Source organism: Haliotis rufescens, unplaced genomic scaffold (genome assembly GCF_023055435.1).
Source record: "Haliotis rufescens isolate VD_foot unplaced genomic scaffold, xgHalRufe1.0.p SCAF_26, whole genome shotgun sequence".
NCBI lineage: Eukaryota > Metazoa > Mollusca > Gastropoda > Lepetellida > Haliotidae > Haliotis > Haliotis rufescens.
The window spans coordinates 1400630-1472718 of record NW_025963957.1 but is presented as its reverse complement, the minus strand read 5'-3'; the positions used below and the strand labels follow the sequence as shown (position 1 = coordinate 1472718).

The window sequence follows — 72089 nt, the reverse complement described above, 5'->3', positions numbered from 1 at the left end:
CACCTGAACCCATGCTTCTATCAACACTGATGTCGTGACAGTGTCGTGTGGGCTGCATTTCATGATGTAGTCCTCTCCGCGTGGAACTGCTGTCAAATTGGCAGGTTACCCGATTATTGTGTCCATATGACATCGATGTTGTGTCTTTCTTCCATCTCCGATTTGGGATTTCCTCACACATCACGTTGGTGGTTATGACATGGGGGATAACACTTCATAACAGTTGGTTATATTTATGATCTCTCATTTACCAACGCATTGTTCATTTCAACCTCAATTTTAGACTTTTGAAGTAGTGCTAAGACATGTACATACCATATCTTGACTCGGCCAACGCGGTGCCGCACTCATCAATATTCCATGACTCCAAATCTGGACCAGATAATCCTGTGATCCTGTTCTTTCACACCCAATGAACCTTGTTTAATGTGCTCAGTACATTGTACGACTGTTATGATTTGTTTGTTGCTTAACGCCGCACTCAGCAATATTCCAGCTATTTGACGGCGGTCTGTAAATAATCGAGTATGTACCAGACAATCCAGTTATTGGCATTCGGGATACGATGACATGCATCAACCAAGTCAGTTAGCCCCGTTAGTCGCCTCTTACGACAAGCATAGTCGCCTTTTACAACAAGCATGGTTCGCTGAAGACCTATTCTACCCCAGGTCTTCACGGGTCACGATTGTTATGAGTGTAAGAATAATCTGCCGTAACACATTCCATTGGGTGTGAATGTCAAAATAGTGGTAAACATTGGGCGTGAATGTCAAAATAGTGGTAAAGATTGGTGGGCGTGAATGTCATAATAGTGGTAAACATTGGGCGTGAATGGCAATATAGTGGTAAACACTGGGCGTGAATGTCAAAATAGTGGTAAACATTGGGCGTGAATGTCAAAATAATGGTAAACATTGTGCGTGAATGTCAAAATAGTGGTAAACATTGGGCGTGAATGGCAAAATAATGGTAAACATTGGGCGTGAATGGCAAAATAGTGGTAAACATTGGGCGTGAATGGCAAAATAATGGTTAACATCGGGCGTGAATGTCAAAATAGTGGTAAACATTGGACGTGAATGTCAAAATAGTGGTAAACATTGGGTGTGAGTGTCAAAATATTAGTAAACAATGGGCGTGAATGGCAATATAGTGTTAAATAATCTGCGTAGCACCCGCCCCTCACACAATTTGCCAAATAAAGTAAGTGTTTGTTTGTTGTCTTGAGCTGCACAACAGTAATCCTGCCATATGACGACAGCCTGTAAACAAACGATTCTTGACCAGACAATGCAGTGACACGATAGCGCGTTTCTGATGTTGTTAAAACTTTAAACGGTATTCCTTTGGCTGCCTACAAGTGCAGATATTAAGAACTCTATATTTTCTCTCTCCATTTTCAGATGCGTTTTCTGCTATTGACTGTTATTGTGGCCCTGACTGTAACTGACGTGTCGGGCGGCGGATGGTGGCGCAGAGTCAAGTCAGGAGCGCGCAACCTATGGCAACAACACAAGGGAACAATAATAAGACACGGTACATTCCCTGTTTATGCTGAAGAATAGAGGGGTGTCTGTAAGGTTCTGAGCCTCACTACGAAAATGTATAGTACACACTTAATAGAATGCAAGTACAGTATTAAGTACAATACTTCCCATGCTTACAACCTGCATTATGTAACAGCATACCTTGCAACAAACTCCACCAACGCAGTTCATCCTAGTTAGATTCAGAACTTTTCAGCAACCACTCGTGGCATTTCATTGTTCCTACGCAATCGTTCTAGAACACATACTTGGTCTCATCAATAGTGGCATCTCTGCATGACCGCAAAACAATGCACAATTATTTTGACGGAAATTCTCGAATTGCAGGTCAAATGATTACTTAATATATCCATATCTGTTAGGCGTAAGGCTACTCTTGAATGGACGAAGTGTTGAGGATGTCGATCTGAACGGCGATGGTATCTTGACTGAGGCTGAACTAAAGCAGCACATGGAGCAACGTGATGCTGATGACTTGCTGCACTTTGCAGATGAACAGGGTAGGTATACCATTATTATGCCTCAAAGTGAGATTGACCAATCATGACTACTGACCCCACATGAGCCCGTATACCGTCAGTAAGAATCCAAGATGGTTGTTACTGACCTAATATAAGACCGTCTGAACAGCAATTTTGGATTTTTCAACACCCACCTCACATATTCCACATGATATTTCTGGTACACAAAGTCGTTATTCGACACTGTTTTGTGTTTATATAATAATATAATTCATTTTGATGTGCAAGGACGTTAATGTTTTTTGGGATCACGTTCGTGACTTTAACAAAGATTATATAAAGTTAAAATTATCAACAAGGTTCGGCCTAGTCTCCCTTTGACCCTTAACGTCTCAGGTTGTAAGCGTTAAGTTTTGAGTTTTAAGTTTTGACATGATATTTGCGACAAAGATACCAAATAGTGTAAACTTTTCGGCATAATAAATTCGTTATGGTGTTAAGTTGCCGTATACGGTGTCATTTTAGGTTAGCAGAAAAATATGACACCTCGCCCAATATTTTTCTTCTAGCCTAATATGACACCGTATATGGCAACTAAAGACATAACTAATAATATGGAAAAGTAAAAGTATATCAGACTTTGGTATCGTATAGGAGTAGAATACTGACCAGAACCGAAGCAATGTCGATCTTGTCTCCGTGAAATTTAAAAGTTTAGCCTCGGCGGTAACTGTGTGTTTTACGATATGGTGAAATGTCTGGTTATTTTCATTCCCCATCAGCAGGAGTTGAAAAATGTAACAAACGTCTTGAGAAGTGTTATACTGTATACACAGTTAGGAGTCTCAGTATATCTTTGTATTTGAATTACAATGACACATGTCACATTTTCTGTTCATATACATGACTATGTGTCACAATTGTGCAGGTGATCGTCGAGTCACACGTGACGTTATGGAAAGATACGTACAGGAAGCACTCCTCGACACAAGCCAGTGAGACGGTTGAAGGTATGTGCAATGTGTATTGTATTTATACCCGTTCACCTCACCGCATTTTTACTTTAATTCTATTGATGAGTAAAAGACGCCTTCCAGCGATGAAGAGATTGACTAACATTAGCTTCTGTTTTTAACAAAAACACTATTCCTTATTTTGTAAGTTCAAATTAAAATACATATAATATGTCTTCTATGTTGACATGCAGTTAAAAGTGACCCTATAACAGTTTTGCTGCTCTTCAAATACACATTATCACAACTTGAGTTTTCTGTTTTAGGTACCGAAGGAACTCGACATGAATCAAATGTAATCAGAATTTGAATAAAGTGACGTCACTTGCAATTATACCGCTTTAGCCTGTTAAGTGGTTTGAAGACCCGTGAAGATCCGGGGTAGAATGCTTGCCGTAAAAGGCGACTATGTTTGTCGTAAGAGGCGACTAACGGCATCGGGTGGTCAGGCTCGCTGCCTTGGTTGATGCATGTCATTGTATCCCAATTGCGTGGAGACCCGTGAAGATCCGGGGTAGAATAGGTCTTCAGCACCCAATGCTTGCCATAAAAGGTGACTATGCTTGTCGTAAAAGGCGACTAACGGGATCGGGTGGTCAGGCTCGCTGATTTGGTTGATGCACGGTCATCGATCCCAATTGCGTGGATTGATGCTTATGATATCAATCACTGGATTGTCTGGTCCAGACTCGGATTATTTACAGACCGCCGTCATATAGCTGGAATATTGCTGAGTGCGACGATAAACCAACCAACCAACCAACCAACCCAATTGCGTGGATCGATGCTCATGATGTCAGTCACTAGATCGTCTGGTCCTAATTCGATTATTTACAGACCGCCGTCAAATAGGTGGAATAAACAACACACGCAACAAACAAACACTGGTTTGAATAATATAAATGGCATGTAAAAACACTTGTATATATTAGACGAGTTTGAGTCTGTATGGAAACAAACACTCTGTGAAAGACGGGTGTTTACCCTTCTCGCGACAGCCTGGTGTCAATTTTCAGTGATCTGTCTACATGCTTTAAACAATTATTACCCACCTGAAGATACAGGTGGTAAGATACTAAATCCGTACGTCACGAGTGTGTCGTACAAGGATGACCTTGTTTTATTCGTTTTGATTGGATAACCGTGACGTCTGTCACACCGGGACTACTTTTTTCATTCATAAAAATTGCGAGACGTCATTCATTTTTGCAACTACAAGGCAGAACTGAAGCTATCTCATGTGAGCGAGAGATATTAACAAACACTTTATTAAATCAAACAAGATAGTCACACGCATCAAATTCGGTTTGCATCCTATATAAGTTATGCATTGAGCTTCCACAGACATTATATAATTGAGCTATATCAATTTACAATGTACGACTACCGTTCAATAGATCGTGGATCCCAATGAGCGTGACGCACCCGACTACTTTCGCAACTTCCAATTTGATTTAACGTAAAAGGATAAGCGTGGTGAAATGAAGTCAATTTAAACTATCTGGACAGATATCTAGACTTACTTGGGATGAACCGGTTGTGCCATCAATGTCCTCTTCGAAGCCTATTTTGTGGCACTGTTTCGGGAGTCGTTTGTTCACGACTGCACGACCAGATCACTCAAAGTGAACATTTCCGATACAAATCATTCGAAAACTCCGTAGAAGTGTGCCTGATTTCTGATTATGTGGCCCCAAATATCTCAAAGGGGAACAATAACATTCCCTATCTCTAGCGGTTTTCACGCTTAGTAGATCACGGTTGTCTTTTTATCCCCCCGGCATATAATGGGGGGGATATAGCGATCAGCAAGTCTGTCTGTCCGTCCGTCAGTCCGTCCGTCTGTCCGTCCGTAATCATTTCCTTTTCCGGGGCAGAATTCGAAAACCATTCAGTGTATTTGATCGAAACTTGGCAAAGCTATCAGGCACATACTGAAGTGGTGCCTTTTGATATTTTGGGATTTTTCTAATTTTTATTTTTTTAAATTTTTATGGAATGAAGTTGGACATAGACTCAATTGGGGATGGGGTTCGTTTCCGGGGCAGAATTCGAAAACCATTCAGTGTATTTGATCGAAACTTGGCAAGGCTATCAGGCACATACTGAAGTGGTGCCTTTTGATATTTTGGGATTTTTCTAATTTTTATTTTTTTAAATTTTTATGGACTGAAGTTGGACATAGACTCAATTGGGGATGGGGTTCGTTTCCGGGGCAGAATTCGAAATCCATTCAGTGTATTTGATTGAAACTTGGCAAAGCTATCAGGCACATACTGAAGTGGTGCCTTTTGATATTTTGGGATTTTTCTAATTTTTATTTTTTTATAAATTTTTATCGAATGAAGTTGGACAAAGACTCATTTGGGGATGGGGTTCGTTTCCGGGGCAGAATTCGAAAATCATTCAGTGGGTAAACAATGTATGCTTCTTAAAGAACATTCAACTGTTGACCCATTACATACAGAATTGCATATTTACTAGTGGTTACTTTACAGACAGCTGCCGGGGGGATATGTCATCTTTCTGATGACTCCTGTCTTATTCCGGTGGTGACCTTGCCCTTCGTTCGAAGCTGTCACTGACATGCTAGGAGACTTGAGCGTGTTGATTTTCACGTCTTCAGTAAAGGGTGGTAAAGTATACATGAATGTCTTTGGCGAACACTCTGATTTCCCTCTTCCAAAATGGTACGGACATGATATAAATTCAGCTGATAGATCAAGGAAATCGAACCATCTTGAATGCACAGACGGGACCCCGGTAGTGCGAGTGACCAACAGTTGGTCCGATATTCAAAGCGCGGCGCTTATGTGACTTTTCAAATGTTCTTATAGGTGTCCTGCGTACTAACAACAAGGCGCTTGAATTCTCATAAGTTGAAGAAATTCTTCCAAAAGGATCTTGAACGTCGGTGTTGTTATGTTTGAAAACACAACTGCAGGTGCATGTTGTTAATACGTATGCATAGGCATGTAAAGGAATGCCCATATTTGGGCATATATCAATATTCATGCGCAACCAGATTTTGCAACCGGTTTCAGTTTGGTCTGTCAACGAACAAAAGTTGTTATGTATTTACACTTACATACATATTTAACGTGGGTAATAAATAAAATACCACACTCATTCTCGTTAGATACCATTTGTACGAAACTCGTGAACTTTCTATGTTATTTGACCTCGCTTTCGCTCGGCCAGATACCATAGAACTTTCTATGTTATTTGACCTCGCTTTCAGTCGGCCAGATACCATAGAACACAGTCACAAAAGTATTTGCTTAAGAGATAATCCTAAGAGATTATGCTGTGAATGGTGCATGGCCACACAAGCGTTTTAAAACAAATGCGTAAATTTAGAAAGCGTTCAATTCAAAGCAGAATTAAGAGTTTTCAAATAAGACATACACTCGAAAAAAGTCTGTTTCTGAATTGAAAACACAAGAAGTATATCATCAACTATGACTCACAGTCGTCACGGTCTCATAAACTGAAACCATCAATAGGATAATGCTAACATTCTAAAAATAAGCATGATATCGACCATAAACGTCGCCCTTCGTCGTCTCCGCATCTGTCAAACATACTACAACATGTTGCATGTGTGAGCTACATTTACGAAACCCCTTTGTTTTCTTGGTCAAAATTACCGCCTCCGTGGTATAGTGGGAGAGTGTCCACCCGGAGAGCGGAATGTTCGGGGTTCGTTCACCAGTCGCGTCACACGAAAAGACGTTGATTTTTCGTTGAGTTTATTTTCGTTGTTGCGATTATTTTTTAGTTATTTCAATTGTATTTAAAAAACTTGACATTTTTTTTTTTCTCTCGTTACATCAATTATTTTCTTGAAATATCGAGTTTTTTCTGGTTACTTCCAGTATTTTCGCGTTATTTCAAGGTAATTTTGAAAAAATAATCGAAATAACGAGAAAATAATTGAAGTGAGTAGAAAAAAACTCGAAGTTTCGAGTTTTGAAATAACGAGAAAAAAATTGAAGAAACGAGAAAATAATCAATGTTACGAGAAATAAAATCGAAATTTTGAGTAAATAATTGAAATGACGAGACAATAATTGAAGTCAGGAGAAAAAACTCGGAATTTCGAGAAAATAGTTTCGAATTTTCCAGGTTTTGAAATAAACGAGAAGTAATGAGAAAATAATTGCTGTTACGAGAAATAAAATCGGAATTTCGAGAAAATAGTTTCGAATTTTCAAGTTTTTAAAATAAACTCGAAGTAACGAGAAAATAATTGAAATAATGAGAAATTTCGATTTGAAAAAAATACAATTATGGTACCGAAGTGGCATCATTAGGATTTAGTAGTACACTGTGTCTGAATGGGTTTTCATGTTAAACTGCGGCGTGGTATCTCAGTGGGCTAGCACCATAAAATCGGCATTTGACCGGACTAGTACAAGCAGCCATACACACGCATACACACACGCATACACACACGCATACACAAACGCATACACTGGGAATAGGAAGGTCAGGCTCTGTGTCTTGTCTGATTGCGTCAATGGTGTGGCTGAGCCAAAGTCCGTTATTTACAGGCCACCGTGTGTAAACTGATAGTATGCTTTATGCTGCAGCATAAAACAACATACACTCAATCACACGTTCTTTAAACCGTCGGCAGTCTTTGGAGGCCAGTAAACGTGGGGAAACTGACTTATCATATTTCTTTAGGTACTGTGATCCTTTTTAGAGTGAGTGAGTGAGTTTGGTTTTACGCCGCTATTAGCAATATTCCAGCAATATCACAGCGGGGGACACCAGAAATGGGCTTCACACATTGTACCCATGTCGGGAATCGAACCCGTGTCTTCGGCGTGACGAGCGAACGCTTTAACCACTAGGCTACCCGATCGCCCCTCCTTTTTAGAAAGGATAAAACATAATGTGAGAAATTTTAACTTTTGACAATGGGGAGTCGGTTGTTCTTAGTAGAGCATAATATGTGAAGAGCCTGCTACCATTTTGATTACAGCTATTTTAAACAATTATGGGTGCTGTAAGAAATGGGTCAACATAAAGGATGAATTTGTTGAATATTCCGAGGTTAAGTCAGTGCATGATATTGCCACTGGCAGAATGCACAAACTGAAAAAGAACCATAATCCTAATTACAATCAAAGGAATACTTTGTTTATATTCACAGAAAGTATTTGAGACATTGAAATTAATAACAGAAAAGGGCCAAGTTCAATTCTGTTAAAACATTTGCTTTGCCATTTTGCCTTTTTGGAGGTACAATCATCTTTGTACCAAGATTTTAAAGAGCGCCTAATTCGACTCTTGCTTAAAAATGATTTGATCAAAGTTACAGTATTCAAGGCCTCAGTAAAGTTTTTAAAATGTTTTATGGTACTTTTTTAGCTACCTCAATAATTGTATAAAGCTTGTTGTGCATCTTTAGATACCGTTGGATAACTTATGTTCAGCGCTTTGTTGTGATCGCTTCCGTATGAATCTAGTAGTTAGTTTGCTAATCGTATATTCCCATGTTAAGAAACACACTTTGTCAAAGCGCCCCAGACTATCGTCTTTTCTGGCTGACCAGAAGAGATTGTCCCCTCCGAGGTCCGGGCACTAGTATATAAACCTGTGTCAGGGTCATGTGTCTTTTACCCCAGGATTCGTGAGGCCATTTACGGGTCGGTTCACACGAGACTCAGGTTTCGTTAGTAATTGATTACGGGACACTTCTGATCTGGTACTAACTTATTCTGGTTTTATTGAGCTAAACTTATTAGCTATGGTTTTTCATACTCCATTTTTCCTTGTAACCCGGGGATAACCAACCTTCCCGTGATTGTCAAGTTTAGATAAAGTTTCTTGTATGTTTTTGGAATTGTAGAATTTCCTTGCTCAGTCAAAGTGGCTGAGTCTTTAATTAATTGGAGTAGTTTGATATTCAGACGTTCTCGTCTATTTTATTGTCCAAGTGACTTATGTTAGGGATATGCCCTTATTTCCCCCGCTGTTTAACCCTCCCGACGTTAGTCGCTCATTAGAGCGTTGAGTTAATTAACTCAGGTGGTAATTGGTCCCAGTCGACTTAATTTGCTGTCTTCGCGTCTTGTCGGTATCTTGTCAAAATGTTTTTTTAGCTACTCTCTATTTATTACTTACAAATACAGTTGCTTAGCTAAACCGCTTGTGTATTTGCTCTGATTATTTAAACAACGATCATTGTCAGTATAGATTTGGTTTTGGATCGTATATATTGTCGACCATTGACACAATTAGCTGTTAGTAATAAACCTGTGAACCTATTACCACATTTACACATTATTACTTTATTCCTTTTAATGACACCCCTGATCATTGGAGCACAGCTCCGTGACAATAGAAATACATAGAAAACGTTTTGGATGCCTAAAAAAATGCTGAATGCTGTAACCCTGATCAAATCATGACATCTTCGAATTAAGAGCATGCTCGATTGTACCCTAAACGTTGTGAAATATTCTCTCAAAAACAGAAATAGAAATAGGTATGGATTGATGAATGGGTTAACTCGAAAAAGGAAGGACTAGGTGTAACAGCACATTTTGGCTGTGTATTGTAAGGGGCAAACGACCCCGAAAGATGTGTGTAGTTAAATATGGACGTTTGAGATGACTTCAACATGTCATTCCCCCATGATTGGTCAAACATTCGCTTGTACGAAATGGCATGGTCCGAATCAATCTCCCATTGGCAATTTGAGGGAGTCCCCGCCTTGCCCAGTTCGAGTAATGTGGCATATGAAGCCTGCGCACCTGTCTCTCGATCATGTCCCATACGTGCGGTATGGGGCAAAGGCCGGGACCCACGCTCGGCCATTGAGTTTTGATGATGTTTACCTGCTAGGAGATAGTCAGTTGCGATACATGCATGGCGGGGAAGCGTAAACCAGAATAGCGCGCAAACGGCACACCTGTTGGTACCAGTATGTTGTCTCGGTAGATCTATATGTATCTAGTGACCCTTCAAATTAACTCTTAGGCGTTCATCACGTTGTAGACGACGCATTCCCAATGTGATCACAAATGTTGCATTAAAGCAAGCATAGAGAGCTCAGGTGATAATGAAATATAATATCACTAACTCAGGCAATTTGACGAATACTTGAAAACAGTTGTGCATACTCTAAAATAACTTAAAATTTCAAAAATTGAATCATAATAATGAACAAATTGGGAACACATTACAACCGGTAGTGAAATAAGACAGTTGATCAGTTGACAGCCAACGACCTTGAAGGACGATATGGGTAAGGTGGGAAATTTCAAATTTGACGTTTTTGGATCATAGATGCGTAACACTGACATGATTTTTCAAACATTCATTCACTCAACGAGGCATTCTTGTATGAGTTTCCAAATGGTGATATAAGGGCGTATGTCCCACTCATCTTGCAGCGCCTGGCTAAGTTCCACCGACCTATTGCGTTGACGCATCCGTTTCGCTATCCTGTCCCAGACGACATGTTCAACAGGGGAAAGGTCTGGGGTCAAAAGGTAAAAGAATCGACCCACACGCCTTGCAAACGGCGCACATGAGGTGTCAGTATGTTATTCTTATAGTACTGTCCAATGACCCGTCCTTGCACGGGTGCCCCAGTCTTCTAAGGCGCCGCAATTCGATGTGCAGAGTTGCGTCCCTTTGACACGCCAGAAAACTATGATTGTGGGTTCGAATCCCGGTTCGCCCCGGTTATGCTTCTAGGTTTGTCAGCACCACACCCGTGCTCGTGGGTTTCACCGAATTGGTAAACGTCTAGGACCTGCATCACTTCAGGGTTTCCTCCCACATTAAGCTGACACGCCGTGATATAACTTGAATACTGTTAAACGCGGCGTTAAACTCAACTCACTCACTCACTTCCTTTCCCAATATGGATCAAATTTGGGTCACTCATAACGATGCAAATCCACACCATAACCGATCCCCCTCCAAATCTGTCATGAAGTCTCAGGTTGGCATTGGCTTGACGTCCGTTTCGACGTCGCCAAACGACCGCGCCTATCAAGAACCTGGAACGTGAATCGGGACTGAAACACGACACATGACCAGCGACGATTACCCCAGTTTGACACCGTGTACACCATTGATAGCTGTAATAAATGAAACGCTATGCCTCATATCTTCGCAGTATTAACTGAAGCGCTACTAAAATATACGCTATTTTGCTGTTGGTGCCACGGTTACTTTACAAGTTCATCGAACTAAAAGCAATGTGTGTAGCGTAGAATTTTAATGGAATTATGTAGGTGTTAAAGTCAACGACGGGCATACAGAAACACAAATTCTTTCTCATCTTTGTTGTATTCGACACGCGGTTTGCCATTTGATTGTATGTACCACTGTTTTCAAACTTCCAGGGCGGTGGGGTAGTCTGGTGGTTCAAGCGTTCGCAAGTCATGCCGAAGACCCAGATTCGAATACCCACATGGGTACGGTGTGTGAAGCCCAATTCTGGTGTTCCCCGCCGTGATATAGCTGGAATATTCTAAAAGCGGCGTAATACCATACTTGCTCTCTCAAACTGCCAGATATCCTGGCGAAGAGTAAATAATCCGGTCAGGTGAAACCAGTGACGATGAACATGAGCAGCGCACCACGTCATTGAAGCATGAAGACACACAGTCAACATGATCACCGACTCTGGCCACCCGTTTTACTTTAGTCGGCACTTACGACGTACATTGGATAATGGAGATCTCTTCGTACACTGAATCCCAACAACTAAGATTACTTTGAAATAGTTTTTATGCTCCCGCAAAGACTTCCCAAACCCCAGAAATATTGAATGGTTGCACCATGTCAGCCACATGACACAAAAAGGATAAAATTACAGTGATGGTACCAGGTGTCCTGCCCAGTAGCAACCATAGTCTATGGAGGTGCAGGTAGTAATGCTTGATGACATACGACCCTCTTGCGCGTTGGGTGATGGAATTGCACAGTACATGTTACGAACACCCTTTTCCGCCTGTTTAACAGTGTATTGTTTTTAGGAAATCATTATCTAGTTAGATAACGGAAACATTCAGTGTCCAACAACAGTTACACATGTATTTGTACCTTGATTTGTAAAAGGTTTTATAAAGCATTCACAAGCCACGTTCACGTGCAGCAATGTTAATGCATGGGATACGAGCAATTGGCTTCACACACTTTACCCATGTGGGTATTAAACCCTGGGCACCCCACAGTCCTCAAGTGATACAGGACATAGGAAGAAAACACACATACCGTAGGCGTAAGGAGCTTCTATGAGTCAAATCAGTACGCCGGGCGATATTATGTACATGTTGGAATCGACTCGGTTGCTGTGTGACAAGCAAACGCCGTTACCACTATGCCACCACACTGCCCATACTTTCGTGACTTATGCTTACCCTGTTCGCGAACACCTGGTCCATTCATATAATTTCCATAGCTATTTTACATTACATTAATCGCTACGGTGAACGTGTTATTTCAGGTGAACAATTGACTTGCTTTTGCATGTGCCACCGGTGGGATAGGATAGTATGGTGTTTCATGGATGCATGCTAATGACATGGTCGGAATTGTGCAATCGACTGTGCGTTTGGCAGATATTGCTTGTTAATATGAAAAGGTTTTTGTCGCATTTATTTATTAGATAGTCCATGTTTAGAACACTGGTACTTATATTAGTTTATAACGGACCCATGACGATCCGGGGTAGAATAGGTCTACATAACTGGAATACTAGTTCTAAGAGGCGTTAATTTAAACTCACTCACTCGTTTTGGGGTATCCGTCACAGGTCAAATTGAAACTAGGTAAAAACTACACTCTCGAATCACAGTGAAATTACTTTGTTGACACCAGTGTCTGCAAAACTGGCCTTGAAACGCCTAATCCCATCTAATATATTATCCCGGGTTATTAGAGATCGTCGAGAAAGTCATTAGGCAGGTGTATCTTACACCATTAAGTCTCCCTGCAATAATATGACCAATTTATATTCCGCCATGTGCAGTGAAACAGTTGCTTTTTACGGACATTGGCAGATGGCCGTTCTAGCTTTGACAATGGGCATACCAATGTATCTATAATGGGAAGATCCTGTTAAAGGACAACCTTGTTATTTGTCTTGAAAATTTCACATATGTCGAAAAATTCAAAGTCAAATTAGATGTTAATATTTCATCTAATAATGTTAAGTTTATTGACTGACTCCAATATTATCTTCACCATTTAAAGCTATTCGGCCACGCCTGGAAAGCTTAGAACAATTGCAATTACGCTAAAACCTAGAACTCCATTAACTGGATTTATCGTCTAAGCTACATACATGCACCTTTATAATTCTAGCCGAACCCGTATCGGTATTATCGCCCACATTGAGGTAGTTTTATCGCCACTTTTAACAGTAATCCATTTAGATCACGGCGTGTCAGCTTAATGTGAGAGGAAAGCCCGAAGTAATGGAGGTTTTAGACGTTTACCTTTTTGGTAAGACTTCCAATCATGGGTATAGTTTTGACAAACCTAGAAACATAATTTAGGACGAACTTTGAACCAACGATCATAGGTTTCTGGCGCGCCCAAGGGACGCCTTAGACGAATGACCCACCCATGGGCCTCAAATGTGCGAAGCAAGTCCGATATTTGCCACTTCGGAGTTCGGTTGACACACCACAGATAGTTATCAGATAGTTATCAGGCCAAATCTGAGATTCGAACCCACGACCAACTGATAATGATACCTGACACAATTCTCCACAGCACATTTTCGAAATGCGCCCTACACTGGGGGGCATTTTAGAAATATTTTTGTAATAATGGTTCGTTTTGGGACTGTTTATCAATGTCAGTTTACACTATGACATCCCTTTATTCTTATAAAACCTGTGAAAGAGAGAACCTGAGGGATCCATTACCGATCCATTTGCTACTCTGCATGGTGTCGTTCGCAATGCTGTGACATGAAAGGTGTGATAATGCCAGTTGGTTGACGCCAAGTCACTCCAGCCATGGTCGTATATTGTGCACAACCACAACCCACGACATCACTTCTGTCATTGCCATCTGTTTTTTTTTCATTTCTGTTCAGAACAAAGAGTTCTTTTAATGGAGGTGATCTGAAAGACCCCGCAATGACCAACAAAACAGTTCAAGGAACTCGGTTAAGTAAGGTGTAATGGTTCATTTACAAAAACAGCCAGGCAAAAGAAAGTACACACCAATATCATACTGGTAGCGGGAACAGGTATGTTAAACTACGGTTATTCGAACTCAAAGAGACTAGTACTAATTTTAGTTCGCAATAACCGTAGTTCGTTATGAACATATTCGATGCTGATGTATTTGATATGGATGCTATAGTTGTGTTTTGGACCTTACATGTGTCAAGCCTTGTAATGTTTTGATACTGTTTGTAATGTTTTAGTCAAATCCAAATTTCAAACGTATACATTTGTTGTCTGGCAGTGTACTTATACTAGGCGATAATGGCACATACAGACGTTTACCACTTTCCCAAGATCACGGGTATTGTTCGGACAAACCAATAATCTAGGATTCGAACCCGCGAATCTCAGTACTTTGAATTGTGGTACTTAAGACTTCCGGACCACCCGTGTAGTTTAGATTGGGATTGAAACGGTTACATCTGTTCTGCTAAGTGCAAGATACGTGCATGAGAGACCTGGCAAATGCGTTTCTCCTTGAAACATTCTACTACACTACAGGAAGTCTGTGGTTAGTGCCCCTGTAAACTCACATGCTATTTCCACGTCACTCCTGAAGGTCAAACATGTATTCCCCGTTGTTAGGTCCGTGTAAAACTTCAGAACAGAATGACATTTGATGAAGGTACATGAAGGTAAAAGAATTGTACATCTTAAGTTATTTCGTTTTGAAAGCTAAAATGTCATAAGGCTTTTGAATCGTACATTTATAATAGTTAGTGCCGGGGGATTAGGAGCTGGAGTCAATTGGGTAGGCATGTGATGTTTGTTATGGATGGAATATTTACTTGATAAACACAATAAAGTGTAACGAACCCAAATTACCATTGAATCATCTGTATGGCTAAGATCGATATACATGTATCTAATCCGTAGAAATATGTGTATTTGAGAAGAGTAATTCCCCATGTACTGCATTTTTGGCGGTCTTGAGATCAAGATCATCTACTCGGCGAGTATGGTGACTCGTGCAAAAGACAACGACGTAGAGGGCTGTATAATGTCATCACAAAGGATTATAATGTACTGACGTTAGTGGCGGCAGGTTGTACACGTCCACTGATGAGTTTTGTTCAGTTGTGCCGTGACTTTCAAGTACACTGCTGAGATTTGTCTAAAAGTGTCGAGATGAACAGGAACACTGATGTGTTTGGCTCAAAAGTGTCGAGTCTTACACATACGTTGATGTGTTTTATTCTCAAGTGTCGAGTCTTACACGTACACTGATGTGTTTTGTTCTCACGTGTTTAGTCTTACACGTACACTGATGTGTTTTGTTCTCACGTGACGAGTCTTACACGAACACTGATGTGTTTTGTTCAAAAGCGTCGAGTATCACACGTACACTGGTGTGTTTTGTTCTCACGTGTCGAGTCTTACACGTACACTGATGTGTTTTGTTCTCACGTGTCGAGTCTTACACGTACACTACTGTGTTTTATTCTCACGTGTTGAGTCTTACACGTACACTGATGTGTTTTGTTCTCACGTGTCGAGTCTTACACGTACACTACCGTGTTGTATTCTCACGTGTTGAGTCTTACACGTACACTGATGTGTTTTGTTCTCACGTGTCGAGTCTTACACGTACACTACTGTGTTGTATTCTCACGTGTTGAGTCTTACACGTACACTGATGTGTTTTGTTCTCACGTGTCGAGTCTTACACGTACACTACTGTGTTGTATTCTCACGTGTTTAGTCTTACACGTACACTGATGTGTTTTATTCTCACGTGACGAGTCTTACACGAACACTGATGTGTTTTGTTCAAAAGCGTCGAGTATCACACGTACACTGGTGTGTTTTGTTCTCACGTGTTGAGTCTTACACGACTGATGTGTTTTGTTCTCACGTGTTGAGTCTTACACGACTGATGTGTTTTATTATCAAGTGTCGAGTCTTACGCGTACACTGATGTGTTTTGTTCTCACGTGTCGAGTCTTACACGTACACTACTGTGTTGTATTCTCACGTGACGAGTCTTACACGTACACTGATGTGTTTTATTCTCACGTGACGAGTCTTACACGAACACTGATGTGTTTTGTTCAAAAGCGTCGAGTATCACACGTACACTGATGTGTTTTGTTCTCACGTGTTGAGTCTTACACGACTGATGTGTTTTGTTCTCACGTGTTGAGTCTTACACGACTGATGTGTTTTATTCTCAAGTGTCGAGTCTTACACGTACACTGATGTGTTTTGTTCAAAACCGTCGAGTATCACACGTACACTGATGTGTTTTGTTCTCACGTGTTGAGTCTTACACGACTGATGTGTTTTGTTCTCACGTGTTGAGTCTTACACGACTGATGTGTTTTATTTACAAGTGTCGAGTCTTACACGTACACTGATGTGTTTTGTCTTCACGTGTCGAGTCTTACACGTACACTGATGTATTTTGTTCTCACATGTCGAGTCTCACACGTACACTGATGTGTTTTATTCACAAGTGTCGAGTCTTACACGTATACTGATGTGTTTTGTTCTCACATGTCGAGTCTCACACGTACACTGATGTGTTGTGTTCCCACGTGTCGAGTCTTACACGTACACTGATGTGTTTTGTTCCCACGTGTCGAGTCTTACACCTACACTGATGTGTTTTGTTCTCAAGTGTCGAGGCTTACACGTACACTGGTGTATTTTGTTCAAAAGTGTCGAGTCTTACACGTACACTGATGTGTTTTATTCTCAAGTGTCGAGTCTTACACGTAAACTGATGTATTTTGTTCTCACGTGTCGAGTCTTACACGTACATTACTGTGTTGTATTCTCACGTGTTGAGTCTTACACGTACACTGATGTGTTTTGATCTCACGTGTCGAGTCTTACACGTACACTGATGTGTTTTATTCTCACGTGTCGAGTCTTACACGTAAACTGATGTATTTTGTTCAAAAGTGTCGAGTCTCACACGTACACTGATGTATTTGGTTCAAAAGTGTCGAGTATCAAACGTACATTGCTGTGTTTGGTTCAAAAGTGTCGGGTCTTACACGTACACTGCTGTGTTTTGTTCAAACGTGTTGAGTGTCACACGTACATAATGTGTTTTGTTCAAAAAGTGTCGAGTTTTACACGCACACTGATGTATTTGTTCAAAAGTGTTGAGTCTTACACGAACACTGATGTTTTTTGTTCAAAAGTGTCGACACAGACATGTGCCCTCCTCGCATGTCGCTAGTATGGTCACGTCTCAAATCAGAAGTATATGAAGTCTTTGGGGAATCCTATAATATGTATTTCGAGTTATTCATAGCAGAGTACCGTTGGAGAGATATCATGTAACTTTCGAGGAGTGAGAGCGTGTTTTTCCCCGATTTCTGAATCAAGAGGTGTGTTTTTTCTCTCGGAAAATAGGAACCGTTCAATTGATAATTTTTTCACAAAACAAACAGATATAAAGTATTAATTGGTCGGTATCTATATGGAACAACACACAGATCAGTGAGAGTGTGAGTACGGTGTAAACACTGCTTTTAGCAATATGCCAGGAATTTCACGGCGGGGGACACCAGAAATGGGCTTCACACATTGTACCCATGTCGGGAATCAAATCCGGGTCTTCGACGTGACGGGCGAACGCTTTAACCACTAGGCTACCCGACCGCCCTACACAGAGATAAGGATTATTCCCGTACCACAACACTACATCGTCATAAATGATATATCGACTCCATGGTAACGAGGTTCGAGAGGTGTACAAGATTCGAATGGTGAATGTTCGTTAGATGGGTAAATGCCCGATGTGGTTTCAGTTGTCTCATCTTCAATTTAGACTTTTTATCCCCTGTGTAAATTGTCTATGAACACGTTCCAAATCCGCCCCTTCATTGGCAGATATCCCAATGGCAATGTTAGTAGCTACTTTGCTGGAGCTTGTAAATACGTCACAGGCGAATCTCATTCGGGGAAATAAATGCTGTGTTTCAATATGGTACACAACTTACAACCACGCTATCGAAGGAGGGGTAGCCTAGAGGTTATAGCGCTCACTCGCCACGCCTAATGCCTGGTTGGTTAGTTGGTTTGTTGTTTAACGCCACACTCAGCAATATTCCAGCTATATGACGGCGGTCTGTATAAATAATCGAGTCTTGACCAGACAATCCAGTGCTTGATATCATGAGCATCGATACACGCAATTGGAATCGATGCCGAATGCCTGGGGTCGAGTCCCTTCATGCATATTGATACAATGTGTCAGGTCTATTCCTGGTGGCCTCCATCCTAATTTTGCTGGAATATTGCTGAAACACTGCGTAAATCCATTCATCCACCCAGCAACTCAGTCACTCACACACGCACTCATATTTAAGGCTTCTTTCAACAATATGTCAGTTATATACCAGCTGATCTGATACTTGTAACCCACAGTTGAACCAACGAGCACGCGTATTGTGGCGACAAATCCGTGTGAATCTGATCCAGATAAGATAAACAGTGTTATATCATTGATATTATAATAACATCCCAAAAACAGTGAAACGCCTGCATTTAACGAAAGAAAACGTGTCATAATGTCCCAAAGAAAGAGTGATTTCTAGAAAAGATCAATCATAAGATGAGTGAATGAGTAGGGGTTTCCGTCGGTTTGGGCAATATTCCAGCATTATCAAAGCGGGAGACACGGGAAATGGGCTTCATACATTATACTTATTTTGGAATCGAACCTAGCACTTCGGCATAACGAGCGAACACTTTAACCTCTAGGCTACCCTAGCCCCCAAAAGGGGAGGAACGGAACCGTCAAAGCCGCACAACGAAATAGAATAAATTATTGCTGGATAATTCTTCTGGTCGTAAATCGACGTAAATTGTACACAATTGTGTAAAAAGCTCATCATTTTCTGTTAACAAACGTTGTATTACTGAAGTTGTCAGCGTCACTCTTTGAAAGGCATTTAGAAGTTGGAGTACTAAGGATGAGATATCTGGCTGAACAACTTCTATATTACAATTAGGAGCGACGAAAAGATTTAGATTCGAACACCATTATCGAGCAAGTGATGACAGCGTCATCTCCCGTGAAAACATACAGTCGCTTTGCAGTGTTGTCCGATATTTAACCAGCGAGAGGGAAGCTGTGAGTGTTTAGATCAATGAGTGATCAGATTAAACAGATTATATACCAACAACAATCTCATTAAACATTTGCCACTGCCCCGAAAGCCATAACTCAACAAACTGCTTCAATATCATATCGACCGTATGTATGCACGGATAATATAGGAGCTGACATTATCTTCAAAGGATGAGATAAAACGATCTGCGTTAAAATTTCTCAACGTGATTTGTTGTGACGAAAATGTTTGAAAATGTTCAGACTTTGTGCGACAAACCCTCAAGCAAAAACATCCTGCTCACGGGATCTTCGAAACGACATTAAAAAGATTGAATTACGTACGGTATATAAAAGGCATACCTTCGGCAGAAATGTTAGATCCGCTTCTACATCCGCCGATTATTCGTTTAACTTTACTATACGTGACTAACATAAGGACTGGGATTTTCTTTCATGAATATTAATGCTCAATTGATACGGTTGTAGTCGCCTATTATGTATAGCCTTGAACTAGACGGAGATTACGTCTCACGAATACCAGAATACGTGTCTGACAGATACATTTAACCTGGGTTTAAAACCCAGGAGGTATTGCTAAACAGTCAATACCACGAAGCAGAGGAGCAGTCGACCCACAAACTGCTCACAGCTAATTCGAAAACGGGTACTTTAGTCACAGACTATTGGGGGTAGGGGTGATCTTTAAACATTTAAGGGGGAACGGGTGGCCCAGTCGTCTAAGGCGCCGCGATTCGCTGTGCAGAGTTCCGTCCCTTGGACACGCCAGAAACCTATGATTGTGGGTTCGAATCCCGGTTCGCCCCAATTATGTTTCCAGGTTTGTCAGCACCATACCCGTGCTCGTGGGTTTCACCGAAGTGGTAAACGTCTGAGACCTGCATCACTTCGGGCTTTCCTCCCGTCATGATATAACTGGAATAATGTTAAACGCGGCGTTAAACCCAACTCACTCACTCACTTAAACATTAAACAAATGCACTGATTGGGTGTCCTAAACCCTCAACCAAATATTGACAGCTTAATTAAAAGGTTACGATCATCCTGTCTTCAAACCGAATTTACCAATGGATTAACGATAGTGAATTTCACAAATAACCCATCTAACGTTTGTGACAAATTTCGGTATCAGTGGCTCTTTAAGGACAATTCCATGTCCCTATCTTAGAATACTCTTACAAAATACAGATTATTCCGAGACGAAATTAACACTGGAGAGGTATCGATGACGTTGCCCCTTTCGTTTGAAAGATCATTGGCAAGATTGGTGGTCGATGGGTATATTGGCTTTGTGTAGCTCAGCTGCTTCAATATTGATCAGTTAACACTGATGTCATCTGTGTAAGAGGCTAAATTGAATGAGACTGAAAAAAGACACAAGGGACTCTGTGTCAATCTCGGATCATGCATAAGTCGCAGGACGATATTCTTCAGACAATTAAAATGTCGAATTCATCGTTCAAAAAAGATTCAGATGTCTTGGAACAAACAATTATAACCCCCAAAGACCATTTCTGTAATTCTGTTGAATGTCTACAGACGATCGTATGAGAAAAAAAAAAATGGAATATGATTTTCTCGAAGAGTTCTAAAAAGGCTTTCAGAATAATAAATTATTCAGAAGGATGCCAATCAAGCACACAGTCACGTCGCGGATCCTGTGGTTGCAAGACCTTCTCTTGTGGGCATAACTATGTAAGGCGGCGCCAGAAAGAGACACAGTCTACTACGGTTTCTCAGTTTGGACATTTTAACGTTTTGTATGAATGAATATTTAAGTCTCAACAGCGCGTCCACTTTCAGTCCTGTATCGTAACTGTCCAGTGTTTTGTCTCTGCCATCAGATCCTACAGAGTTACAGAATATACGGTGAATATGTTGGCACATTTATTGTCAAACTGGACTCAACTCAACGGCATTGAAGGTCTTATGAAAAAAGTCGTTATGATCAGTGAGTGAGTAGTTGTAACGCAGCTTAACCATTCAGTCATATCAAAACGTATTAGATCATGTGTGGCACGCCTAATGGACGCAACTCTGCGCAATGAATTGCGGTGCCCAAAGCGACTGGGCCACACGTTCCCTCCGTTATGATAAGTAAATAGGTAGCAGGAATCTGAGGATGATGTGCTTGGGTTTGTCGGATGTTTGTTTAACAACACTGTCACCCCTTAAGCTTTCACCTCTTGTAGGTTTTATTCGTAGAGCACAGTTTTGGTGTACTTTAATTACAATGTAAATGGGGGCGGTCGGGTAGCCTAGTGGTTAAAGCGTTCGCTCGTCACGCCGAAGACCTGGGCTCGATTCCCGACATGGGTACAATGTGTGAAGCCCATTTCTGGTGTTCCCCGCCGTGATATTGCTGGAATATTGCTAAAAGCGGCGTAAAACCATACTCACTCACTACAATGTAAATGAACGATTTTATAGGAATTAAGACTATCATCATGTGATTCATGCATTTAATACCACAATTTTCACCTTTTCCTTTCCCGCTGATAATCGAGGCTGGTTGTTCTCTGGCATTGACGTTTTGCATCTGCTGTAACCATCAAAGACATTACCCTTTCTTTACAGGGAGCTTCATTTTTTGTTTACTTTTGATGACTCCAAGATCACCTTTGTTTCGTTTTCTTTATGCCTATAACGCGCTCAAGGGTCTAATTGAATTATAATATAGTTCAGGGTAGTGTTTTCCTTCGCACAAGTAAAAACATAAAATAAAAAGAAACAGTGAATGAAGATGTACGATGTCGGAAACTAAGAACCACGCCGTCGGGGCACGATGACACAACATCATCTCATTGATCAGCTTTTACGGCGAGAGCTGAATATCGGTCGTGGTGATGGGGAGGCTATTCTCCCAACGGGTTGAACATGATCCCGATACGGTTATGAAACCGAGGACATGACAATGTGGACGCTTTTGTCTTCTCGCGGTAACTGTACAACCGCCACATTGTCCAATGATTCTGTTCCATCAATGTTTTCTTTGACAGGTATTTACTTGTGAATCTGATATAGGGTTTGATTAATGAGTAACAAAAAATGGCAGAGATTCGGACATCTTGACAGATGCCTTTGAACACTGCTGCTGCCTTGGTGACATAGTACAATTAGGCTCACATCGGTAACTGTTAGCTTAGAACATTCGCGTGCTGGTCGAAGCCTGAAACGTTGATGCAAAAAAGTCTCATTTCGTTATTAACATAACATCGCTGTGGCGAAACACTTATGCCGCGATCAAATCCACACCGCCTGCTCCAAGGCATTTTGCACTTAATAACACACGCTACTCGTATATACTCTCCTGTTGCACCATTCATCTGGTGTGGAGAGCCGACTGATCTCGCAAAGACTCTAACCAGCGTCCCCGCTTGCAGTCGTTCGTATTGATCTTTAATGGACCTAATTCAGTCAGAAGCCATGCGTTGTCGCCAATTCTCCCATGGATTAGACTCGGAGCAGCCACAATTGGAATAAAATCCGCTGCCATCGTCCCTGTACTCCGCAGGACGGAAACTAATTGAATGCTTCTGCGCATGTGTGCTATGGTGGGAGTTCATATTCATACAGACGCGCAGACCGGTCCAAACAAATGGTGAAGTTGCTTAAGGGGGCGAGAAAGTTTCACAAACTTGTCTCAACGGCCCGTAAATGTTTCCAATGCACACACTAATTCTCGAGCCGTCTTAGGCACACTGGATGTACACCATGGAAAGGATAAGTGTGTCTATGAATGGAAGCAACAGTTCGGAGCAAAACCTATCCAGTCTTGATTTAAGTGGATTACTGAGCATCGAAAATGAGACTCATTTCACGTACGTGGAGAATGTTCTCACATCAATCCTTGGTGCCAAGAGAAAGGATCTTGCTTCTGTTACAGTTCTGACTGTGGTGTATTGTGTGATATTTCTAACAGGAATGATAGGCAATGTGAGCACCTGTATTGTGATAGCAAGGAATTCCTACATGCATACGGTTACCAACTATTACCTTCTCTGCCTTGCCATATCGGATGTGTTGACACTCATCTTAGGTAGGTATTGGGTTGAGTGTGATCAACTGTATATATTAATCTTTGAAATGAAACCCCGTTAATCCGTAAGATGCCTTTCTTAGAGATGTTGTCCGGCTTAACACATTTCCGGACGGAGTCATAAACACCTGTTACAATATGTAATGGTTTGCGGGATTTCCGGATTAACTGGGTCTGGACTTTAGTTTTCCTTGTATATGCTCTTGTGTGTTTAACGTGTTGAAGGATCATATTGTTTACCTTCCTCTTAATATAGTCAGTCAATGGTTCATGTTTCTTTGAAGGAGAAAAACGGTGTGTATTGAGATGACATCAATTAAACAACTGCTGTCATAGTAATGTGACACGTTACCGTAATCTCATCATTACATTGATGTATTATATTTACATTTATTTCGTATGTGAGTAAGTTAATGTAATCTACAGACATGTTTGGTGGTTGAAAATGATCAAGTATCACTTTGCTTTTGCGTAATACGAAAGGTGCAACATTTGTCGACATATTGCATTTTGAAGCTCGGTATAGCGCAGATGTTTCACTGTTATGAATACATGAATGGACAGTTTAAAACGATCGATGATTGCGACAGATGTGGCAAAGGTGTTTTGTGGCAGCATGAGTTATTTGGTAATTACATTTTCACCTCGAATCTACAGCTGGTGGACTATATATCGATTCAGAGACGAAACAGTTGGTCATCAATAGTAGCTTGAAGACGTCGTGGCCTGTATGAATGCTTAGAAATATGTTACATCCCATTAAGTTAATTGGGGCTTTTGTTCTTAGATGCATCCATTATTCGGCAATTTACATCAACATTTATTAACTGTTGATATGTACATACTATATCAGGTAGCCCACTAGTTAAAGTGTTCGCTCGAGACGCGAGTCAATATTTTCACACACTATTCCCACAAGATGTATACGGATTATGTAGACAAACAAAGAGATAGGTTTACTCTATCAGCATTGTGACAGAACAATGTTAATGTACTGATGTATTTTGAGGTGTTAGTTCATATACATGTATTTACATAGCAATACAGAGACATAGTAGGATTTTTTAACTACCCCCGATCCACTGCGGTTGAGTGTATTATTGTCCGTAGATTGTGCAAACAGATTTCGCATCTAGGTGTGAGTTTCACCGCATCGCGCTTGCTGTACATTTGTACGGAGATGCGTCCGCTCTTTTAGTTTACTCCGAATTCACAAGCAGTCTTTCATTATTTCATTTATTTACTTGTTATTTAATACTTTATTATTTAGTATTATGTTGGAAGGTTTGAAATATTGGAAGTATGTGACAATGTACACAACACTCCCCACAATATATTGGATCCCGATCACCATCATAATCATACCTGTATGGAAATCATACGTATAAACCTTCATGGGTAAGATCTTTAGTTTAGCACTGATGTTGGAGACTAAGTTTTATATGTATTTTATATCTGACATGGTGTAATTATGACTGAAGCGAACATGGACATATATCATATTTCAAGTGTGATTAAACGGGTGTATACTGATAGTAGATGAAACATTCATTATAATACCATACGTTGTCTTATTAGCATGATCTTTATCGTCTTTCTAAATTTATACCCTCGGGATGAAAGCCCCATCAACCGAAATACATGTCTATTGTCATTTCAGAGACATCGACTAATGAATTATTCGTGTAGATCTCAAGTGTATTGTGAAGACTATTCATAGCAGAACAAGTAACAATGGAAATACATTATTAACTTCTAACACAATAATCAATGGAGACTGAGATACCTAACTAATGTCTTAATGGGTTGCTGATGCGAATAGGGTCATGATACCCATATGAGACGTTTGTAGAATACGAAGTTTGAATTAAATTGTTTGATAGGCATTACTTATGCCTTTTATGTTGACGGATGACAAAGTAGACACAACTTATGTCAAGCAAGACTGACAACGGTATAAGGATCTATACCGAAACGTCACCTTCACAGTTATTAAAGAAGTTGTTATCCATAGATTGTTTCTACTTTGAATTTTGAATTGCATCATATATACTAGTTCCACAGTTATATCTACATGGAAACTGTAGTATCAATAAAAACAGTGTTAACGCATGGGTTTCAACTTCATTATTCTTTCAATATGACGAGGGGCGGTCGGGTAGCCTAGTGGTTAAAGCGTTCGCTCGTCACACCGAAGACCCGGGTTCGATTCCCGACATTGGCACAATGTGTGAAGCCCATATCCCCCGCCGTGATATTGCTGGAATATTGCTAAAAGCGGCGTACTACCATACTGAATTCAATATGACGAAAGCAGCTGTGCCGAAACGTTGCATTGGAAGAACAAATGAATCCTTCCTAGTCATAATTATCGTGATCACTGTAAAAAGATCCTTTTTAGGGTTCCACGGACTCTAAATGTAACAAGTGCAAAATAAATGTTCTTCCCATCGTGTCAGGTAACTTATTTCAATTATGTAAAAAGAACAATTGTTAAAGATAGGTAAACAGGTTTGGGAGTGAAAATTGACAAATGCTTGTAAGATGTCACTTTTGAAAAACAAACAGGTTTTCAAAACTCTATTTTTATATCGATCACTATTTTGGTTTTGTAAACACATCAGTCCCATTAGACATCATGCTTCCGTCACAGTCAGTGATTATTAAAGTCCTTTGGGCCATGACCATACATTCATCACTGAATATGAGAGTGCTGATATTTATCTGGGAATACAAACAATAAAACATGGAATGACAGATACAAATATTTGAGTATTTGATCCCTTGTGGTCTTTCATAGCCATGATACGTCGTGGCGATGTGGTAGCACTTATGCTGTTGTTCAACAGGTACTTTGTACAAATACCAGTTTGTCGGAAAGCCAAGTGTGTCAGATTTGCCAGCTGCTACTGTTAATATAATTGTCAGTACTTTGGTTACCCTACACTAATGGCTTCTGCATGTGATAGTGCACTTAATGCCATTAGCATCTCCACGTGGCTATGATAGAGGATCCCCAGGCTCAGGAGTTCGTGTTGGGTGGGACGAAGGGGGAGTGTTGATGGCATCTCATGATGAGGTCGGGTAGACCTCATAAAGTTTAATGAACCTTTGGGAAGAAGATAAATGATATCTGTGTAACTACAGTTGATGTGTTTGCGCTCGTTCGGCTCGTTGCAGTTCAATTTCAACTTGCAAGCATGTTTGATGTTTGAATTAGTTGGGCGCTTCCTATACAGTATTAAGTATTAATAGTGCTACTTGAACAGTAACTTGAGCAGTAATTCAGTTAATATCACGGTTATAACGTGAAGTGGCTATTAGAAAGTAGGGTGTTGACAAAGAAACCATCTAAATTTAGGCGAAGCAGCAGGAATTCGTACCTACAATAAGCCACAAGATGAGAATCCAAAAACATTTTTTTGCCGCACTCAGCAATGCTCCAGCTATACAGCGGTCTGTAGATAATCGAGTCTGGATCAGAGAATCCAGTGATTGACATCATGAGCATTGATCCACGCAAATGGGATACGATGACATGCATCAACCAAGTCAGCTAGCCTAGCCACTCGATCCGGTTACTCGCCTCTTACGACCAGCATGGGTTGCTGAAGACCTATTCTAACCCGAATTTTCCCTGGTGTCCTCGAAACAGAACATAACGATTCAATTATATTATCTGTTCATAAACCCACAAAGTCCTTCATGGATAAGAATATACAATAATGTGTCTTTCCACAAACATGATTGAATATTTTTAGTTGGCGATAGTGTCGCTTTTCGTGTACATGGATACATTGGTTAACTTAAGCTTGCACCTCTGCCCACAACCTTGAACATGTCAATTTACACTAATTATTCCAGAGAGTGCTTGTTCCATTATACGCTATTAACCTAAGGGTTCACAACAATTGATTGCTGGAACAAACTAATGGCATTAGGCTTACATTTAATATCATACTTGCAAACATTAATTCAATAGCATAACAACGTAATTACTCATCAAACCCGATTTCCACTATGTATTGAATATTAACTTCAAACAGTAATTAACGAGCAGAAAATTGCATTAAGGGGAAAGTGGATATCATTTTATTCAGTTGAAAAATAAAGGAGGTACATTCTACATGCAGGTGATTGCTTTACCGACGAATGAATCAACACTAAATACAACTAACAGGCTGCCATTAAAGCACAATATTATCATCTACGCAATACAAATTATTAAACTATAAATACATTCACATGTGAATCAAACAAAGTGATCTATTGACGTCGCATTGAACTTTATTCCAATTATATAATACATCGCACATCAATTTCGGATAAATGTTTTTTAAAGTGTTTTGAATTAATTTGATAGTTTAGAATTTGGCCTGTATTGTAACGTAGCTATTTGACATTCATTAATATTCAACACCCAACGCTTACTCAGCAGCCCCGTGAAGATCCGGGGTAGAATAGATCTTCAGTAACCCATGCTTGCGGTAAAACGCGACTGTGCTTGACGTAAGAGGTGACTAACGGGATCGGGTGGTCAGGCTCGCTGACTTGGTTGATGCATGTCATCGTATTCCAATTGCGTAGATCGATGCTCATGATGTCAATCACTGGATTGTCTCGTCAAGACTCGATTGTTTACAGACAGCCGTCATATAGCTGGAATATTGCAGCGTGCGGCGTTAAACAACAAAAAACAAAACACAAAGCTTACTCTGTACATACGTGTGTGTGCCATGGATGACATATCATTAGTTACAGCAGCTTGTACATCTAGCTTTCTCTACCAAAGAGCGAATAATATTATAATCGGTTCACTCCAAAATACAAATGCTACTAATGTTTGCCAGTTCCATAAACTACATAACGTAATGTTTCCAAGGCCATCTTAGCGTAGACGTAAGAAGAGAATAACATGTGTTAACCATCCACACGCTACAAATGGAGGGCTGATTCAGTCTTCCTTGCGGCAATTAGCGAAAAACACTTGTGTATAAGGTAATCCGATTTTAGATTTCTCATGGGGAAATGGGGATTACGGACTCCAGTGTGATGTCTTCATACTGACGTATTGTTTAGTTCTATGAGCAACTGTCATTCTGTATGATCAGGCTCGAACGCAGTGGTCAATTCCTGTGCAAAGAAGGCCCAAGAGTAATGTTTGCTTTCCTAATGATTGTTTGCGCCAGAGCTGAGAACGCCTGCCGTTAAGGAAGCATGGTGTCCGATGGGGTTCCAATGTTAGATACTTTGGTCTGAATCTATACACAAATTTGGTACTGGCTCGCTACAGCAGCTGCACGCAAACTAAATCTTCTGCCTCTAAACAGGCGATAATGGCGTTTTGGTCTGCGAGCTGTTCAAAGGCACAACGTGAAGGTGATGGACCATTGCTGATGTGGTTCCGGAGACTGGTGTAAATTGCCCTCTCTTGACAGCTGCATGCTTAAAGGAGCTATGCAGTAACCAATGATTGCAAAATGATTGATTTGCGATGTCAGCAGGATTTCGTAGGGCCAGACGTGTCTGTTTTAGTGGCGTCAGCTTAAGTTTAATCATTTAAGGAAGTTCACATAGGTTGTCTTGGAATGGCAGCAGTTTCGTTCTCTAATGTACCAGCATCAGAACCAAATCGATCCAACACAGGTATGATAAATATACCTAAGATTCAAAACTTGAGATCCAATTGTATGTCGAAAACCCATGTGTATTTTGGGGATTTAAAGTGGTCTTATCATACATAGCCTCAACAAATATAATATATGAGTTATTATTTAACATAAGTAATAGTTCAGCTATATGACGATAAAGAGTAGTGGTATATACTGAATATTATTGATTGAGACATAATGTTTACTGACTATGCACTTTTGTTGTTTTGTTTACTTTGTATGCCCAGATGCTATGTTGTAGTAGATACAACGCAACGACGTATTAGTTTTTGATTTAGAGTCTTAAATCAAGAGCTCGCATTAGTTTCATGTCGCATTAAATTCCTGTTTTCGAGTAACCAATTACGACCATTTATTCATTAGATATTCGTAATGATCAAATTTCCTGAAGGTTATAATCTATATTGCCCTTTGTCAATATAACAAAAAGTCAAGGGAAACATATGACTGTCAACACTACGAAGCCATTTCATTGATGTCAGCATATTGAGTCAATGAAGAATGAGTGTGACGTCATAATGCTGACCGTGGAAATAGGTGACTCAGTGGTATACATAGGCCATTGGCTTTTCGATGGCCGTATTGCCGCCATTATGATTTCTGGTTTTGTACTGTGGCGCATGCGGAAGATATTGACCTTAGTAGGTTTCAATATTAAACGTCTACAGTCTGCATCTCCTGTTTTGCGTCAACGAAATCTTGCCACGCGTATAATGCTAAAATGTACTCACTCACTCATCCGCCAACCAACTCACTCGCTCACTCACTAATATCCTCTCACTCACATAAAATACACGTATTTCAAAGCCATCGATCTACCCTTACGGAAATGTGGTATAATATATTGCACCAAATTCCAGTTCAAAACCAACATGTTTGTGACTGACATGGAAAAATGCATTTACATCCCACGAATAGCGTTTCTAATAATAGTGTCTCTCAGCCAGTCAATGGACAATTAACTTTTCCGCGTCAAAAGATTTACGACACAGCCTGGTGATATATATAGCGAATGCGCCTACTCTTCACGACAGGACTCCAATCCGGTCAACTCTCACAGGACACGTATTACGAGAGACACAAATGGACCCTTATAAGATATATATACTGAACATAATAGTGAGGGATCATGAATATTTTTCGGGATATGTTTTTGCAAATTGTGTGCTCAGTCTTCACAACAAAAAGATATCCCCAAAATATTCATGATCCCTCTTGTTTTTGCTCAGTATACAATAACTGATCATCAAAACGGTAAAATATGTATTTTGATGTCCGGGTATGTCTAATTAAATGAAGAATAATCCCTTGTAATCCAGGTACGGGTCGTGGGGTAGTTTGCTCTTCACGCCAAAGATCAAGGTTCGATTTCCCTCATGTGTACATAGCGTGGAGCCCATTCTTGGTAGCTTCTTCTAAAGCGGCGTAAAGCCAACGTACTCACTCACGGAACAGCTATAGCTATTTCTGACCCAGCAGCAGAAGAAGAATACGTAAATGTATTATCTGTTCTTGTGTTATTTATGACCTTCAGGTAACGGACTTACTTTGAATTTTCTTTGTTGATCTTCATGATCCTACATCGTCAATAAGACAAAAATGGTTCCGGTATGAAGTGTTATTTCAATGCACTCGAGAAAAAAACCATAATGTTATTCACCACGAATAAAATATTGATTTCATTTATTTTATCACTAAGTACATATTGAATTTATATACAGTGGCGTCTCTCCCGTTATATTGTTGTGAAAATGTGAAATAATGATTGTATGTGGTTAATTTACATACATGTTTAAAGACCGACCTACTGATGTCACAAATACTTATGTACTTATATACCTATATGTACCTACATGTATGTACGCGAAGCCTGGGTGTTCCATGTTCCTCATGTAATGGCTAACCAGCATAGGGATTAGGTGGTGATTGTGGCATGGATCTTTGACTACCACTATTACTACCACTAAGCAAAGAATTCCTATATGTGACAGTCACAAGAGTTGAACTATATTGAATGTCCAAGTGTCCAATCATTTGATCACAAATGTCATTCATTAAAGTAATAAACATACATGTAATTTACAGAACAATGGCGCAATATGTTGACTATTATTTTCGCAATGCCATTTCCTTTAGTGCTATGAAGTCAAGTAAAGCTGATTTCTCACAATCCACCAGGCGGTATACCGGAGTTAGCAGGCAGTGGAAAAAAGTGTGGTGACTTCAACTTTCCAATAGCCAACTTTCCCTTCATGTCGAGCAATATTCCAGCAGCTCCAGCCTTTGGTGTTTACATTTCGCAACTTTTGAGATACAATCGATCATGCTCTTTCTACCAAGATTTCAAACAGCGTCACTCGACTCTTACTCAGAATTTGTTTGATCAAGGTTACAACATTTAAGGCCTTAGTAAAGCTTTCAAAAAGATTTATGTTAGACATGTGAAGGACATTTCCAAATTTGACGCATTAGTGACAAAAATGATGCAATTCCCTATTTTGACTTGTATTGTATGTTCTCATGTTTTTATCAGGTGAACAACTGATTTGCCTTTGCATGTGTTTGTGACGGGTGCAACTGGTGGAGCAGGATACGCTCAACCTTTCGCGAACACTTGGTATCATTACTATTTGATAGTGATTCATAAACACATGCTCATGATACAGTCGGAATCGAACAATCAACTCTGCTTTTTTGCAGAGATTTCTATTGGATATGGAAAGGGTTTTGTCGCTTTATTTACCAGGTAGAGTCAACAAATGTTATCTTATATGTATCTTATATATGTTTATATAGCTTTTAATGTTAAATATTTAGTGCTTAACGACTAATAATGCTATTAATTAATACAGATTAGGCCAAAGTGAGACTCAATATGTGTGGAAAATACAATATCTGCTGTTGGTGAAGAAGATAAAACCCATTTGTTATATGGAAGGACACTCAGCCTGTCCCGAAATAACACGAGGGGACACGAATCCATACTAAGTACAGTAAACTACGGTTATAACGAACACGCTTATAACGAACTGACCGACAGAACGAACTTATTTTTTAGTCCCGACCATTTGTTGTATGAACGCTGTATATATGCTTATAACAAACTACGGTTATGACGAACTAAAATTAGTGGTCACTTCGAGTTCGTTATAACCGTAGTTTACTGTATATGTCTTTTCTTATGACGTCGCATCAATAGATGTCATGATAAATCTCATGATTGATGCTTTTAGCCTCATATATCAATATCCGAAAGGAAAGGAAACGTATCTATTGATATATGTTATTCTTCTTCCCACGGAAAATCTGGTTCACATTCTATTCGACGAGAAGCTTACAGCTGTCACCTGGTGTATTGACCAGGAAATGTTTGATACTGACTGGAAACATTTGTTGGCTACAGTAAGGGCAGATCGGATGTGACTTCCGATGGATAAAGCGTTTAAACAATTAACCTCTGTGGTCTTTGAGATCCAAAAGTCTGGTTTTCGTCAACACAATGAATTCAAACGGCATCAAAATAATGAGAAATGTCGGATCAGTTCTTCACATATGTCATACAATGTCCTTTTAAGGTGTTCCTTAAGCTTATGGAAACAATTCAGAAACTCGTGAATCATAAAACCATTGTGACTGAATTCACTCCATAAGATACTGAATCAGTGGAAAGCATATTAGCATGTTCAGGGTAGTGAGCATACATACTCTCATGTCTACTCTCCTATTGAGGAAATAATATATTCCGCGATACAGCTGGTTGTTGAATCATGTAAATCCTGTCAGTGTTAACATAAAGTTTCACGAACTAAATAAGATTGTGCATACACACTACGAGGGGTCAAAAAGTGATATCAAAAGTATATCAAAAGTATTCACTCACACAATGTCAAAATCAATTCTTGAGTCTTTTCGACCCGTGAAGATTCCGGGGAAGAATAGGTCTTCATCAACCCATGCTTGCCGTAAAAGGTGACTATGCTTGTCGTAAGAGGCGACAAACGGGATCGGGTGGTCAGGCTCGCTGACTTGGTTGATGCATGTCATCGATCCCAATTGCGTGGATCGATGCTCATGATATTAATCACTGGATTGTCTGGTCCAGACTCGATTATTTACAGACCGCCGCCATATATCTGGAATATTGCTGAGTGCGGCGTTAAACAACAAACCAATCAACCAATCCTGAGTCTTTTCATCAAATGCAAGTTGTTATGTTACAAAGACAGGCTTTTGTTAGAGTGAAAATAACGCGCTGCGGTGTTCATGCATATTTAATGGAAAGTGACAAGTCGTAGTTATTTGAAGCATAGAAACAAAGGTTGTTATCGCAAACAACGATCGGAAATAGCAAGTCATCTTCCGAGGCAAACACAGGTACATTGTCGTATAATGAAAATACAATATTTATGCACTCTATCGAAGGTTAATTAGTTATAAACCTAACCGTAATTGACAAGGTACGACACGAAAACCAGGGACGCATATGGTCTGTGCGTATCTTGTTACACCAGACAAAACGAAAATGTATATGATCGCATGTTCGCTGAGTGAGTGAGTGAGTGAGTTGGGTGTAACGCCGCTTTTAACAGTATTCCGTTTATATCGCAGCGTGTCAGCTTAATGTGAGAGGAAAGCCCGAAGTGATGTAGGTCTCAGACGTTTACCACTTCGGTGAAACCCACGTGTATGGTACTGATTAACCCAGAAACATAATCGGGGCGAACAGGGATTCGAACCCACAAGCATAGGTTTCTGGCGTGCCCAAGGGACGCAACTCTGCCCAGCGAATTGCGGCGCCTTAGACGACTGGCCCACCCCTGCCCCCTCTCTGAGTACAGGGAGATGGGGTAGGCTCGTGGTTAAAGCGTTTACCCGTCATGCCGAAGACCCTGAGTTAAATTTTCCAAATGGATACACGTGTGAAGCCAATTTCTGGTGTCCCCGCCATGATATAGCTGGAATATAGCGGCTACACACCCAAGTCACTCAAAATTACGACATACATATTAGTATGAAAAATCTGTCATCGGTCATCTTCCCGAGGCAAGTGAGTTAACTGACTATAAAAGTCCAGTTTCCACCCTTGCCGAACTAGGCTGGTTTTATGGAGTTACATTTTGGCTGGACCAACGAGTCTATGCATAGTGCAATCAAAATCGCGCACCGAAATCGAAATCGGGTTTGTAAAAGGTCGTGCAGATTTCTGTCGATTGCAGGATTTGCAAAGCATGTGCACCGCCAACTCGTTGTCAACAGATATTTTCCAAGTCTTTTCATGTTTTTAATCAAGGTGCTCGCGTGATTTGATGCACTTCGCTATGTAAGACCCGTTTTATCACAATATAGATCTTGATTATCAATCAGATCGTCTTGACTGGGCGCCACCATTTTGTTTGAAACAAATGCAAGTGAAACGAGAGGTGGAATCTGATTGGTCCATAGGAGAGGCTTAGAAGGAACATAACTCGTAATAACCACTGGTGACGCTACGGTCGAGCCCAGGAATTCCAGCCTAGTTCGGCAAGGGTGGAAACTGGAATTTTTATAGTCAGTTAACTCCCTTGCCTCGGGAAGATGGTCATCGGTATGAAGCAATGGAATCGTAAATCAAAAATGTGAAATATGAGCAAAGTCATATTGATAGCTAATAGGTTCATTCCCAGTTTACGTCAGATCGCTAACAGCATAGAAATAATAGGAAATAGGAAATTTATACACACACCCACTTGTAAACACACTTCTGCATATATAGACAGTGACAGTAGCCTGGAGAGTGAGAGTGGCGCTGTCTCTTTTTAAGGTATCTTCCACGTGACTGTCGTGTGTATTGCACACGTGCTCTGTGTTGAAAGGTAAATTACATTAACAATCCAGGAATCGTCCTCGACATATAATAAATGGTATGCTAATTGAAAAATTCGGTAACTGTGATATATTCAAGCAATCTATAATGTTTTGCATAAATATCGAGTAATGACCCCAAATGCCTCATGTATTATTTGGTTCGATAAATATGTGCCTATGTCAAGGACCGTCACGGCTTATCTTTGTTCCTTTATCTCAATCACATCGAGACAGACAAGCCGATCCTTTACCAAACACACTCGATATATTGTCTGATGCTTGTACTTGTTATTAATATCAATGCTCAATTAGCCAGAAAGGAGATCGTATCACACCCTATGCTCGACAAGCTCAGTTTCCCTGATCCTAGATACAATCTCTTAATGGAGTATGTTTAACTCATGAACACAACTCGTCTGTCATTATTGTTTTCGATGATAATACAGTTTCATGAGATACTTGGGTATAGGTGGAGCATGCTGCACTTGCAGAAATGTTTCAAGTTCCCTTTGAATCATGAAGATCATAATTTGATTAAAGGAAGCACTCTGTTCTCAAGTGTGGTCTTGGATAGTTTAGAAGGATGTACTGCCAAGACGATAATAGATAAATGAAATAATGGCGTTGTGTAGGTGTGGTTTGTTTTGTTGGTGCCAGATAGATTATTAAAGTGAGTTGATTCTTTTTTTAATGATTTGTTTGTTCAGAAATATGTCCCAAACAAATAGTTTGCTTTTGTAGCATAACTGAATAGATTGTTTGATGGTACTCAGTAAGTAAATAGTTGGATACAGCTGGGACAAATACCAGATTGTTCTCAAAAACTCCCCCACCCAAACCCCGTACATATCAAATCTTTGACTCAGAACCCTTTGAAACTGTACGCTTTGCCATTCTGCAATCACACAATTGCGATCTGAACCCACTGTGTTCAATGATCAAACAATAACATGTGTTTATGCCATTCCTTTGACATTGGAAATACATATTAAATCACACGATTTATAATGTAATATATGAGGGCACAGGTAGTACAATCGTTCCAAAATTGCTTGTGAGTTAGAATACCACATTATCTTTCTTGGTTTGTTAGCACCAAAACCCCAACTCACTCACTCACTCATGTCATATTTCTTGCTTCTTTGATGATTCAAGAGAGCGTCATGTGATTCTTGCTCAAAAGTTGTTTGATTGGGGTTAAAACATTCAGGGCGAAATCCAGTTTACGTAGAGGCTGGCAACTAGTTGAACGTAATAGCGGTTCCATGACGCTGCGAGTGACGAGCACGACGTTTGGTTCAATTAGATAGCTCTTATAAAAAACGTCAATGTCTTAAGAATGTTTTTGTACACTTCTCTCTATATGCCAAGAAAACAAACTACTTCAGAAGACAAAAGCGGCCACAAATTCAAGAACCAACATTTCTGCAAAAACGAAACCTGTTGTATAAATAGGTCTGGCTTTATTAAACTAATCACAATATCCTTTTTTTACTGAAGTTGGTCAACGTGGCCAACGCCAAATAATATGAAATATGACGTTTGACATTTCTGTTCCCATTGACATTCTCTACAAAACAAATACGATATAATATGATGGACTTGCTGTCCACTTTAATGACATTGGAATGAAATTATTTTGAATTCGATATCATCGTTTCAAATAAAGATTTCTGATCTTCCATTTTTAGTAATTATGTTGACAACATACCATCTGTCAATAACCGTTGTTGTGTGGATGATTTGACCGGACATGACGCCAAACATTTTCCTTTTAATGACACTCAATATGGCTTACAGATGTACTTCATATGAAGTCATAGGACCTTTTCAATATCTTCTATTGATATTCTGGGACATACGTATGATGAACATAAGACAATTAAATTTAGTAAGATATTGTGAAACTGTTCACTAACGTCGACGTCAATCGTAGGAGTTGATCCACGTCTCGTCATTCCAAGGCTCATACTGTCAATTTATTTTTACAGAAAGGTGGGAAAAAATCCACCTGATTTCCATTTTCCATGTTGTTATCCACGACTGAAGGTTTTATTCATTACCTCAGTGGCAGGAATAAAAAAGTCGTTTTTACATGTTTAGGCATTTCTGAAGAGGTTCAAGCAGAAAGACATGGATACATGTAGAGAGACAATAATAACGGCGGGTTACAGTGGTAAAGATCAATGGCTGACTGAACAACAGACAGATTTGTACATCTTAATAGAACTAATTCAATAAACTACGGCTATTTTGGATAAATATAATGTGTAAAAATATTTTGCCGCCCTCAGCACTTTACCAGCAATATGACGGCGGCCTGTAAATAATTTAAGCCTAGACCAGACAACCCGGTGATTGACATCGTAAGCATCAATCTACGCTATTTGGATGCAATGACATGCATCAACCAAGTAAGACAGCGAGACTGACCGATCATGTTAGTCGACTCTTGGGACAAGCATGGGTTGTTGAAGATCCGGATCGTCAAGGGGATAATCCGTATGTGATTATTTTATGAGTGAGTGAGTTGGGTTTACCGCCGCTTTTAACAGTATTCCAGTTATATCACGGCGTGTTAGCTTAATATGGGAGGAAAACACGAAGTGATGCAGGTCTCAGACGTGTACCACTTCGGTGAAACCCGCGAGCATGGGTATGGTGCTTACAAACTTAGAAACATAATCGGGGCGAACCGGGATTCGAACCCACAATCATAGGTTTCTGGCGTGCCCAAAGGGACGTTACTCTGCATAGCAAATCGCGGCGCCTCAGACGACTGGGCCACCCATGCTCCCTGATTATTTCATGAACCAGTATCATACAAATAATGACTTTTGTCGAGTCCATTTTGCGAAAACAGGATCCCGACCCCTGAGGTGGTCTGACAGGTCCGATGTCACAGACCGAAGTCCGATTAGACAATCGAAGGGGACGGGTCCGAGTATTCAATATATTTTTTAAATCGAAATTCATTAAAGAGAATCATTTAACCTGTTGGTGTTACTGCTGTCTCTGTTATCAGGCATTTCACGGGATTTGACAACACCTTCTGTTTCTTTCGGCCAGCATTGAAATGTATTTCCACAAATGACGGCACACAGCACAAGGCTGACACTTTCGTAATCAATTGATAATTGTAATATTTCTTTAGACAGTGAGGATTCCGGGTTAAAATTGGTCCACAGCCACCTATGCTGGTCGTAAGAGGCGAACTAATGGATCGGTGGTGAGACTCGGTGGCGCGTCATCGTACACATGTGGCTAATACTATCACTCACTGGCTTGTCAGTTCAAAATAAGAATTATTTACAGAGTGCGGTCATATTGGTGGTACATAGTGCGGCGTTAAAAAAGAAACACGATGGTATCTTTGCGGTGCACACGTGTCACAGGTAAATATACAAACGGAAAGTTTGTGTGTGTTGGGAGCATGATAATCACACACAGAAATTTTGAATGTGAACAGGACACAATGAGCAGTACTCATTAAAACACCTTTGTTTACTTAGCCGGTTGAGGTAGAGCAACATCTGGTCCCGACGTCCACCCACACGTCCAATTCTGCTTCCACATCACCGTCAGGAACGCCTAGCTTGATGTTGATAGCATCAGAGGTCCTGGAGACAAGATTTGGACAGTATACTGTTCACTGATGAGTCCAGGTTTCACCAGGTGATCGGGCAAGTGTCTACAGGCGTGTCTGTTTAGCGACGCTTGAGTTACTCAACGTCGTCAGTTTGGGGGTGGAAGTGAAATGGTATGGGGTGGCTTCACAACACATGGGAGAACACCACTCACCGTTGTTAATGGCAATTCGAATGGCCTACGCTACCTGGACGACATCGTTCGAGATCATCTTCTTATCTTCCCTTTGTGCAAATGACCCGTGAAGATCCGGGATAGAATAGGTCTTCAGCAACCCATGCTTGTCGTAAAAGGCGACGAACGGGATCGGGTGGTCATGCTCGCTGACTTTGTTGATGCATGTCATCGATCCCAATTGCGCGGATCGATGCTCATGATTTTATTCACTGGATTGTCTGGTCCAGACTCGATTATTTACAGACCGCCGTCATATAGCTGGAATATTGCTGAGTGCGGCGTTAAACAACAAACCAACCACTATCAACCAACCTTTTTGCAAATGCAGGGACGTAACGTCACGTTGCAGCAGGATATGCCCGCCCACACGTTGCACGTATTGAGACAGCATAATATTGCTGCACTGCCATGGCCGGCTGTTTCTCCAGACCTCTCTACTATAGAACATGTCTGGGATAAGATGGGGTGACGTCAAGAACCAGCCGATAGCGCTAGTTCAGTTGGACCGATGTTTGGTTGGCATTTTGAACAGCATCTCTCAAGTTGCTTTAAATGATCTGGTGTCTTCATTGCACCGCAGATCGCCTTTATCAACGCAAATGGGTGTCACACCCGATATTGACATTGTTAATTGAGTTGTTACTCAACTCCTCTTTTAGGGTGTGTCACTTTGTCTCCTGTTACCAGGTGTGGTTTTTGTCAATGAATTTGTTATGAGACACCCAATATTGACATTTTTAATTCAGTTGTTATACCAAGCCTATTTCAGGGCATGTTACTCTGTCTGCTCTTATCAAGTATGGGTTTTGTCGATGAATTTGTGATAAAACATTGATCAGACGAATGAATACATATTATGTAGTTATTTTCAATAACATTTTGCACCACTTTTTCGGAAGCACATGTACTTTGTTTTCCGCATAAAGATACATGTACCTTGTTTGTACGAAACAATGTACATCATGTATCTAAACTGGACATCTTACATGAAGAAAATGACATCCCTGAGAGGCATTTAGAAGTCGGAGTACAAAGTAAGCATAAGTAAGCAACTTAGCGTGATAGACAGACAGACACACAGATATTTTATTTTCGTCTCACCGCTGAACATGATAAAAACATGCATAAAACAGACGTTTAAACATAAAAAATAACAATACAGCGTCACTCATATAACGTTATGAGAGTGACATATACCTCATGTTTAAAAAGGACACACAATTTCTCATTGTTGTATAGGTTTAAAAAGGTGGACATTTTGATAACGGTGTGAGAACCTACACCGAAAACGTCGCTCCTAATTGTGATAAAGTTGTTCATCCATATTTCTTATCCTCACTCCTAGAACATGGATGAAGTATTTGTAGAACTCTTTGCATACGTACACTTTGTTAACCATGTAAATAGTACAGCTGTTTCTATCATACCCCCATCTGGGGTACGTATTAGCTAGTGTTCGGAGGCAACAAAATGCGATGTGCGGCAGGGATACACATATCGTGGCTCATTTCGATTTTTAGATCCGTGGTCAAGACCACAGCTGTGTTAAAAGATTTCAACAAAGGGCTTCACATCTACGCCATGTGTCACCAATGGCTTTCCCACATTACAAGGAGCAAAAGTGGTCCAGCGGACTAGGCGCCGAATTCCTGCCACGCCAGGGGTTCGAACCCCAGTTTCGTCTCGAATTTTCCTTGGTTTGCTAGCACAATACCCAACTCGTAGGTTTCACCAAGGGATGGTTACGACTGCATCGTGTTCAATTTTCAAAATTATCTTTCTCCTTCCTAATTAAACATGACCCGCAGTTATAGACCAGGCAGATACTGTTCAGAGGCTTGTTAAATCCAGCACAATCACCTACACTCTGGCATAAGTGATCCCATGAGCGGATGCAAAAATATATCCGACAGCTCATTTGATACCCCATTACACAACATTGTGCATACATCATAATGACCTCAATGTTACTTAAGCTACATGCATAAATCTTACGCGTCCAAGAAGATAAATGATGTCTCGAAACTTCAGACCTTGTTAAAGATAATGATATCTTGGAGCGTAGCCTTTGCTACGGGTTAGTTTCGCACTACATGACGTTTCGGAAGGGGATGCGCATTAATCATTTCTCTGCTGGACAAGAAAGTTCGTGATAAGATATTGAAGTAGCGGATGGATCTGTGCTGTCAGCGCAAGTGGTGGGCAAGTAAGTACAAGGCTGTCATAATTAAAAGAAACATTCTGTCTCTGTGGCTCAGCTTATAAAATGCTACTCCAGGTACTTAGGTTTTACGATGCCTATCACAACATATGATTGTTTTTTTTTTGACGTGACATATACAGACGCCCGTGGTATGGTTAAAACCAAGGATATGTGTCTCTTAGTAGGGGAAAGGTGAGCACAGTACAAAACTAGAGACACACTGCTGAGTATTTTAATTGATAGCTTCGGCAATCAACACACTAAAACCTCACTCATTTTTTTCAAAGCCTATGTTGGATACTAAATCACGATGCCGTGTTTTAGGATATTTTAGACTGAATTTTAATGCACACAAGAATTTTGTTTACATAATAAGGTATATAAATAGGATCATCTGACGTTGTCAGTAACTTCAATACGGTGATAGTGAGTTACATAAATAAATGTTTCCCTCTTGTTTAAGAATTGTCTTAGGCATGTATGATTAATATGGAATCAATCCTGAGCCAGTATGATTCAATATAGTGTAGATTGTATTCTTAAGAATGCCCATGATACTTTCGCTTATAACTATGGATGTGTGATATAATGTTGACAAAGGCATATTATTGCACTATCAATGTATAGATGCCAAAGCAACATATATCGCGTCAAAGTTCAAGTGTGTACAGGAAAATGGCAACAAAAATGTTCGTGTGAATGACTGAACGTTAATTTATGCAGCAATATTCTAGCTATGCCACAGGTACCTGTAAATAATCGAGTCTGGAGCAAGTAAATCATTGGTTCTTATCATGATATGAGTGAAATGATGTTATGAACAAGGCCACACGCCTTAGAGATACGATGAAACACAAAAAGCATGTCTTCGATCCTGACCAACCGGTCCAGTAAAGCATTTTAAAACAATCATACAATGTAGATTACTTGGGTCCAAATCCATCCACGGGGTTGATCCTATGAGACCAACAATTCACTTCAATGGCCCGTGTATGAAATACAGTAAACTACGGTTATAACGATCTCAGAGGCACCACTAATTTTAATTCGTTATAACCATAGTTCGTCATAAGCGTATGAGCAACAAATATACAGCAAATGGACGGGACCAAGTAATAGTTCGTTCAATCCGTCAGTTCGTTGTAAGCGTGTTCGTTTTAAAGGTAGTTTACTGAGGTATTTAAAATGATGAATGGTTGTATGTCGAAATCTTAAGATTTGAATAGGAACTTTAAAATTTATGTATGCCAAAACAACCTAACCCAGATGAATAGATATTTCGTATGTATGAATGAGTCTAGGATTATTGCTATTATTACATGTAGTTCATACAGGCGATATAAGGCACAACTCAGGTCAACGTTAGCAATCAGATTTATTGTTCTCGCTGAGCGTACCGATTTATCGATATGAGATGGAAGCAGATTCAATATAGCTACAAACGCCTAGTGGTTAAAGCTTTTGTTCGTGACGCCGAAGACACGGGTTCGATTCCCAACATGGATACAATGTATGAATCCCATTTCTGGTGTTCCCTGCTGTGATATAATTGCTTGAATAATTGCTAAAAGCGGCGGAAACTCATATCCACTCATTCTTCCCAGGCCTAGACTGTTCAGTTCAGTGTGTGTAGCCATTGTCTTTGGTTTGTTTGGGTAATAATTAACTAGTATAACTTGGTAGAAGATACCAGATTGGTGTTTTTATGACTTGAATCAAATTTGAAAGGACTTAACATTTGCAGGCCTAATCCCTTTCAAGTATCACAAGCAACAATTGTTAAGTCATCTGATCTGAACGGGTGGTTCATGTCAACTAGATAACCAATATGGGAAATCATTCCTGTCAGTGCAGTCTTATATCAATCTCAGGGGAAACTGAGACGTCTGAGATATATAGGATCTGTAAGAGAACACTGGTAGTGTAAATGAGGATCACGCACACCCTACAAAAAACAGAGCAAATAGATTAGCAACTACCATCTGTGGCGTGACTCATTAGTTGCAAGAGCGAACACACGGTGGCTGCCATCGGCTTGCTTGTGCAAGTAATCGCTAGCGTTACCAGAAATGTATTCTGACAAGTGCTTAACGAAGCGTTCGTCTGTTTATACCGACCGCCGGTCTGTATTGATTTCAGTAATCAAATTGAAACATTCTTGTTTCCTTGGATGTTAGTTATTGATACGGATAACTGTTTAGAATACAACTAGAAGTATCAACCATGGAAATGTTACAGCAGTTCTTTGATAGATAAAAATAAAGTTTCTGTTATCTTTTGAATGATTATCCATTATGGCCTTGGCACGAATGTTGCATACCTCTTTACTCAGCGACAAGTACTCAACTAATTGTATGAGTGGCGAGTGCTTGTGGTTGAACAGGGTATGCTTAGCCTTTCGCGAACTTCTGGAGTCATAAATGATTTTCAGGGATTTTTCATATATTTTTCTTCACCATTTTGCCGTTTACACCCTATTGAAACTATTTCAGCAGATCTTCGATACTGATTTCCTGGCGTCAACGTTTTGCATTTGATCGCTATTTATATGGATTCCTTCCTTATTACTTTCATGTACACACTATGTTTTGCGTAATCGTTTGTTTTAAACTGCGAGTAGATATCTCGCTTATTGTTTGCCTTCAATCGATAACGACACTTATGGGACACATGGCACCGACATAAAGCAATCTGAATGTAGATAGAAGTGTGAAGCTAACGCTGCCTCTAATCCTTAACGTCGCGCCCAAGGTCATTGCACTTATATAGCGACGTGCATGCACGTGTGTGTGTTTGTGGCTGCTTGTACTAGTCCGAACTGATGCCGATTTATGAGGTAGCTCACTGAGATACCATGTCGCAGTTTAACATGAATACCCCACTCAGACACAGTATACTGACTCCGAGCCGACCAGTCCTTGTTTTAAGCTTCTTAATGCCGAGCGCCAGACAGGGTAACAACAAGTACCATCTTTTAACATCTTTTAATATGACGCGGCCGGGGATCGAACCCTTGACCTTCCGCTTTCCGGGCGGACGCTCTACCACAAGACCACGGAGGCGGTCTCATTGGTCGGTTGTACATCCAGTACATTACTCACTATAGAAGAACATCGTTTACTCATTTGGCCTAAAGAGACTCCCCAAAATAACTCGCCATAGAATCACCTCATTTACTTGTGCGGACGACAGGAACTTTAACACATAACACGTGATGACCTTACCGGTGGGGCAATATACGCTCTCATGTTCGCGAGCACCTGGTGTCATAAAGACATGCTCATGATATAGTCGGAATCGGACAGTGGACTCTGACTGCTTTTTGTAGCCCCCTCCTCGCCGGATTCTCAAACGCCCTTTTCTTTACTTATAAGCAGCACTTGTACACAGCAGACTTACATAAATCCTAGCTTCTTTAGTTTCAACAAAACCAGTAACGGCGCTCTCATATCACTGGATTTCTGGTCCATCACTTGATTGTCTGTTTGTTTCTGCATGGCAGGATTACTGATGTGCGGTGTCGGGCAACAAACACAAACAATTCTATTTAAATCATGTAAGTGGCGGGTGATGCCGGTCGGGTAGGACATGCTTACCCTTTTCGTGATCACATTGTGTCATCACTTACTTACATGAATTATTTCTAATGATGTTCGCTGATGATATTATTTTGTTTCTTATCGAGTATGTTGGCCACAAGAGCAACTGGATATTCAAGATAATTATTGTTCAGCTTAGAAGTTAAATGTTAACCTGTCGAAAACTAAAATAATTGTTTGTCGTAAAGGCGGAATCGTTAAACAATGTAAGAAATGGTACTTGTAGAAGTGTCAGAATATAAGTACCTTGGGCTAATGATGACTCTTTAAATCTGACAAGAGCAGTGACACACTTGGCGTTATATGAGAAAAGGCCACTAAAAATATTTTAAAACTGGTTTGGGCATTTGGAAAACTCACAACATTTTTCAAAAGATTTGATAAAAATTAAACCCATCTTTCTTTATGGATGCGAAGTATGGAGACATAAAAGATCAGAGGCCTTTGAAAGGGTCCAACATTTTGCATGTAAATATCATCTTGGTAAAGGAATTATCACTCCCAGTGTAATGGCTTTGGGGGAATGTGGACGGCACCCTTTGTTTATAAACAGTTCGGGGAAATGCACTAAATAGTGGCAAGAACTTCTTCTTATGCCATCAAATAGATTTCCGTGTAAGGCATCTAAAGGTTATTTAATCTCGATTCAGTAGGTAGACAGAACGGTCAAGTAATGTTAGACTTATTTTGTTCAGTTCAGTTCTTGGCTGTGTTTGGGTTTAACAAGGTGTTGGATGTATGGTTGGTGTTCTTAACCTTTTTCAAGCCAGATTGAATTGTATGTACAGCCAAGAATGAACCAAGAAAGTATCATCTAGTTCTAGATATGAATATTATACACTTTTTAAGATAAGCCAAGAAGCAGAGAATTATTTAATGGATTCGACCTTGTGTCCTCTTGCTACCGATTTTGCTCGTGCTCGAGAGATACCACAAAATTCCAAAATCTGAAAGATTATGTACGTTTTGTAATCTAAAAATTATCGAAGATCTGTATCATTTCACCTTAAAACGGCATCCTTAAAAGATATTCGATAGCAATACATACCAAATTAAAATGTAATTTGACAGTCATTCGAACAATTGTTTCGTGTTATGGCAACCAAAAATTATCAATATTTAAAATCCGTTACGTTATATTTCAAATATGCCTTCAAGACCAGAAATGTACAGAAATGAAACAATTGATTCTATTTGTAATATGATCGATCCTGTACTGTATTGTATACACTTCAAGTATTTGGGCCTGGGGCCTTTCATAAACATTTGAAACACTTTTTTTCACTGATGCATTCATATAATTTTCATTGCTATTTCGCCCAAAGGAATCTGTTTCGCAAGAAAATCGAGACTGGTTAATCTCTGGCGTTGACATTTTATATTATGATTATGGAAACGGTTTTGTCGTTTTTATTTACTCATGATTCTGCCTAAATGACCACCATATATCCCTGCAATGCCAGAATACAATTACGTGTGAATAAATGAACAAAACGCATACCATTCGGTTTGACGATCGGTGATTACTAAATACTAGGATAATGCACTTAAGTTGCAGCTCATTATAATATGGTTGGATTAAGTACATATAATATATGGATCAGTGTTTTTGGCGTGATTGTTTGAACAGGTAACTGATTACTTATATTATCTTGCAATCGGAACGGCAAACATGTATTTACTCTACTTAATATATATTCACCTCGCGATTGATGGGCTAGGCAGGGAATCAGGGATGATGAGCAATCCTCACATGAAAGCTGGTCTTCACGTGATGAAAATTTGTGACGGACTAAATGTATGAGAGATGCGGAGACATGCTCTTGCCCCTCTTACTAGCTTCCCGAGAGAGAGAGAGAGAGAGAGAGAGAGAGAGAGAGAGAGAGAGAGAGAGAGAGAGAGAGAGAGAGAGAATATTTATGCCAGAGAGTAATCAGTCACGATTATCCGACAAAACATAATATATTCTGCGAAAATGGCATAATAGCGGTGACATTTTTATTATAAATGATCCTTGACATCAGTGATAACACCAGGTGTTCGCGATAAAGGTATGCATGTCCTGCACTTCCGGTAGCACCCCAACACCCCTCACTCACGCGTAAAGAGTATGTGTGGATCAGGAGGAAAACACCACATATATTAAATCATTGCATAATGAAAGTAAACATGTCTATTAACCAATTACCTTTGACTTTCTGTTCTCGCAGCATTGAGTGTCGTGTTGGCTGTATCATATTCCATTTCTGTAAATCGAGAAGGTAGTATTTATAGTTGACTCGCTGTTGTCAGGGTTATGTATATAAGCTGTTAGTTGACAATGCAGTAGTATTTATGCGTTCAAATGCACTAGTATCATGTATCCAAATGGCGCGACTACTTTTAGAGAATATAGTGCAAACGTTAGAATAATATGTTATATGATCATTGTTTCGATACTACTGTGTACCTTTGTTGGAGTTAACACTGTTAGTGTCAAATTGATATTATAAGCAACTTCAATAAGTAAAGACTGTTGGATCGCATCCTTGATATGCTGAAAGTTAGGGCCACCAAGGACCGGTAGGTAATGGTTTAATCAAACTATTACCCTCAGGGGAGCTCGTAATGGACGAGTAACCTATTCGTATTGGGGTCATAAGACCAGACCTCTACAAGCAGAACCTTACCCGATCTCATTGCTTAAATACCACAGAAGGTGATAGAGTTGCTCATAGGAGAGTGGAACCTGATAATATAACTAGTCTGCAAGTGACAGACGAGTAGGATGCGAGATAAATGTCATCAATAAGCGTTTACAGACGATGAAGCAAGACCTGATTTCAGACATTCATTATCTCCTGGGATACAGAGGAAATTCAAACGCTTCTCTCTTCTTTATTGACACTTCAAATAGCTGAACTGAACAACGCATTGGTGTATCTAATCTGCTTAACTCCAACTGAAGCCTAGTGGAATCTAGTAATCAGTTCCCGTGACGCGAATGATTTGCTGAAAGTAAATAATGTGAGCATCATACATTACTTCTGTCAACAAAATCAGAGTTTATTGGAATGACGGCCATGGCAACGACCATTGCAGTCTTATATCAGTTACCAAGACGTGTCAAGATGTTAATGGTGTCGAAATCATGGGTATATAGTATGACAGCAAATGCATTCAATATCTACCACGCTGAAAGATAATAGTATCATTTGGCCAACGTTTCGTGGTCAATGTCTAAGAACACCGCCGTTTATGTTGCATATGTAAATATAAGTGACAAAACCCTTTCCATATTCATAAGCAATGTCTTCCAAAAAATTCTTTTCACTGTTACTAAGACGTCATTTATTTGAAAATGTCTTGCACACGTCTACCATAACATTATATAACAGAGCTTTACCGAGACCTTAAATGTTGTGAACATTACCATAATTTTCTTAAAATGTTTTATTGACTAACATTAACACAACTGATAAATGTTTTCACATGAATTGATGTTGGTATCAAATCGTATATCTGATTTCCGAATGCATATTAATATTGTTGGTTTGGGAATACGCGTGTTATTTTCGTCTATAAATCCAATGAAGTTATTCATGAGTGTTTCAACAAAACATTGATTTAGAATGTGAATACGAATTTTTTCGATCCACCGGTCTGACATCCTGTATATTATTCATCGTCTGTCTTCGTCCCCATCGGGGAACGTTTTGTATTTGTCACCCGTCTTCGGAACCGATCATAGTCATTACAAATATTGCTTGTCTTCCTGACGATAAAAGGACTTCAGTTTGTTCAAGTCATGAAACATGAATATATTTTTTCTGAATATAAAACGTCAACAACAGAGAACAACCCAACTGGATTATCCGCCAAAATAGATTCCATTAGGTGCAAAAGGCAAAATGGCAAAATTACAAATATGAATGGATCACTGAAAACGAGACACCAATGACACCAGATGTTCCCGAAAAGGGAAAGCAGGATAAAAAAAAACGTATTTCTTCGAGGAGCTCCAAACCCATGGAAGTTGAACTATAATGGCTATTGCACATGCTTTTGCCAAACATGTTCTCGGAATCAGGGTTTTCAAGAATAAAAATGGATGATGATTGAACATTGTGAGCGATTAAAAACATAATTATGTTTGGATACATACACGGCCAAGAAAACAAACCTGGGTATAGCAAGTACAAGAGAGTAAATAGGATTAAGAATTAAAGAGTTAAACACATACCACACTCTGGCAACCTTCCATAACTGTGGGTCTTGTTTCGTAATTGTGTAACCTTGGAGGGATGTAATTTCCAGCCTCCTTCTGGAAATCATTAAAAAAGACCGCAACAACCGTTATATGGGTCATTTTGTTATTACAACATTTCCGTTGTTTTGTGAGTGTCAGTTTACTTTAGCTTGCAGTGTAAAGGTAGTTCTTTCCAGAGAATTGGATTCTACACTTTCAGCTTGAGTGATCTGCAATTCGGATTCATCCTAGCGACTGACAAGTGGGACAGCGTTGATGAAAACATATTGATCTCTCCGATCAATACACACATCTTTTATTGCATTATCTTCTTTATTACGAAGCTTTTTAAAATCTGTTCGTCAGTATGCGATGATTTCCGGAATGTGATGTTTTTATTTGATCGATGAAAGATTAAGTTCAAGACATTCTCATCAGGTCATACTTTCTTATTTGACTTGACATGTGCATTTGTAACAGATGAAGATGATATAATATTATTAAATGAACGAGAAAAATTAAATATTAATTGCAGAAATCTTTCAATTCGCTTTCCTTCAACGACAGAAAAAACCCAAAACAATCATTCAACAGCTGCAGCTGAAATATCAGCTTCAATAATTTCGATAACATCTTTATGTTTTTTATAAATCGACAGTTTGATTAATTCCCTATCGTCAATATTCTGTCTTTTCAACGCCAGTGTACTCATATCATTTGCTGTTTGCTTCAGACAGGAACACGGGATGATGTGGGACCAGCTGTTACATATTGGTATGGGAGAGGTGGGTGGGTGGCGTCTTAGTTTGGGTTTGGGTTTGGGTTTGGGTTTGGAGCTGGGATTTTCTTTACTTTTAAACATATTGTACTCTCAGATGGATGATGGACATGTGGTCGTCTCCTACATTCTTTCACTCTATAACCATAAAACATTGTAGAAACAGACGACAAAGGTAAAACAAGAGAGCTTTTAAATTGTGTTACAGACAGAGTATTTTCGGTCGCTGCCTCAGCGAAAAGCGACAAAAATCCCAACACCCTTTCCATAATCATAAGAAATCTTTACTATGAACAGAGTCTTTTTTACGATTCCGACTGTTAGTATGTCATGGTTTAAACATGTGTTTATGAATCAATATTCAATCGTGATATTACCAGGTGTTTGGGAAAAGGTGAACGTATCCTGCCCCGGCGGTGGCACCCGTCACAAACACATGCAAAGGCAAGTCACTTGTTCGTCTGAAAAATACGGGAGCATATGGTAAAAGTATGGTGTCTGTGAAATGGTGACCGTATCCTACTCCACCTAATACATATCAAAACGTACAGGTCGTTCCTCTGAAAGGGGAAGCAGAATGTTTTCCACAACTAAATTGTTTTATAGCTTTCAGCATGTTGTCGCGAACATTGTGGGTTTAAATGAGATAAAGTTATTTTTAGTACTTTCCGTGATTTAAAACAAACAAACGAACAAACAAACAAATAAAACGAATAGAAACAATTACTGACTGAGCATTATGTTGTATACATTACATATAATTTCCAAATTTACTGACCGCCTCCAAGGTCTAGTGGTAGAGCGTCTTCCCGGAGAGCGAAAGGTCGGGGTTCATTCCTTGACAGCGTAATACCAAAAGAGCTTTAAAGAATGGTACTTGTTGTTACCCTGCTGGCCCTCGGCATTAAGGGGCTAAAACAAGGACTTGTCGGCTCAGAGTTATACTATGTCTTTGTTTGGTATTCATGTTAAAGTGCGGCATGGTATCTCAGTGGGCTAGCACCATAAAATCGGCATTAGTCCGGAATAGTACAAGAAGCCACGCACGCACGCGAGCACACACGCACGCACGCACACACGCACGCACGCTTGCGCTCAGAGATACGCAGAGATACACACACACACACACACACACAGACACACACACACACACACACACACACACACACACACACACACACACACACACACACACACGTGCAATCTCGTCGCTATATAAATGCAATAATCTTAAACCTATTTTAACTTCACCTCTTTAAGTTAAGGTAAATCTTATTATGGAGTCATTATTATGTGGTATTCATGTTACAGCGCATCATAGTATCTTAGTGGGCTAGCAATATAAAATTGGCGTTTGTGCATTTCACATCATCTTAAATAATATATAGGGTGATACACAACAAGAGGAGAAAGTGTTTACTCAGGAAGTCAGAACAGACGTTGTAGACATGATTTACCGGTACTTTCTGCCAGCGGAAGAGGAAACTATTACGACGCTAAAGAATCGTTTCAGATTTCTTCAGCTTCCATTAGCATGTCCTGTTGCCTGAACAATTAACGTTTTGTTATCCTCGTGTATACGGTGTTTGATGTGCTTGAAATATACGGACGCGTGTTCTTTCGTTGACAATTGTTCATACCACAATCCTGTTTACGTAAACCCCAAGTATTATTTCATTATAAAAAAATTTGGCTTCAAAGAGGAGAGTACAATATATACAATTATAGCTTGTGCATGTTTCCTTAATATGTTTTGCTCGTTATCACACAGCTGTTGAAATGTATGCATCGTCGACACCTCTGCTTCATACTCTAAATACGTTACTGATACATAGTAGACTAAATCGGCCATTGGCACATTCAGCACATGTCCTGGACTAATAGGAGGAACCTTCAGCACTATACACCTGCGTGCCAGGGAACAAGAGGTATAGTCGTGTTTCTCATCAGCATAACTTCAATAAATCTAGTTTGTACATGTATGTGTATGGTATGCCTGGAGCACAATTTCTCCTAACACCGCAACACACACTTGTTGTGCATATGGTTCCTATTGCAATGCAAAAGAAATGTCGTAAGTGCTAAAGTTGGAAGAGTTGTTTATAAACACCACATTACAAAACATATGCGAACTGAGAGATATTTATGGGTTTCTGTTTTTTGCTAAAGTAAGCATTTTCAACAGAGAAATTCCAATGAACTATACACGCAGACAATGTTACATAGCTCCTCTCAGGCATATTCGGGATTCTTGTTTGACAAGCTATAACTCACCTTCAACAATAATGACTTTGTGGCAGTGACTGCGTTCAAGACTGCATAATGCATTGATGATGCCCAAGACGTGGCGTGATAGTAATGGTTTTAATATTATGAGTAGCTGCACGAGAAATCTCTGAGAGAACGCTGTGTGGAGGTTATATGAGGCTTCCGTTCAGGTGATTAATGTTTTAATTTGGTTCCCGTAAGCAGACACTGTTGCCCTTTGAAAACGTGAAAACATATGGCTATAGGCAAATTAACACCATTAAATATAGACAAATATTTTCCTGAAGCCGTTCTTTGAAATCGTATGTTGTTTACTGTAACGTGTGTTTGTCTGTCTATGCCGGAGCTGTAAATATGCCACACTAGTGGTTGACATTATCAGCAACCTCCCACACCGTTGGATTAAGCTGATGGGTCTACACATCACAAGTAACCAGGCCTGATCACGCGATCCACTAAGTCGGCACGAGAGGCATAGGTTGCTACAGATCTATCCTGACCCGGAATCCCAAGAACCTGGGCCGTGTTATGTGGCATACATTTTATAGATAATGCAAGCATACGTCTTCCTGAGTCACGGATAGTAAATCACGTGTACAGCACCAGCTCTGACAAGCTGAGTTTATCTATATTTCCGTTATTTTTGTTTCACCTTCATCTAACCAACAGATCAATTTAGCTACAGTTTTAGGTCTAATCACGTTGTGTTCGTTCTAGTGTTCTCTAGCATACCTGTACGTGGCAATCTTAGAGTGCAACTAGTATCTTGTAAGATGCTGTTCACGTGAGTGAGTATGGTTTTACGCCGCTTTTAGCAATATTCCAGCAATATCACGGCGGGGGACACCAGATATGGGCTTCACACATTGTACCCATGTCGGGAATCGAACCCTGGTCTTCGGTGTAACGAGCGATCGCTTTAACCACTAGGCTACCCGACCTAGTGCTGTTCAAGAAATCAAATGAAAGCCTAGTGACAAAACCCTTTCCATGGCCACAAAGAAAGCTCTGCTATTGGCAGAGTCGCTTTACGATTCCAACTGTATCATGAACATGTGCTTATCAATCACTATCACACAGGGATGATACCAGGTGTTTGCGCAAAGGTGAACGTATCCTGCCCCACCGTTGACACCTATCACAAACACATGCAAAGGCATGTCAATTGCTCACCGAAAGCATTGCCTTTCGTCTTTAACACCATGATTATATGAAGTTTAATTGTGTAGCTACCTGTAGGATACTTCATTTTCTTATTAGTTTTTTTATACATTCCAATATATGTTTATTTGATGTTGGTTATAGTCCGAATGGATGAACGTGGAATTAGTGCTAGCCTTTCACGATGTAACATTAATCAATTTTTGGTCATCATACTGTAGACATTATATACCTGCACATGCCTTTCTTTTGATTCATCTGTACATAATATATTTTGAAAAAAGGTAATTGAATGTTTAATACTTAAACATGTACACGACCAGAGGAAATATGATGACCGACTCGTCAATGTGCAAATAACTATTACAAGACCCCGTCCATATCCATCAAGAGATCTTTGCCAAAAGCAGGGTCGATTGTACAGTTCCGATTATATATGTCATTAGCATAGCATTTTTTAGATTTCGACTGTATCATCTATATCCGCAACCACAACGGTAACTGATGCCATTAATTAATCAGACTTTCGCCAGTGTGGACACACCACAGGAATATACCACACGGTGCCTCTGTTAAATACTTTCCTAAAATGAGGAAATATAGAAAATAGGAAGTAGACACTTGACATTGTATCAAGATGTGCGAGCCTCACCCACCGGTGAATTGTCAGTGTAATGAAGATGTTACTGAAGATCATATAGCTTGTTGTTCGTGTGTGTGTGTGTGTGTGTGTGTGTGTGTGTGTGTGTGTGTGTGTGTGTGTGTGTGTGTGTGTGTGTTTATGTATTTGAGGGTATGCATGTGTGTGTGTGTGTGCGTGTGTGTGTACGTGTGTGTGAAGATGTTCTTGAAGGTCTCATACCTTGTTCATTGTTTCATTTTGTGTGCGTGTATGTGTGCGTATTCAAGTGTGTTTGTGTCTGCGTGTGCGTATGTGTGTGGGGTGTGTGCGCGCGCGTGTGTACACGTTTGTGTGACAAGGAACACATTCTAACACGGAATCTACACGGGTTCATTTTATATTAGTTATCTAACGACGCAGGTCTTATTTACAGTGACTGGTCAACAATATGTATGACGGTGGTCTGTAAATAATCAAATATGGACCAGACAATCCAGTCATTATTATAATGCCCATCGACCTACGAAGTTGGGATACGATGACATGCATCCACTGACCGGTTCCGTAAGTCGCTAAAGACAAATTCTAATGTTCACGGGGTTCGAATATCAGATTCGCACAGATTATGATGCTACGTGTGAACGCCATGCTCATAATCCGGGTTTCAACAAAATAGTAAAGGTTTACGACCTTGGTCTCGCCATGAAAACATATTGCGTTATTTGAAACATCAAAGCAATACTAATATAAAGTTGCGACCGGTGTGTCAGGATCTTCATCTTTTCTGCTATCGTAATTATTTGGTAGTGATTCACATGCTCTAAAATATAGTCAGAATCGTACAGTCGACTTTTCTTTTGGCTGATTTTCGTATGAATATGGAAAGGGGTTTGTCTGCGTTTTTTTTTCAATAATAATGGTAGATAAACAGGATCTTGTGTCTGTGTTGATTTACAATTACTATTTTAGAATACTTCGTGTTGATGAGGGGGGTACGGGTTATCCCAGATGCCCCCTGATGATGGTTGTGCGTCTATACCTGTGCTGTGTGACACCTACATGTAACGGTACCACTCACTCACTCACTCTTGTGTCAACTGTGTCCAGGTTTGAGGGTGATACACCTGTGTGTAAAGAATGTTATCATATGAATTTTTGACTAACCACAGCAGCAACTGTCTCTAACAGATAAAACGCATCCAAACCCATCCGATTCGCCTTAAATGACACGAATGGCACTCGCTCTGGCTTTCCAGGGCTGTTTTTTGGCACGTCGAGCAATGAGTACGCCATGTTCGTTTCAAAAGGTCATTTATATCCCTTCTCTAGTTACAAATACCCTCTTTGTCGGACTTCCGACAAATCCATAAAAATTATCCACATCTGACAAACATCATCCCTGTCAATAAACAATCCTAGTTGATATTGACAACCGTGTCCGGATAGACAGTATTGTCCATGTTGCGGATGGGTTGGCTTTCAACTGACATCGATAATCTGGTATTCTAGATGTCAATTTCAACTTCAATTAGGCGATTTGGCCACCACCTGTCTTATTTACACGAAATGAGTTTTCGATTCGCTGTGGAGATTATATGAAACTATATGAAACCTGCACATTGCGTTGATAATCGATTCTATTTGTTCTGTTTTTAACTTTATGCAGATGTAAGAAATATATCCCAGAATGAAGTGTACTTTACAGTTACAAAATCTCAATGAGAAGTCTGAGAATTGTACATGTCAACTGGCAGTGTTGACGGCCTAGTACCAGGATCATCTGTTGGCAAATTGATTTTAGTCGAACCTCGATGTACCAGGATCCGCTTGTGGTGAATTCGTAATACAAGCTTGCCCGGTTACGATCCCTGGTGTCTGTTTCATATACACGTTTTGTACACGTTTTGTTCTGAACCTTTCAAAGCATGACCAACATAATTAATGATATCGGGAATACAAAATAAAAATAAAAATTAGTACACATATAAGCCATTTCTTTAATATTTCTTATGCAAAATTACAATCAGCTAGTACTTTTACCCTTGACCTTCTTATTAATGCTGTTCCAGTTGGCTATAGACCGAAACCAAAAACAATGGGGCACATTCTCTGACATACGAGTCGATGCCAAGAAGTCTAGACTAATACAATTTAGCAGTACATTTGCTCCTTGTACTCGATCGACCACCACACACACGACTTGCATTAGTAATTGTTTCGGTTATCGGCAAAGGAGGAGGCGAGGAGATTATAAGACTAATCTTGACACCTTATCAATGGAAGCAATCCACGACGTAGAGTTGTTCCGTCAATTCAATTAAAATTATCGTATGTACATGTAAAATAGATTTTCTATTGATGTTTCTTTCTTTATCTTAACTGATTGATCGGCCTTTTAAAGGTACCATTTTATTTTTATATTTATACCGATCATCTATTTTTGAATAAATATCTGCCTAGCAACACATGTATGTTTTCCGTTGTATTTGAGTCTCGATTTGCTTAAACACTTGAATGTCTTTTAAGTTTGTTTTTTATTTTATAAGGTATCAAAGTTACTGGAAACCATTCCATTTAAATTGTTTGTGAATAATCATTTCTTAGCATTTATCACCCGAAAGAAAGGTGTTCGAGCAGATTTATAACTGTCGCTTCAACATATTCATCGAAGACACCGAAAAAACGAGGTATATTTATAATAGGAAATTACGCCCAACATATCTATTATTGCAACTGCTAGAACTACTATTATTGCTACATACGAATGATGCTTTACGCAAAAGTCATTCAACAACATATCCTTGAACTTTTCACCTCAATGAGCTCGCGGTATTGAGTACTAATTACTGCCTCTCCAGCCTGTGTACATGGTACATGATTTACAGTGAAACCATTCTGCTTGTTATCAACGCCACATCTACGATGCATTAGTGACAGTTTCATTCATGGCATCCGCTGCTAATCATACAGATGACACCTAGCTCCTGGTTCAGAGCCCCGCGGGAGCGGTGATATTGATTTCCCTACATCATCCCATAGTATATTGTGATGAATACATATGTGTAGATATAAATGCAATGTAATATTAATAAATGGACACCCGTCCGCAATAAAGGAATTATTGACATGGATCTGTTTACAAAAGAACAGGAAATTGTCTCTGTGGGGGTTTCGTTAATGTTAGAATACAGTTCCCTTCAGTCCTTGGCATGTCCATGAGTACACCAAGGGCCTTCACAAGACTTATAGTAACGACAATGCCTGATTACACGTGAAAAAATATATAATCAAATTTATCAACTTTAAGAGTTTCTACTAACTCAGGTGTTTAATATTAAAAAAATATTGATGATAATATAGACGATGTGGCTGAATCTGATCAATACGATCAACCGCAGGGCACACAAATAACAAATATACTGTTTGTATGTCTAACTTTCATTATCGGACGCTTTGGTTGCTGGTGTTAGTGACTACATTGTGTCACTGTCATCCATGGGCATAACTAAATGCGTAACGTTAGCTTGGGTATACATGAGCTACGTATGTTTCGTGTAGTTTTCCACATAGCGTGGATCAGTCTATGGTTGTTGCAGACAGATTGCGCCCCGTTATACACTACAGTTTAAACCAAAACTGAGTATAATCAAACACAATAACCTGGCTATTCTCTAACGGTATCTAACTTTGGTCAATACTGGGTTAGCCACCCGGAAAGATCACCTAGAGCAACGATCGTGTATCTTAACGGGTTGATCGATGTTGAAAAATCGATAGCGCCTCATATTTAGGTTTGTTTGTCACCTCTGAGATGACAACGACTTCATGATGCCAGATGTCTTGACTGGAGCACTGAGTTAATAACTTTCAAGTTTGTGTTTGTTCTTGGAACACGAGATGAAATGGGATGGGTGAGGTGAGATGAAATGGGGTTAGCGTCTCGTTCAAGGTTATATATAAAGCGGCTTATAAATGCACGTTCATGTGTGTGTTGTTTCTTATACACGTCCGGACTAAAGCTAGTTTTAGAGTGCTATCCCGTTGAGAAAACCCCACCCAGGCACAGTAAATATACTGACTCCAAGCCGACCAAATCTCGTTTCATCCGCTAATGCAGATCGCCAGGCAGGGTAACAACAATAATATTTTAACGTCTTTGGGTATGACACCATCGGTGATGGAACCACCGAACCAAAGCGCTCTGTACCTCATCAGCCACAAACATCCTTTCATACACCCATCCTCATACTATAAAACCCTGTTCACCAATGACTCGTTATTCCAGAGACTAAACGCTGGGTGATTGCTTTGTGTGAAGTCTACCATTTAACGAAGAAGATGGCTATGCAATTCTTGATACTGAATTTTAACGATATCACGGAAAACGATACCCCACCAATTAGTAATTTTTGTAGTACATTGAAAAAGGGACACCCTCAACACCCTTATGTCGACAACTGTGGATGTACAATGTTAATTAATTCTAATTAATAATTACAATGTAGTCTACCTTTCTTCTTTTTCAGCTCTGCCACCGGAGCTCTATTCATTCTGGGAAGCCTACCCATGGCGATTCGGGGAACCATTCTGTATTTTCAAGTCTTTTCTCATAGAGATGACGTCCAATGCCTCAGTGTTAACAATTACGGGTTTTACAATAGAACGATACATAGCAATTTGCCACCCCATTCGGGGACAAAGGACGTTTGGCTTGAGTCGAGCTGTGAAATGCATTTGTGTCATCTGGATACTGTCAGGGGTGTGCGCTCTGCCCTACCCAATATACACCCGTGTGTTCTACTTTGTGACCGACCCAAGAACAGGAGAGCCGATCAAAGAGTCTCTCCTGTGCAACATACCCCGCCAGTGGCAGACAAAGATGACTTATATGTTTCAGGTTTCAACGTTTGTGTTTTTCGTCCTGCCAATGACTGTGATAACGATGATGTACATAATGATAGGAATGAAGTTAAGGAAGTCGGAGATAGCATCAGCAATGTACATGCAATCACATTCGGGGAAAACAGCAGCTGCCCGGGCGAGGAAAGCCGTGCTCAAAATGTTAGGTATGGAAATGTGTTAGGTTTAAGGGATATATGCTGGTGAGTTATATGCGTGAAATGTCCGTGCTGCAATTTATATTATTGCCTGGGGAAGGTGTTTTTCTTGACTGTGAGTTATTGTCTGAGATAGTCGGGTTCACTTGTTTGATTACAGTCTTTAATTTAAATAGAGAGAGTATGGGCCATTTTGGGATTGCGTTCTGGCAGATCTAACGAGTTTGTTTCAAGTCGTGCGACCGTTATTCTGTTTGTCTGTTCACTGAGTTTTTTGTCATCAAAACAATGAGACAATATTTCAGTGTCTTGACACAGACACGGGATTGGAAGCGTGTCTTGAGGCATAGCTTCTCTTTACGATTTAGTGACTTCAATCAATAAGACAATACTCATTGAACCCTACTTGGAACGATGCCGAGTTTGAAGACTTTGAAACAAGATATTATACCATAGGCCATAGCTTGCTGTATTTGGTAATAAAATACGATTCCCTCAGAATCGTTTATTATCATAAATAATACTTGAAGAGCAATCGCAACTTATTATCGCTCGTGTTACCGTTAGTACCTCATACTCTTTACATATAGGGGGCGGTCGGGTAGCCGAATGGTTAAAGCGTTCGCTCGTCACGCCAAAGACCCGGGTTTGATTCCCGACATGGGTAAAATATGTGCAGCCCATATCTGGTGTCCCCCGCCGTGATATTGCTGGAATATTGCTAAAAGCGGCGTAGAACCATACTCACTCACTTTACAAATAGACATTACGCATGTTTGCTTCGGTTCATAAATTATAAGCCAAGCACACTTTTATGTGCATCGCACGTTTGTCTATAGTATTGGAGACAAACAGAGATTCTATCAACTAAACCTGCTGCCTATAAAGACTCTCATCGTTAATTATAAATGAACTTTGTTTTCAAACAATTGTACTTTTATGATAGGATACATTGCATGTGAAGTACCCTCTGTGTTTCAGTTGCTGTGGTAGTCGCCTTCTTCATCTGCTGGGCGCCTTTCCATGCCCAGAGGCTGATGACTTTGTACATCAAACACGAGCAGTGGACTCCAGATTTGCTGCTGGTACAAAGCCATTTGTTCTACGTCTCAGGTACGTTTTGTTAATATAGACATATAATCAAAAGACACACGACAGTACACGAGGAATATACATATATATTTCTTATCATAATTGGAACGCTTAAATTGCTCACATGACGATGTAGACGATTGGAAATTGGAAACTCAGTTTCACTTTACTAAATTAATAACAGATAAATTTAGTTTTATTACTTTCTTGGGAATGATTGAAATATAGCCACCTTGAACCATATAACGGTATTATTTCTTGGTTTCTTAATCTTAAAGGCGTACAGCGCAAAATGTAAATCACTAAAGGGGCTAAAACAAGGACTGGTTGGCTCGGAGTCAGTATACTGTTTCTGAGTGGGGTATTCATCTTAAACTGCGGCATGGTATCTCAGTGAGCTAGCACTATAAATCGGCATAAGTCCGGTCTAGTACAAGCAGCCACACACACACACGTGCATGCACGTCGCTATATAAGTGCAATAATCTTGGACGCGACGTTAAACCCAATTTCACCTCACCTCACCTCACCTCACCTCTTCTTATTGTTTGCACTACCAGGGCTGCCGTTGTCACATTTCTGGTATGATTGTTAATGGATTGTTCACTGATTGTGTCACTGATTGTTTCACTGAGTGTATCTATCCCTTTCAGGTGTGCTATATTTTCTCAGCTCAACCGTCAACCCCATATTATACAACCTTCTGTCTAGAAAGTTCCGTCAAGCATCGAAGCGGACCCTCTGTCGCTGTTGCTTAGATTTGGAGTCTCTACCAGCCTTTTATAAATTAAAAGCAAAATTCATTGGACGTGCAGAAATAACGACATCGTCGAAGAGCGAAAGAAGATATCTGGATCCAGAGAAGCCAATCCGGATGGCCAAGTTTACAAACGTTGAGTATAGAAAGGCAAATCCTACGCCAGGATACCCTTCCACTAAAGAAACCTCTATGCGGCAATACACGCCTTCCACTTCCTCTTCCTCTGGGCATGCGCATTCAGATGGGAGACTGTATCTGCTTTGTCGTCATAAGTATTGTTCAAGTAGAAGAGCTAGATTGAATATTGAGCAAACTAAACACCATCGAAGGTTTAATGGTTCCTATCCCAATATTGAAGAACAGAGGGCTCCTTTGGATTATCGACGATGTCTGTTGATGTCGTCGGCTGTTGACAGCTGGAGAACCGAGCGTGATAAAGGCAAAGATTTGTTTGTTTTGTGAACGGTGAATATGTTCAGAGCGACGAATATTTTATGAGAACGGGCGCCGACCAGTGACCAGATTACATTCCAAATATATATTTTTCTTTCTGACACTGTTGCTGATTGGTAGCGCCATGTAATTCGTGTTATGCTTGAAATGGCATTGTTGATTTTTTTAACAGAGACATTTCTCAGAATTTAAATGTGTTGTGTACTTTTTCTCCATAAATTCCGTTATTGAGTAGGTCGTCAGTACCCCCATGCTCGTCCCAAGAACCGACCAGTGAGGATCGAGGGGTAACAATGCACGAGAGGGTATTCATGTTCAATATGCAAGGTATCTCAGTGGACAAGCATTATTAAATCGGCATTAGTTCGGACTAGCACACACACACACACACATACACACACATACACACACGCACACGCACACACACACACACACACACACACACACACACACACACACACACTCAGAGATACGCAAAGATACAAACACACAGACACGTGCAATCACGTCGCTTTATAAATGCAATAATCGTGAACGCGACGTTAAACCTCATTTCACGTGACCTCTTAAAGTTAAGGTATACCTTATCATGGAGTCATTTCGGCGGTACATTGAAAGCGCAAGTAATCTGAAACGACTTTGAGCATTTCATCTTATACAAATTGGTAAAATAATATCTGCTGTCGTGTTAACTCTAAGCCATAATTATAGCATACGCCCTCGGCATTCTGGCAGTTATTGTATCTCGCAATGCGGTTCACTTCGCTGATAGGATCTGTCCTTCCAACAGAAACAGACACAAAGACACACATTAGACACAATATTAGAATGAATAATATGTATTTGACAAGTATACTGATAAACTTCAACACCAATATCCCATATCAGTCTCGCTTTCAAAACTTGCTCACAAACTCAACGTTGAAATCATAAATTAGACTCTTGTATAAATAATTCCAATAATGAACTTCATTATATTCTAATATGATTGGTGGCGCGACAGTTAATTGTTACGCGGTAATAAAGACTTATCACACGTTACACTGGATCGCGACAATATACTTGTTGCGTATGTTCCTTGCCAATTCTTAGGTACTGAGTCAAACATTACAGGTAACCAATTTCCTATAACACAAAAATAAAAGTGTATTACGGTTTATACCTGTTAGCCATCGTGATATAACCACTTGCTTTCGGAATGCCATAAACTTTACGTTTTTAGCTGATTTTGTGACACACACATACATTACCTCTAATTTTAGTTTTGCATTTGTTTCGTAATCTTAATGAGAAATAGAAGACCTGGAGTGACTTTGGATTGACGCTGTGTTTAGCTATATTCCATCAATATCACTACTGGGGACACTAAAATTGGGCTTCAGATGTTGTACCCATGTGGGGAATCGACCTCGAGCACTTGACGTGACGAGCGAACGCTTTAACCACTAGCTAGGTTCAACTTTCGCCCCTGAAAGGTCCTGGGAGTTTCCTTGCGATTGAAGTGAAATGAAAGAAGCACTACGATACATCACTTATACAATTACAGTTTTCTATCCCGAAGTACGTATCACAATTAAGCAAACCCACATATTACATCAACTTTCAGACTAATTACACAGGTATTGCCCACCCTTTGTGTTGTCTAATAACGCCGAATTTGCCCAAACTTGTATTACATCAAACACTCGAGAGCAAGAGCCCTCGCGGTGGTACTATAATAACATGTATAAACATGCACTTGCAAACTTAATTTCTTACGTTAATGGAACAGTGTTAAAATGCGTTGACAAAGTTTAAAAACAACTATTCATGAATCCATTAATGCGCTATATACCAATATCATACGAACCTGAAATACACGGGCAGATTATACTTCTGCTTTCCTTTTGCGATACAAACCACCCACGACCCACGAATCAAGACTACTTGCGTACACAAGTTAATATGAAGAACATTAATTTGACACGACACTCATAACCCACTTGCAGAAAAGATTGACGTGAATATTCCTCTTGTAATAATCTTGCCATTCATCTGATGTAACCCACCGTCTTGCAATGTCCGAAAGTATCACGCTGAATTATTGTCACGACGTTTCCTTCATCAGCCTGACAGATACGTATTCCATATTATGACCGGTATTACGGATATGACATGTAAGAGAGTTCTGTACAGGCCGGTTGTACGCTGAAGGACCTATTCAATTCAGTTCGAAGTCAATTTTGAAAACAAAACATTTTCGTTCCATTTACACTAAGTGGAAAATGGAGAAATTCAAAGATACATGTAAGTCTGATATGATGACGTATTATTTCTTCTAATGCAACCCCAAGTCAGCAGTCTTCAAGCTATATCACAGCGACCTGTACATGTCAATATTCCGGTCTGCGTTAGATTCACCATTGGCTGATGAATGAACAACGATCCGCTCGTCGGGTACTATGACACACAATCAGTCAGACCACTCGTTCCTCTTGGCCATTCACAACTTTCATGATTCATAACATTCATACAATAAACAACTGACTTGCGTTTGATAATATTTGTGACGCGTGCCACTCGTGGGACAGGATATTAACATCCTAGGTGAAAGGTATTGATTTGCTGAAAACACATTATTAAGAAGTACTCGGAATCGTTCAGTGGATTTCTTTTGGTTTTCTTCGCTGTTTATAATGTATAACAACCATTGGTATGAATAACAACGTTTTTATCAAATCAGATTCACAAAGACCCGCCTTTAAAGTATATCTACCTCGAAAACTGGGCGTTAATTAGGGTATCCTTTGACTGTTTGCCATGACAAAGTAGGTATTGATTAGCTGAATTTTCATTAATTTTTAAGGACGAAGACAAAATCTCCGTAGCAATCTCATGTCCGAAAAGGACCACTTATTCATTGTGTATTTGTCGTGTGTTGTGCGCTGGTTGATGGGGTATATTTGGCAGATGCTATTAATCCGTCACACTGTCATTCGTTTAAAGAACTGAAACAAACATCTGACAAAAGGAAGTAATTATTGAGCCCTACGAGGAAGACACAGTTCACATACTAGGGAACCTTGAACTTTTAACCTCGCCAGCCATATCACTAGTTGGATTGTTTTTACATCCCATGATTGTATCTAAGTGCACTCCCACACAGTCAGTAATCGAATTCTCGTAGATTGTATCAATGGACGTGACATGCAGCTGTGAATGACTATAATCCTGAATGGCAGGTGCTGAGATAACCAATGATGACGCGACACGTGTTGTCGGCTAATTGCTGCTATTAACAAGCCAGGGACGTGTAATGTAAAGCCATACAATTTATTTGTGTTGTCAGTATTCTATGGTATCGGGCATGGGTCATGGGGGAACGTAGACATTCATTTAAGTAACAAATATCAGAAATATCGACCTTGTTTGACCTCATCAAGTTTGTCGTTCATGGAAGTCATATACTTCAGATTAATGATCAAAGGCTGGTGTACTTCAAAGTTGCGGAATGCATTCCTGGTTCAATGGCTTTTATTGATGCTGCGAGATGCTTAAAAATAGAACATTAAGAATGCGGAGATCACGTCATTACCATCCCTCAAAGGCGATGGCCAACTGAGGAGTGACCTTTCAGTTGTTGGAAGAAGAGGATCCACAAGGAGAAGAATAACACTGGTGCTGGTTGTCTTACCTGAATGTTTCTGTTTCAAGTGACACCTGATCTCCTTGGAGAAAGTCGTGACTGATGTGTAGGTGTACTGGTTCACAGCATATGATACAAAGAGGTTTTATTGGGTGAAGTGGGGTTTAACGTCGCGTTCAAGACTTTTGCACACTAATATAGCGACGTGCATGCACGTGTGTGTTTGCGGTTGCTACAAGTCTGGACTAATGCCGACTTCATAGTGCCTAGCCCACTGACATACCATACCGCATTTGAAAATGGATACCCCACTCCGACACAGTATACTGACTCCAAGCAGACCAGTCCTTGTTTCAGCTCCTTAATGTCGAGCGCAAGACAGAGTAACAACAAATATAATCTTTTAACGTGTTTTGATATGACGCGGCCAGAAATCGAACCGCGGAACTTCCGCTCTCCGGGTTGACACTCTACCACTAGACCACGGAGGTGGTCATATGATATGAAGAAGCCGCGAAAGCAAGCAAATAAAAGGCTCACAAATATTTTTGCCATTGAAAAAATACAAACATGTTATTGGATAATCGCTTTCGCAAAAGCAAATGTGTTTTGCACAATATTAATAGAGATGACCTTTTTCGAAAGTGTCTATTTACGGAAATACACAGTATATAAAAAACAAATTTCATTTATATACATGTATTAACACCCCGGACCTATACGTCATAATACGTCTGCTGTAACATCTATCGGCGTATATATTGATATGATCTGAACTCGATTTTCTCATTCCGTTGAAATGTCATGTCCGAGAGAAGGTCATATATTATTAGTTGTGGTGTCTTCAGCTGCCGTTTACAGTGTCATATTAGGTTAGCTCAGCCTCGCCCAATATTTTTTCCTAACCTAACATGACACAGTATACCGCAGCTAAATCCACCATTACAAATTTATTATGCCGAAAAGTGTACACTATTTGGTATCTGTATCGCACGTTATATGAAAATGAAAACTTGACGCTTACAACCGGTATAAACGTTAAAACACATATTATAGCTTAAATGGAAAGAATTATCACAAATATGCCCGCATGTGATCATCAATCTGGAGGCCACTGTAACTTGATAGCAGTCCGCTTTTCCCTAACGACGGACTGCTATCTTTTATGTTGCTGTGTGACGTCATTGGTGTCACGTTTCTTGTTTGTGACGTCATTCTATATTATGCTCTATGACGTTGCTATTTGTCATTCCGCGACCTCCGCTGTGAGCTTATTTTTCTCTATAGTATTTATGAATAACGTCACGAACGTGGTTTCTCTAATAAATAATGCCTTTGCACATCACAATTAATGATATTAAAAAACACAACAGTTTCGAATAACGAATTTCTTTACCAGAATTGTCATGTGAAATATGTAATAATAAGGTGGGTGTTGGAATATCCAAATGGGTGTCACTGACGGTATACGGTCTCGTATTTGGTCAGTAACAACCATCTCGGATTTTTACTGACGTTATATGGGCTCCTATGTCGTTGGTAGTTCTGCTCTCTTATTGGTCAATCTCACTTCGAGGCATAATATATATATATATATATATAATCCGTGATGTCATCCTCACCATGAAATCATCTTGGTCTTTTGTCATCAAAGACATGGTATCGGTGTTTGTTCCTGTGGTTCGATCTTGTTACCCCTGTACCAGCACATTGAACGTCGTTTGAACATCATTTCAGTAAAATCACGTCGTGTCAGCTTAAGATGTTGGAGGAATCCCGTATTGTAACTCGATTTTTGCTTTGCATGAATATTAAATATTATTCTATCACGCCGCTAGCAATATTATGTGTCTTATTGCACCAAAATGTCAATTTTAGAAACACTATACCTCACTGTGATTGCACTTTTTGGAAGATCAAAATCAAAGATGAAATATAAATACAAAGGGCAGTCTGAAATACTAGTGTCATCAGTCCGATGGTTTTTGTTAGCTGTATCGCATTAACGTTGTATTTATGCATTATTTTGTATTGTTAGAAATCTTCAGTGTAAACTTTTGAAGCACGATACCAAAGCAAGGCTGACATCCATCACATATGTATTGTTTGCATCAACGTTGGATTCACATCGTTCTGACAGCAATATCGAATTGTTTCCGAAACAAAACGTCAATTGCAACATTCAGTAAGCATCTACTGCAATGTGAACGCACATTATGGAAGATCAATAGTATGGATAAAACAACATTGTACATGAAATATCGATGCCACCAACCATGATAACATCCGTTGACGACATACAGAAGTGGAATAACCTGGGTTTTCTCACTTCTCACAGGGTTATACCTACTGTATACATGCATGTGTCATAATAGGGACTGAACAGTTAACATCCGGGCGAATGGGATGTGGGTGTAGGGCTGGGGGTGGGGTGAGGGTGGAGTGGGGACAGGGTGTTGGTGGGGATGTTAGATGTCCTGGATGAATATGTGTTGTGGTTCAAATGTAAAATGTCCAACCCGTCCTTCCCCATTTCCGTGGATATATGCTCATGATGTCAATCACTGGATTGTCTGGTCCAGACTCGTTTTTTACAGACCGCCGTCATGAAGCTGGCATATTGCTGAATGCGGCGTTAAACAGCAAACAAACAAACAAACAATTTCTCAAATAAACCCCCAGCGACCACCACCTCCCACCCCATTAACTCCCTCAGAATATTATTGGTGGATCTCATAGTCCATTTGTATCTCGGTACGTCAAGGCTAGTTACAATTTACAAACACCAAAGCGAATTTAAGCCCCCACAAAAATTGTCACCTGCATGCAGAAAATGATGTATGTTATTTATCAAAAATCAATATTGTCTTGACCGTTGACCTGATTAAAAGCTATCCCATTTTTTCCCCCTTCATTTCACTGAAACCTTTTTGTTTGCTTGCTGTTTAAAACCACACGTAGCAATAGTCCAGCTGTATGACGGTGACCTCTAAATACTCGAGTATGTTTAAGACAAACCAGTGGTTGGTATTATGAGCAACGGTACAGGCCTGCGGGGTAGGTCGACACTCAATCAAGCAAGTCACTGAGCCCGAAATCCTCAGTCGAGACTGACACTATTTCTCAGAGCACCATTAAACCCAACTCACTCAGTCAGTCACGTATACATAACCACAAAGCGTAAAGATTGATGTTTATCCCAGCGATACAGACAGGCTTCCAAATAGCTTAAAATAGGCCCTTGTACCACTGACTTTGTATCAATCAAATACTCGTAAATATTCGTAGATAGATGTTCATCTAACTTGAATGATTAAGATGTTGCGTCAGAATAATTGCTCACAGGGGCTAACATTGTGAATAAACGCAAGCAATATATTGCCATACAACGTCTCCAAATGAACAAGACAGATCAAATCCGTAGTCATTACGTCTCCTCAGTCGCCTCTCTGGCGCTCCTTGTGTTTGTGAATTATTTCCTGAAGCATGTAACTAGGTGTGAATTTTTAAAGTATGCTATTACAGCGACGAACTTGTTGGTATTGCCCGAATAATATACAGAGAGTGATATATGAATGATTTTCGTACGCATTTGCGAAACGAGTGTCAGAATATTTTCATACATGAATTGTGCTACGAGTGTCGTCAGTATGATACACATACGAATGTGACCATCTCTTTATCAGGAGAGAAGAAAAGTATCGATAAACTGTCGTTGTCCAATTAAAAAGTGAAAACGATGTCATGATCTACCGAGACGACACGATATATCACGTCAAGAAGACGTCTGTATTACGATATTAATGCCACGATGTTATCTGGCTCCGTCAGTAATTCGCGTCTCTGGTTTGCGGGGTCCTCTGGCTCCATGTGAATCTCACATACGGAAATAAGTTTGCGTTCAGTTTGAATTTATCGAAATAAGGAAATGTATCAATGACAAACCTGTTCGTGTATTTTTTAAACAAAGTTATTACCCCATTTGAATTATACAAGTATCGTCGAGGTGTTGATAAAACGTTAAGATAAACAAGTACTCATTGCGTTGTATAATTCTATTCACGCACCCGAAGTATAACACGCACAGTAGAAATGAATAGTTGGGTAAGTATTCTCCTGGTAGTGAAAGCACCCGCAATATGGATGGATTTATATGTTAGAGCAATCACTCGGTACCTTCTTCACAATCAGTGAACACATGGATGCCAAGACTGTATGTCATGGTCTGTGTCTTCTAATAGAGCATAACAAAGGACGGCCTACTTCGGTAATTTACAGAGAAGTATTCTTCATATGGAGTAGGACACTGAAGTACTGGGAGTCTCTCCCTCCTAAATCCCGCTGGTCATCTAAGAACTTAGTCTCGGCGCTTCGCTACATCTCTACATTGAGTCTCCTGTCAGAGGGCATTGAGCTTGACAAAGGTTTCGCCAAGTGATGACTGAATGCGATGGTCTCAAAGGCTTATCCTATTGGCAGTCACAGCAAGTTGAAGTCAAGTCTTTCGACACAGGGACATTTACATAGACAGTGGTATGGACAGTTGTCCAATTAATCAATGATATACTACAGTTGACATTTCTTATAGTATATAACCACACTAACTGCGTAAGCAAGTCATAACACAAGTAGATCTACATAGTTCTTGATGTGTATGTTTTTCGTCAGGCATGATATTTGATAAGTAGGGTAGGGTATGTTTCCATTTGGGGATGTTATCTCATTGACGTGAATGAGTGATTTCAATTCACTTGTACAAGATGTGTAGCTGTAACTTTGGACACGTCAATAAGACATTGTGCTCGTGTGTTTTAATAATGATTTAATGCATCAAACGATAGGCTACATCAGCATAACTGCATACCACAATATCTTACAATACTGTACGAGTACGTTTTAATAACATATTCGCAAAACTGTACCTGCAAATATTCATTAGAAGAAGTAGTTTTTAAATACACAAAACGATTAGACATAGGTCCTGACTGGTACAACAACACACGCGCATGCACGTGGTTATATAAGTACGCAATAATCTTGGACGCGACGTTAAACCCAATTTCGCCCAATACATTATTCTTTTCCGTCCCATTTAATCACACCACAAGAGCTTTGTGTTCCACTCAAACACAAAGGGTGGGGTGACGTGAAATGGGGTTTAACGTCGCGTCCAAGATTATTGCACTTATATAGCGACGTGCATGCACGTGTATCTGTGTGTTTGTGGCTGCTTGTACTAGTCCGGACTGATGCCGATTTATAGTGCTAGCACACTGAGATACCATGCCGTAGTGTAACATGAATACCCCACTAAGACACAGTATACTGACTCCGAGGCGACCATGCCAGTCCTTGTTTTGGCCCCTTAATGCCGAGCGCCAGACAGGGTAACAACAAATACCATCGTTTAACGTCTTTTGGTATGACGCGGTCGGGGATCGAACCCAAGACCTTCCGCTCTCCGGGCGGACGCTCTACAATTAGACCACGGAGGCGGTCCAAACGCAAAGGAAGCGAAGTTGACGTTGTCTCATGAGCGTTTCTTTTTGTGATATAAGAATCCTCGACACTTGGAAGACAGGAATCCACCCACAACCTCCACCCAGTATTCAAATTTTATTTGAACAACGACAGCTTTAGAACAGTAAGAAAAATTAAAGATATTAATTTAATGACACTCAAAACCTACTTGTAGTATACATTGAGGTGAAGATTCCTCTTACGATATTCTTGTCATTCGTGGATTAAATATATAACCTATTATCCTGAGATCCTCTTGCACCGTATACAAAAAAGTGGAGAATGCAAGAAAATTAACTTCACGTCCTCAATGATGATGTAGCTTTCGTGTCAAGTATTCCAGTTCAATGGCCTTGGCATAATGGATCCTGCATCAGATACACCAGTGGCCAATGAAAGAACAGCGATCCACGCTGTTAGGTACGATAATACAAAGTCAGTCAGATCACTAATTGTGACCACTCATTCCTTCTGACGATTGAAAACTTTATGTTGGCAATAACAGCCATTGGTATGCATAGCAACATCAATTCAGGATCAGATACAAGCATAATTTCAAGTGTAAGGGTTGTGTTAAAGTAGGCATTGATTTGTTGAATTTTATTTCTTTTAGAGTATGAAGACAACAAAATTACCGTAGCAACCGAGGGGTTCCCATTGGTTTGCTGGATGAAAGGGCTCCACAAGGTGTAGAATAACAGTGATTGACTTGTATTTGGTTTTCAGTGACCCTTGATCGTAATCATTCTGCGCCCGATCGTTGCAGAAATGTAAATCACCTTTTCATTTGACGTCATATCCGAGATAACGTCATATAACCGTGACGTCATCCCCGCCATAAAATTATCTTGGTGTTAGTGTCAACAAAAAGGATATCACCGTCTTTGTTCCTGTGGTTCGTTCTTACCCCTGTTACCCCTGTGTCTGCATGTACTGACATTATTTACTGGTCTTTGTAAGGATGGCCGAACCCCGCTTTGAACACTATTTCAGTTGTATCACGGCGTGTAAGCTTACAAATATGGGAGGTAAGCCCGTCATGTAAGCCTTTTAAGAGTAAATATGAACTTCATTCGTTCTGATCGTTCCAGTAGCAAAGCAATGTGTCATATTGTAACGAAATTGAAATTTTAACAAAGGAAACTCTATACCAAACTGTACGGATGGGCCAAGGTGAATTTTTTTTGTCTAAGTATCTCCTACGTAGGACTTATTATCTCCTATGTAAGACTTATTATCCCCTACGCAGGACTTGTTATCTCCTACGTAGGACTTAGTATGGCCTAGAATCACTATCTCCCACGTAGGACTTATTATCCCCTACGTATATCTATATCTAATAATATAGAAATGACTTATAATGTCTCCTTTGTAGCTTATGGCTTCTTTTAGTTTGAACCATGTGTATTATAGATTAAGTCGTTGTGAAAGTGCTGTATAACATGCCAGTTGTTTAACATTGTTGTGTTTATGGTGTGATGTTTTGTTATGTTTTTTTAACGCCGCTGTCAGCAATATTCAAGCTATGTCATGGAGGTCTATCAGAAAAGCGCGTCACTGGTTTGCTGAATTGTGTACTCGGGGCCATGTGAGATTCACATACAATTGTTACCTTCCGTTCTATTTGAAATTATCGAAATCAGGAAATGCATCAATGAAATTTCGGTATAGTTTATAAACAACGTTATTGTCACCTTTGTATTTATACAAGCTATAATAAAGGTCTTGATTAAATACGTTAAGGTAAATTAGTGCTCATAGCGTTGCATATATCTATTCACACAACCTAATATAACACGCACAGTAGAATCAGACAGTGGGTTTAGTATTCTCCTGATAGTGAAAAGCATCTGTGATACTGATAGATTGATATTATGGAGCAATCATCAGACTGTTTTGTACCTTCTGCACTTTACAATCAATGAACTAATGGATGTGCGCCATGGTCTGTGCCTTCTTATGGAGTATAAGGACGGCCTGATACGGTCCTTCACGGTGAAGTCTTCTTCAT

The 72089-nt window shown here is 39.9% G+C and overlaps 1 protein-coding gene and 1 long non-coding RNA gene across 2 annotated transcripts in view; both read left to right on the top strand.

Annotated features, from left to right (window-relative positions):
- Positions 1-3358, top strand: part of LOC124128710 — a 4783-nt gene extending 1425 nt beyond the window's left edge. Inside the window, exons 2-5 of the long non-coding RNA XR_006860255.2 lie at positions 1407-1539; positions 1913-2050; positions 2940-3021; positions 3291-3358. This is a non-coding gene — a long non-coding RNA (uncharacterized LOC124128710). The remainder of the gene's footprint in view (positions 1-1406; positions 1540-1912; positions 2051-2939; positions 3022-3290) is intronic.
- Positions 3359-22638: 19280 nt separating this feature from the next.
- Positions 22639-61112, top strand: LOC124141461 (pyrokinin-1 receptor-like). The gene is made up of 4 exons (XM_046509487.2): positions 22639-23371; positions 58098-58637; positions 59610-59741; positions 60374-61112. The coding sequence occupies exons 1-4, from the start codon at positions 23038-23040 to the stop codon at positions 60940-60942; spliced, it is 1575 nt and encodes a 524-aa protein (XP_046365443.2). The 5' UTR covers positions 22639-23037; the 3' UTR covers positions 60943-61112.
- The last annotated feature ends 10977 nt before the right edge of the window (positions 61113-72089 follow it).

Bases quoted from the DNA above. Each gene is read 5' to 3' on its own strand.
- LOC124141461 (XM_046509487.2), top strand. From the start codon at position 23,038: ATGTACACCATGGAAAGGATAAGTGTGTCTATGAATGGAAGCAACAGT. The intron at 58,638-59,609 runs GTATGGAAATGT...TCTGTGTTTCAG, and splicing joins AGCCGTGCTCAAAATGTTAG to TTGCTGTGGTAGTCGCCTTC. The intron at 59,742-60,373 runs GTACGTTTTGTT...TATCCCTTTCAG, and splicing joins CCATTTGTTCTACGTCTCAG to GTGTGCTATATTTTCTCAGC.